Source organism: Balaenoptera acutorostrata, chromosome 17 (assembly GCF_949987535.1).
Source record: "Balaenoptera acutorostrata chromosome 17, mBalAcu1.1, whole genome shotgun sequence".
NCBI classification, from domain to species: domain Eukaryota; kingdom Metazoa; phylum Chordata; class Mammalia; order Artiodactyla; family Balaenopteridae; genus Balaenoptera; species Balaenoptera acutorostrata.
The window spans coordinates 41,558,687-41,630,775 of NC_080080.1; the positions used below are offsets into that span (position 1 = coordinate 41,558,687).

The 72,089-nt window shown below is 39.1% G+C and overlaps 1 protein-coding gene and 1 non-coding gene across 8 annotated transcripts; both read right to left on the reverse strand.

Annotated features, from left to right (window-relative positions):
* Window positions 1-20,654: 20,654 nt before the first annotated feature.
* On the reverse strand, window positions 20,655-58,459 carry NDUFAF6 (NADH:ubiquinone oxidoreductase complex assembly factor 6). 7 transcript variants are annotated; one of them, XM_057532160.1, is made up of 10 exons: window positions 58,242-58,459; window positions 52,666-52,765; window positions 40,505-40,627; window positions 35,772-35,828; window positions 31,548-31,650; window positions 29,532-29,665; window positions 28,385-28,486; window positions 26,289-26,351; window positions 25,900-25,956; window positions 20,655-21,628 (listed from the first exon to the last, which is right to left on the reverse strand). In XM_057532160.1, the coding sequence occupies exons 1-10, from the start codon at window positions 58,436-58,438 to the stop codon at window positions 21,500-21,502; spliced, it is 1,065 nt and encodes a 354-aa protein (XP_057388143.1). In that variant the 5' UTR covers window positions 58,439-58,459; the 3' UTR covers window positions 20,655-21,499. The 7 variants fall into 7 exon arrangements, 6 of the variants coding, with proteins under 6 accessions (XP_057388143.1, XP_057388144.1, XP_057388145.1 ...); XR_009005811.1 differs by having other exon boundaries at window positions 21,481-21,628; window positions 26,289-26,370; XM_057532163.1 differs by lacking the exon at window positions 20,655-21,628 and adding an exon at window positions 22,669-24,649.
* LOC114236858 (small nucleolar RNA SNORA14) lies at window positions 27,657-27,780 on the reverse strand. The gene has a single exon (XR_003622706.1). It is a non-coding gene; the product is annotated as a small nucleolar RNA SNORA14 (small nucleolar RNA).
* Window positions 58,460-72,089: the final 13,630 nt, after the last annotated feature.

Consider the following 72,089-nt stretch of genomic DNA (forward strand, 5'->3'; position numbering starts at 1 on the left):
TTTTTATTAAGAATTCCAGAAAATCATGAATAGTGCAAGGAAAAAACAAAACAAAACCCTGCCTCTTTCTGGTCAAAGGTTGATTTTTCTAATAATAAAGCATTAGGTAACAGGACCATTAAGACCTCATTTAAAAATTGATCTTTTTTATGATATAACCAGGTCAATTTCTAGAGGGGTGGGTCACCACCCTTGTTTAGAGCTTTCAAAGGGTTGGGTTCATTCCACTGGCCCTCTGGGAGATCCCAGCAAGTGGCTCTATCTTCTTTTATTGGTTTGATTTTATATGGTTACCTTGCCCTGCTCACAAGACCACTGATCTGTGTTTGACAAAGATTCTCTCGTGGTAATTAACCAAAAAAACCCTGGAGCTAGTAAGGCAGAAAGATTTCTAGGCTTAGGTAACTGGTGAGATAGGGGTGCAGCTGGCCTCAGGCATGCCTGCAACCAGGAACTTTGGTCCTTCAAATCTCTCTTGTGCTGGCTTCATTCTCTCAGGCTGGCTGGCTGTACAAGACTCACAACCTAAATGGCTACATCATTAACTTCCTTCCCTTCCTCACCAGAGGAAAATTTAAGAGTCTATCAACCAACCCCAACCTGTGGTCTAATTTGAATCCCAGTTCAAATAAACTGTGTTTTAAAAAATGAAAATTTGCACCTGACTTGATATTTGATGATGTAAGAAATCTTTGTTAATTTTTAAGGCAGGGTGATATTTTTTTTGAAAGAGTCCTTATCTTTTGAAATTCATACTGAAATGTTTATTGTGAAAAGCTACGATGTTGGGAATTTGCTCCTAAATAATAATGCAGGGAGAAGTGGGTGACGGTTGGGGTGAAACAAGATTAAAGAGGACCCTTCTTCACCAGAACCAACTGGAAAATTCCAGAGAAACACTGATTAGGTCATGTACCCACCCCTGCCCAAAACGATGCTTATGGTTGACCTGGGGAGGAGAAAATCCCTCCTCAGGAAAAGGGGGTGCTAACCTAGACTGATAAAATAATAAATGTCTGTTTTGGGGTCTCAAAGAAATTATTTTTATTTTCAAGCATTTTGAGGCTGCATGTTTGGTCCTGGTGACCTGATAGATTAAATTTTCCAAGACAGTCTCAACTTCATTTAATGTAACTTTTTTCTCAGTAAAGTGTATAACTAAATATGATTTGTTTGTGTACACCTTTGTACAACTTCATATGAATGAGTGAGTGACTAAATCTGAAAGTCAGTTGTCAAATCTTGTGGCCTTGGTTTCAAAAAACCGGGTGGGTTGCTCTACTGTTGAGCACACTGGCAAAATCAGCAAGAATCTCAGGATCTTTCTTCTTTACTTCCGTCATTTGATCTCTTCATCTGTCTGTTGACCCACTTGAATGGGATCCTCATGACCTTAGATTCTGTTGATCGTCCAGGTCTAGGTGTGGTTAACCTACAAACAATCAGTGAAAGATATGTTTGCTAAGCAACTGAGAAATAATGTTTTCCACATTAGACTCTATTTGGGGTGTGAGGCCTTTTTTGCTGGCTGCCTGATAATCATCATTCCAACCTTCTTTGAATGAGACTCTCTTGAGATTGTGAGGGCAGGAATTTGGGGTTTGCAGAGTCCAAATCATGATATCCCCTCTTAGGCTGCAACTAAATATAAGGCTCTTGATCTAACGGCGTCTCTAATGGTTGTTGGCAGGGAGGAATGGCTGGAAGGAGGACAGTAAGGGCAGGAAATGGGCAAGGAAGTCAATGCACACAGGGGAAAACCACACCTGGCATTAGACAATAGGTGTGAGAGGGGAAAGGAAGAGACAAGTCTGAGAAACCCTGTGAAAGAAGAATCCATAGAGCTTGGTGACTAAGTGGACCTCCAGAGAGAAGAGGAAGGGAGAGTCAGAGACCGCTAAATGGCTTTAATCTGTGATAGAGGCCAAGGAAATGCTCAACCTTCAATAGAAATGGAGAAGGTGGGAGTGAGAGCACAGCACTGTACAGTTTTAGACATACTGAGATCGGACGAGACAGAAAACCACCTCGGGTGGTTGGAAACCCAGGATCACTTGTAGTTAATATTCAGGAGGAGAAGTGCAGAGAGGTGGAAACCCCGGCACCAGGTCAAAGACCAACCCAGTTAGGGGTCAGAGGGCACCAGAGGGGCCACACAAGTCAGTGACAAAAAGGATTCCCAGGTGATCTTCACATACTTGTACGTGGCCCTGAAAATGTTGAGATTAATCAGCTGGAATAGGTCTATTTTTTCTCTCCTTTTCTCTTTCTTTTATTTTTTTAACTTCTTATTATGGAACACTTTTAAAATAAACAAAAGTAGGAATAATATAATGAACCGCCATGTCCCTATCACCCAGCCTCAATAATGATCAGATTGTGGTTAATCTTTTTCATCCCAACCTTCACCCACTTCTCCCTGCATTATTATTTTGGAGCAAGTTCCAGACATCATAGCTTTCACAATAAATATTTCAGTATGAATTTCAAAAGATAAGGACTCTTTAAAAAAAAAACAACATAAGCACAATACCATTATCATGCCTTAAAAATTAACAGTGATTTCTTATATTACCAAATACCAAGTCAGGTTAAAATTTTCATTTTTTAAAAAAGTTTATTTCAATTGGGATTCAAATTAGTCTACAGATTGGGATTGGTTGATAGGCTCTTAAGTCTCTTTTACTCTGTGGATTCTCTCTCTCGCCCCCATCCTCATTCCCCACCTCATCCCCACTCCCTACCCCCTTCCAATTTATTTGTGAAGAAATGAATTTGTTTGCCCACAGAATTTCCCACACTCTGGACTTTGCTGGTTGCATTCCCTTGGTGTATGTTGGCATGTTCCTCTGTCTCGCTCTGTCCTATAAGTTGGAAGCCTTGATCAGATTCAGACCCATTTTAATTTCAAATGTCATGCAAAAAGATGCCCAGTGAAGGTGTTGGAGGGAGACACGGCAGCGGATGGGATCAGCAGGAAATAGTGTAAAGCGGGAGGGTTCTGAGAACCCCTGAGGCCCCTTAGGGAGGACGACATTTAAGGGGCAGGCAGAGGAGGAGACTTCTGGTAAGGAGGGGCAGAGGTGCAGCCGGGCCAAGGCTGAGGTAGGACCCTGAGGCTCAGACCGGGTGGGAGAGCGCACAGGTGTCTTCACCCCAGGCCCGGGCAGTGGCAGAGCTGCTTACCCCTCTTTACCTGCAGTAGAAAGTAATCTTTCTTCTGCAGGGGCTTCTGGTGGCCCCAGAGAGAAAACAGGCAGAAACACTGCCAGATGCGTGGGCAACACGAGCCTCGGGGACAGGGCTAAGAACCAAACACGCACAGCTCCTGGCTCTGATCCGGCATCCAGGGGGTGGGAAGGGGAGGTGGCTCGCTGCCAGATGCCCCGCCATATGACGAAGCCCGGTGGTGTCCTCCTGGCCCTCAGTGGGGCCATCTCTTGCAACAGTCCCTGCATCTGCCTTTGCAATTGCACCCTCGCCCACTGGCCGGCCTGGCGCCTCCCTGCACAGGGCTCCTGCTTCTCCAGCTCGTGCCAGGCTTCTCCTTCAGGTGCTAGAGAGATCCTAGCTATTGGCCTGCTTTCCCTCACTACTCAGGGACCCTGCTCTTCTTCAAGGTGTCCACTACGCAGTATCCTCACTGCTGTGTACCGCTTTCTTGCTGCCTATGGCGGTATTTATAGTCACCTTTGTGCTAGGCTTTCAATGATAAAACTTTTGTACTCTTACAAAATCAGTGGGTTGCACCATCACACAGACACCTGGTCTCGGGTCAGTGGATCAGACCAACTTGGCCACCTGTGCCCCAGCAATGCCCATTTGGCTGGTCCAGCCTCGCTGGAGAACCAGGAGCAACAAGTCCTTCTCTGCTTTGGAAAGTCCCGGAAAGAGGCCGGGCCTACCACAAAGGTCTCTCTTCAGAGGAAAATGCTAGACAGGGCTTCTGAGCCCTAATAGGAAGCCTGTGAGCTGACCAGCACTGTCAATCAGCTTCCCTTCTCTAACTGCCCAGGCATCCCAAAATCTCAGCGTCAGTCACTGCTTTGCTTGGCATCTAAGGCCTCTGTGACAAGGTTAACTTGATACCGACAGATGCCTGATAGCACTCGTTAACCCCCAATGTAGATTAGTATAAAGATTTGATTGCCTTAACCATGAATAGCAAGACTTTCAGGAAATGGAATAAAGGATGGGGGCAGTTAGGGTTCTGGCATGGGGAGCCGCCCTGCACAGATCTGGGTGTGTCTGCAGATGCGGGTATCCTAACATGAAGGCCCTGGCTCTTAGTAAACGGCCAGGATGGGGGAGGCAGGAGATGTGGAAGGAAAGGAAACTGTCATTTTACTGAACATCGAGACAGGCATTATGCTGGTGCTGAGATACATGCAAAGACTAACTTCTGGGAAGGAGAGCGTTAAAAACTATGGAGGGGGAAACGGGCATTTTTTTGTTACTCCTCTCCCGATAAAATAAAACGAATCTGTGCAGAGTGAAAGAGGTCTTGAAAGAAAGTGGATGCCAGCAGCAGGAAACGCCTCTGCCTGGCACTGAACCCCCTGCCAACACAGCTCATTTCCTCAGCAAAAGCCGCTTAATGGAATCTCAGCCTCAAACAAGGCACAGGGCGTAGGGCTGGCACTGTTGACGCAGCTGCTTCGCAGGTGCCCTGGGGCGCTTCTGGAGCTGAGCCGTGGCTCAGGAATGACTTCAGCCCCATGCTCTCAAGATTCCCGCAGGCGCCTCAGTCCCCACCTCTTAAAGAAGGAAGGACGTGTCTCACATCCAAACTCATTTCTGCAGGAATTCTGCCAGGAACTACTTACCGGCAAATGGAGCCGAGATAGGTATTTCCAGCACATGAACCATTCTCCCTGTGCCCACTGAACAGGATGCAGATTCCCTGAAGCCCTCACAAAGAAGCTGCAAAGGTCACTGGGTCAGGCCTGGTAAATGGCCAATGTCTTAAACCCTCTGTGGGCCCAGGAGCCCCCAGGACAGCCCTGGGTGCTATGCAAGCCTGCAAGCCTGGCTGGCTAGGGGCCCTGTGCTGATGAAGTCAGCCTTAGGCTTTCAGATAACCAGCCATATGGTACTAACAGATGCAAAGCTAGTTGGTTTGACTGGGCAAGGAGGGTATATTTAATTTCTAAGTGATCTGGATTATCACCAATGTGGTTTCCCTGTTATAGAAGTTACTTTTTACTGCTTGTTGCTTTTCTAAAGTTATTTTCTCCCTCTGACTTAGACAAATAACATAGGGAAGGTGATTAGAGGGGGAAAAAAGCGGGGGGGGGGGGGACCATGGGAGATATGCTTCAAAACCACAAACCTGAGGAAAAGGGGAAGTGAGGGAGAGAGGGTTTTTCTGTTTTTAATTGCAGTTGAACTGCACAACACAGTGCCATAGAAGTGAATATGACACCAGAAATTCTCTGCCCAGCTTCTGGTTGTTGATACATTTTAATTCTTATGTGTGACATTAACAGTTTTAGTGTATATTAATTATCTGCCATCTGGCCTATTTCTTTTAAACATACCTCTGAATTAATGGATTTTTTTTTTTTAATTTTATAGCTACTTTATTTATTTATTTATTTATTTATTTTTGGCTGTGTTGGGTCTTCGTTTCTGTGCGAGGGCTTTCTCCAGTTGCGGCAAGCGGGGGCCACTCTTCATCGCGGTGCGCAGGCCTCTCACTATCGCGGCCTCTCTTGTTGCGGAGCACAGGCTCCAGACGCGCAGGCTCAGTAGTTGTGGCTCACGGGCCTAGTTGCTCTGCGGCATGTGGGATCTTCCCAGACCAGGGCTCGAACCCGTGTCCCCTGCATTAGCAGGCAGATTCTCAACCACTGCGCCACCAGGGAAGCCCAATTAATGGATTTTTATGTGCCTTTTGTTTTGTTTATGTAAATCTTTTTTTTCCTCAAAATTCAAAGTGGAAAGAAACCCAGCATTCATTTTTAGAAGCTCATTCTCTAAAGTTGAAAGAGATAAAAATGTATTTCTTCTCTTAAGTTTATTTGTTTGATAACCTGAATTTATTAAAGCATCCAAAACGTAAAAGTCCAAGATTCAAACCTTAATGGCAGTGAGAGTCCAACAGATGAAGTCCAGTGACCTGGTTTTCCCTTAAAGTGACAGAAGTATGTATATAAATAGATTAAAATAGCAAACACTCATGTAGCACTTATTAAGTACTAGGCACTGTTCTAAGCACTTCATAGGTATTGACTCATTTCATCATCGTAAAGATTCTACAGACTAGGCACTATCATTACTCCATTTTTTTTTTCATTACTCCATTTTAAGGATGGAAACATTGAGGCACAGAGAGGTTAGATAACTTGCTGAGGGTCACACTCTAGGAAGTAGAGGAGCCAGCACGTAAATTCAAGCTGCCTGGTACCAGAGCCACATTCTTGTCCCATATGCTATGACTTTCAAAACGAAAAAGAGCTTCCCTTAGGACGCAGTGGTCCCTCAGGGGAGCTGCCTTGAACTCTTGAGCTGAGCCCTTGTCTGGATAGGAGGTTCATGAGTTGAGGGGCTCCTGGAGGCAAGAATAACGAAGGTGTAGAGATGCTGAGTGACTTGCCCCAGCCTGTGTGGCTGGTACGTGGCTGCACAGGTTCCAAAGTCATTGTGTAACATCAAGAACATATTAAACTGCTCTTAGATATTTGTAAAGTCCTTAGGAAAAATTAACATGTAATAATCAGCAATATTTGAAAATCAACAGATTTTTAAAATCACCAACTATGTTAAAGCACATCTTTAAAGTAAACCTCATATGTAAAAATAAGGTGGTAGCATTACTTTTATGGAAGTAACACAATTTTTACCCTCAGTCATTTTAGAATTAATAGATAATTGAGATAATGTACGTGAAAGTTTACAAGTTTGATTAACATGGTTGAAATGTCATATGGCTCCATAACTAACTGATTTGCTGCTGTTGTTTGTTTGCTTTCTGTGTCTTCCACTAGAATATAAACTCCATGAGAATAAAGACCTTGTTTACCTTGTTCCCTGCTATAGAACAATGCCTGGTACATAGCAGGTGCTCAATAAATGAATATTGAATGTATGAATGAATGAGTGTATTTATCAGCCTTGTTGAGGCTGTGAGCTTGGATAAGCTCTGTGAGTCTGTGGACAAGAAAGGAAGAATCTCGAGGAATTCTGCCATTCAGAAGATGGCAGTAAAAACTGGAGTCAGAAAGTAATCAGTGGGGTGGAGAGCAAAGCAAGAAAGTGAAGGATCATGAAAGTCAAGAGTAGGGAGAAGTTTGGGAAGTGGTGAATAGCATTAGGAAACACTGCAGGAAAATTTTAAAGGGTGATAAAGGGAAGGCACTGTTGCATTTGGTCTTTGGGGCTGAAAAAAAGGCAGCTGCAGAAGAGAAATTGGAGTGGAACCCCATTTGCACAGGAATTAAGGAATAATTAGGACACTAGGCAGGAAGCTTGGCAGTGAATAGAAGGAAAGAGAGTTGACAGCACTGGGCATTTGCTTGCAGAATGCAAGGACATTGTTAATTCAGTGGAAAAGTGTCATGTTGTCACTTTGTCACTGTCTCAAGTGGGGGCTCCCTCTCACTTGTCCTTTGTCCTAAAAGAACAAAAGGGGCCTTGAATTTCATGAGTGCCCCAATGATGCTTCTGAGAGCTCAGGCTTTGGAATCAGACTGTCCAGGTTCAGATCCTAGTTCTTCCTATTACCAGTTGAAGAAGAAGAAATTACTTAAGTCCCTAAGTTTTCTCATTGGTAAAGTAGAGATTCAGTCACTGAATATTATTAAGTTCCTACCATGTGCCAGACACAGTTCTAGTGAGGGAGTTAACATACCAGCGATAAATAGATCTCTGTAGTATTCCAAAAACATGAAACTAACTAATATTTTAAAATTATATCTTGACTTCTGTTTCCAGGAAGATGGAGTAGATATACTTTTCCCTATTGTTACGTAAAACTTAAAACCCTGGACATTGTATATAAGACATGAGAAGACTCTGAAAGGTGGAGAGAAAAAGACAGACAGGCTAGGGACTTTGGGATCTGAGGCACAACCTGGTGATGAGTTCCCTGGGTTTTCTTTTAGCTTTGTGGTTCCCAGATTTGGAGCTGAAGAAGCTGGCATCCCCTAGAAATGCCAAAAGGAGCAAACAAACAAAAAGTCCCCAACAAAAGTCAAAAGACCAGGAAAGGGGCAACCTAACAAGAGTAAAAACTTTTAAACTGTAACCACTTACCCCAGCCAAAAGCCACAGAAAAAATGGTGGCTCCACTCCCACCCACACCAGCAAAGGGGGAGTGGGAGCCTAGACTTCCTACCCAGCAGGGTATATCAAAGTACCCCAACTGCAACCCCTCCCCCCCCACACACACACATTGAAATGGTATAAGAGAAGCCCATAGGGAGCCAGACTTTCAACCCCACCTGACAGTAATGGGTCGTGCCCCTATGATGTCAATGGAGACCACATGGGGCATCTGAATTCTACCCACAGCAGCAGTAACAAAGCACCCCTCTCCATCCCTGCTGGGGTGGTGTCAAAGGCAGCTGAGTGGAGAGTCAGGACTTTCACTGCTGCCCAGAGATAACGAGGCCACCTTTCTATGGTGTCAGTAGTGGCCACATGGGGAACAATAACAAGGCAGTCCTACCTCTCCCAGCCAGGGTAATATATATTGGTGGATGCCTCGTGGTATCCAAACCTCCCACCCCTGCCCAGCAGTAACTAGGAGCCCCTTTCCTCTCCAGTGTCAACAGAGATCAAGTTGTGAATCTGGACTTCTACCCCAACCTGGAAGCAACAAGGCAGTGTCCCTCCCTTCCTCTGCCAGGAATCAGAAGAGCCAGTTAAAACAGGAAGTTTAAGTAAGATCCAGAGCCTCATAACGTAATATCCAAAATGTCCAGTTTTCAACTGAAAATTACTCATCACACCAAGAACCAGGAAAATTTAAACTTGAAAGAGAAAAGATCATCAATAGGTGCCAACACTAAAATGACAGAGATATTACAATTATCTGACAAAGATTCTAGAGCAGCCATCTCAACAGTGCTTTAACAAGCAATTATGAACGTGCTTAAAACATGAAAAAATAGAAAGTCTGAGCAAAGAAATGTAAAGTCTCAGCACAGAAATAGAAAATGTAAAGAAGATCAAAGTGGAAATTTAAGAACTGAAAAATATAACTAAAGTTAAAAAGTCAGTGAATGGGCTCAACAGCAGAATAGAGGGGTCAGAGGGGGAAAAAATCTGTGAACTGGAATATAGAGCAATAGTAATTGCCCAGTTTGAACAATACAGAGAAAATAGACTGGGGGAAAAAAAATGAACAGAGGCTCAGGGACCTATGGGCCCATAACAAAAATCTAACACTGATGTTGTCCAAATCCCAGTAGGAGAGAAGAAAGAGAGCAAGGCTGAAAAATCACTTGAAGAAATAATGGCTGAAAACTTTCCAAATTTGGCAAAAGACATAAACCTACAGTTTCAAGATGTAAGTAAATCATGAACAGGATAAACCCAAAGAAACCCCATACCAAGCTAAACTTCTCAAAACTAAACACAGTATTTCTTCTTATATTTATTTAAATGTAATTTTATGCCACTGAAAATAATAATAAAATTTCAACAACAAAAACCCCTAAAGACGAAAAAATCTTGAAAGCTAAGAGAAACAATACCTTACATAAAGAAGAAAAACAACTTGAATAATAGTAGATTTCTCATTGGAAACCATGGAAGCCAGAAGGAAATGGCATAACATTTTTGAAGTGCTGAAATAAAAGAACTGTCAACCCAGAATTCTATATCTAGTGAAACTATCCTTCAAGAATGAAGGGGAAATCAAGACATCAGCTGAAGAAAAACTAAGAAAGTTCATCATCAGCAGACTTATCTTAAGAAAATGGCTAAAGGAAGTTCTCTAAACAGAAAGGAAATGGAAAAGGAAGAAATCTTGGAATATAAAAAAGGAAGATAGTACAAAAAGAGTGAAAAATATGAGTAAATACATTTCCTCCTCCTCTTAGGTTTTCTGAATTACGTTTGAACATTGAAGCAAAAATTATAACACTGTATGATGTTCTTCTATGTAGAGGAAATATTTAAGACAATTAGAAGCAGGGGAAGGCAAAGAAATGTAAAGGGAGATAAGGTTTCTACACTTGACTTGAACTGATAACATATTGACACCATTAGATTGCAATAAATTATGCATATGTAAAGTAATACCTGGAGCAACTACTAAAAAAGCTACAAAGAGATACACTCAAAAACACTATAGCCATAGGAGAATGTACAGATTAATGTAATTACGAAATTAAAATTAAAACAGTATAGATAAATAAAACATAATTCAAAAAAAGTTCAAGTAATCCATAAAAAAGCAAGAAAAATAAAACAGAAAAATAAGAAATAGAACAAACAGAAAATAAAATGGCAGATTTAAATTCTAACATCAATAATTACATTAAACATAAATGATCCAAATATACCAACTGAGGGACTTCCCTGGTGGTGCAGTGATTAAGACTCCACGCTCCCAATGCAGGGGGCCTGGGTTCAATCCCTGGTCAGGGAACTAGATCGCACATGCATGCTGCAACTAAGAGTACGCATGCCACAACTAAGGAGCCCTCGAGCCGCAACTAAGGAGCCCTCCTGCCACAACTAAGACCCAGCACAACCAAATAAATAAATAAATAAACATCTTAAAAAATAAAATAAAATAAAAAATAAATATACCAACTAAAAGACAGAAATTGGCAAAATGGATTAGAAAATATGACCCAATCGAATGTTGTCTACAAGAAACTCACTTAAATATGACTATATATGTAGGTTGAAAGTAAAAGGATAGAAAAAGACATATCATCCAAATATTAATCAAAAGAAAGCCAGAGTGGCCATAATAATATCAATAAAGAACACTTTAGAGCAAAGAAATTTACCAGAGATTCAGAGGGACATGACACAATGACAGAAGGATTAATCCACCGAGGAGACATATCAATATTAAATATGATGGAGGCACCAAACGATAAGAGCTACAAACTACATGAAGCAAAAGCTGATAGAATTAAAAGAAGAAATAGACAAATACACAATTATAGTTGGAGAATTCAACATCCCTCTCTCAACTATTGATAGAACAACTAGACATAGAGTCAGCAAGAATATAGAACATCATCAAGCAACAGGATTTAATTGACATTTATAAAACACTTCACCCAACAAGAGCAGAATACATATTCTTTTCAATTGCTCACAGAACATATGCAAAGATAGGATTATATCCAAATTTCACATTTAAAAAAAAATCCACTAATCAGATCTATTGATACTTTAAATATCTAGATATAAATACTGGGGTTTTTTGGAGTTATTTTATCAAAAGCAAAGATTTCAAATGAAATTTATTTCACATTCATTGGGAATGATGTTGACTGCATCTGCCATCAACAATAACTTCTTTCTTTCTTGCCCAGATGGGGCACAGCAAATTAAGGCAGGGGAGGCACTCACTTTAAATAAACAAAAGTTATGAAAATCTGGATTTACAGAGAAGATACTTTCACATTCCCAGATGTTTTTGCAAAAGGTTGGCCAAAATATTGTTTTATTGGAAGCTCCCCAATTTTAGCCTAAATTCTCTCTCCTAACTGAATAGTACTGTTTACATTCCACTTCTATAGGCAGTTTCCTACATTAAGGCACATGTACATTGGCTCTGATGAAAGTTTGTCATTTACCTTCTCTGGGCACACAAACATAAAGTCATAAGCATACATTTGATCACTATTGTCACACAGCAGCAAGATGAAATTTGAGCCTGTTATTCAGCAAAGGATATATGCACATACATTTCATTTCTTCAAGTTCTCAGCCCCTCAACTGACCAGACTGCTCTGGTTATGAGTGACAGAAATTCAAATCAAACTTGCTTAAACGAAAGGGAGGAATTTCCTGGAAGGCCCATAAAACCCAACTGTTGGCAGGACAACGGGTGCCAGTGGAAATCAGGGACAATGGAACCATGAATTAGATGTCTTTAGGACTTTCTCTTCCACTCTTTTTCCTTTATTTCTACTTCTTTCTAAATAGGAATTTCATTTCTCAGATTTCCACATGGCTGAAAACATGGCCACCAGTGGTTCTTGAGACTCACATCTCTTGCCATCTGTGTGTCTGTTTCCCCAGCTCCAGCTCAAATAATTTCAGGAAATGAGAGAGATGCTGGTTCATAAGACAGCAGGTGGTAGATATATGCTATAGTCACACGGTTCCATCCGCCACAAACACCTCTTCAAACCCTAATCCCCCTGGTGAATACCTAGTTTACTTTAAAGGTTCCATTTAAGCATCATTTCCTCTAAGAAATTCTTTTCTAGTATCTTCTTACAATAGAGTTTAACACTGTTCTTTGGATCCCTACATACCTTCTATGTATTTACCTCTATCATGGATCCGGTGATGCTTTATTTTGCTTATTTGTTTACAGCTCTCTTTCTACTGGACCCTGGTATCATAGACATCTTTGCTTTCCCAGCCCCTAACAGGGCAGCTAGTTTGCTGAATGACTGCTGCTGATTTTTTTTTTTAAACAAAACCCATTGCACAACTCATTCCAGGTGTAGACAATGAGTAGTTGGAACCATCAATGTGCTCACTAATGTGCATGAAGTAGTCACTACAGTAGCAGAAGAAATCACTGATGTTCACCCAGGAAGAATGAAAAGGCCTGCCCTATGCTAGGGACACACTTAGCATTTAATTGCATTCTCTACTCCCTAGTGTGGTTTCCTTGGTTCAGGAGAGATAAAACTCCAAACAGAAAGTGTCATGTCAACCTAAATAGTGATTTAAATCACTAATAAATATCTAAGCAGTTACATCCCAGAAATGTCATTGAAAAAAATTCCCATCTAGGGAGTCTGCATCAAGATTAAAAAATTTAAAACTCAAGACACACACACACACACACACACACACACACACACACACACACACAAAGCAAAAAGGACCCTTCCCCTTTACCCCTTGAACAAAGAGGGAAAAAGATGAAGGCAGAGCCAAGTGATTTTTTTTTTCTTTAATAGTGGGAGAAAATTTACCATGGACAAGAGATGCCCTTTGCCGCAGATAATAAGTTCTCCACATCTAGGAGCTCTGGGCAACTGCAGAACCAAGCTCAGGCCTCCCAGTGGCCTATGGACTGCTCTGTGGGTAAGACAGGAGAGTGGCCTTTCAGCAAAGCAGCCATCCCTGAGAGCCACGCCTGCCCCAATTTCCTTTTCCCTCCTGTTTCTCCATCCTGCTCGATGCATTTTCTAGGAACATTCTATGAGCCTGGACCAGTGCAGCTGCACTGGGCGGGGATTAGTTGCAATAGTAAATCTTCTCTGGTAGGAGCAAAATAGTTATCTTTGACCTCCAGTTTTTCACCAGGGCCCAGCTGGATTGGTCCGTCAGAGCTCATACTCCAAGGCACACAGTGGCTTAATTTTCCCTCTGACGTTCAGGCAACACAGCATAAATTCCTCTATTGCTCATCCATCCTCTCTCATTCTCACTTACAGGCACAGACATGAAAAAGTCAGAGAGAATAAGAACGAGCTCCCCACAGCAAGTTTACAAGGTGAGTTGAGCAGCTGTGTGGGGCATCAGTGCATATAGGACATCACTAGAATAACTCAGAAATGCGTTTCCATTAACTCAGGTCCCACAAGCAATTCCTCACATAACCAGTAGATGTGAATTGGTCCCACGTCCACAGAAAAAGTGGGGAAAATAGTCCTCACCAGCACCAGCTCCATCCACACTAAGTTAATCTTGAAAATTTATTTAAATGAATATGAGTTTGGACAGGCTAAATTATTACTCATATTCCTTGGTCGAGTACAAGTGCCCACTTCTCTTGTTTATTATGGCTCATATCTGAGCTAACCAATCAGAAAACAAAATGGAAATCTTGTTTTACTTCGTATCTGTCCAAAGCCAAGAGAAAAAAAATTAAAAAAGAAAAGAGTGTCAAGATGATTTAGAACTCTATTTCAAAGTTTTTGCTCAGAGGCATGCTAACTTGCAGTGTGGTTTACAGGCATCTAGTTTATTCTCCTCCTCTCTTCTGTTGCCTCTTCACTGTTTGAGGAGGGGAAAAAAAGGAAACCAAGACGGTGAAAGAGAAAGCTGATGGGGTGGATTAAAGTTTGATTGATGCTCCAGAATATGCCATTTTGGACAAACAGTAATTTTTTTAAAAAAACAGATTTATGAAAAATGATCAAGTGTGACCACTCACTTCTCAAAGAGTCTTTTATTTTTAATAAAAGGGAGTTATGAGAACATTTCTTCAAGAAGTGACCTCCTCTAATGTATTTAAAATACACTTCAGGGCTTCCCTGGTGGCGCAGTGGTTGAGAATCTGCCTGCCAGTGCAGGGGACACGGGTTCGAGCCCTGGTCTGGGAGGATCCCACATGCCGCGGAGCAACTGGGCCCGTGAGCCACAATTACTGAGCCTGCGCGTCTGGAGCCTGTGCTCCGCAACAAGAGAGGCCGCGATAGTGAGAAGCCCGCGCACCGCGATGAAGAGTGGCCCCCACTTGCCGCAACTAGAGAAAGCCCTCGCACAGAAACGAAGACCCAACACAGCCATACATAAATAAATAAATAAAAATTAAAAAATAAAAATAAAAATAAAAAAAAAAAAAAATAAAATACACTTCAGATTCAAATACAGATGGAAATTGAATATATGCCTAAGATGGCTGATGATATTGGTTCACGTGGATCTATACCTCACATCTTGCTTCAAATTCATTCCATGTAAGAAATCAAAACACAAAAAATACTAAAAGAAATCATGGGAAAAAAGATTTTTTTATCATCTTCAAGTAGGCAAAGAATATAAAGAATTAAATCAAAGGATAATCAAATGGCTTTTACATATATGAAAAGATGTTCAAATTCATCCATAATAAGACAAAAACCAAGTAAACTATTCTGAGAAGTGATGTAAGTACATAAATCCTTTGTTCCATTCTACCCAGGAAATCCTTATAAATATTGACAAAGGCTATTATGCTGGCTTTTCACAGAACGTTACATGGAATGGTGGCTTAAATGACTTTATTTAGTTATTAAAGGAAGGTTTGACTTCAGAAGGCTGGAGGCCTTAGCTATATTTGGATTAAAATTGCAAAATAAGAGAGAGAACATATTCCCACTAAATTAAAATAATGTTCTTAGAATAAAAATTAAGAATATTTTTCCAATATGATCTTTTTCAAATTGTATTATTAAGCTAAAATGCAGACTAAAAAAAACTACACAGAATATACCAATTTTGTATATTATATGTATGCCAAGGAGAAAATTGGAAGGACATAGACTAAAACGTTAACAGTGGTTATTTCTTACCTGGTAAAATTATAGTTGATTTTTAAAAGGTTTTCCTTTATGCTTTTGTGTTTATTTTTTCCCCAAGATTTCTGCAATAAGCACATGTAAGTTACTTGTGTAAAAAGAAAATAAATACATTAATTTTTAGAAAATAATCTCTCAGTAAAGAGAGAATTATACACTCCCCCAACCAAAACTCAAACAGATCTAATTCTAACGACCACATGGAATAGCTTACAAGAAAGGAGTGGAGGAGGTGTCTTTATGTTGATTGAGAACTTTCTCAGCTTATTAGTCAACTTAGAAGATTAACAAAGGATAAAATCACTGCAGCAAGAAACAAATGTAAGATATAGTAAAATAGCTTCTCAAATCATTAATGTTGGGTCCTAAAGAATCTTTGTAGCACCCATAAAAGAGATCTTGTGGTTTTAAAAAGCTCTAAAACTTGCTCTCCAAGAAATTCAATCTGTAGGCCTGTGTTTAAACACACAGGATATTATTACATAACTAAGCAACTGGGAAGATTAATCGTGATTAAAAATAAAAAGGAAAACACACAGAACACCAAGGCAAGACTTGTTTAATGAGCGAAGGGTAACTCAAAGGAAAACAGTATTTGTACAGGGTAATAAGAAGTCAACCCACAGACTTATAAAATAAGAATAAAAATATTCTATCTCATATCTGATTCAAAAGGTACGCTTATCAAAGATATGATTACACTAGAAATAACACAAATGATATTCATAAGCATATACACAAAATATATTATGGACCATTTGTGATTTATTTCCAAATCTCATGCCATTCTTCAAATCCGAACACCTTAATATGTCTATGATTTCCCTTTCCAGCCTTACTTTTCCTTCCTCACACCCTGCCTTCCAACTATACCTGATAATAGTTGCTTGAACACCATATACAGTCTACTCACTTTTTTTTTTTTTTTTTTTTTTTTGGCTGCATTGGGTCTTCGCTGCTGCTCACAGGCTTTCTCTAGTTGCGACAAATGGGGGCTACTCTTCGTTGTGGTGCACGTGCTTCTCATTGCAGTGGCTTCTCTTGGTTGCGGTGCATGGGCTCTAGGCGCATGGGCTTCAGTAGTTGTGGCGCACGGGCTTAGTTGCTCTGTGGCATGGGGGATCTTCCCAGACGAGGGCTCAAACCCTTGTCCCCTGCATTGGCAGGCGGATTCTGAACCACTGTGCCACCAGGGAAGCCCTGCCCACCACATCTCTGACATAAACTTCCAGTTTGTCATGTACATATCAGCCCCAACCCATTTCCTCGGATCCCACTACCCCACCTTATACTCTGGTATGTTCATTCAGACCATAAAGGTTTATGGAGTAGCATCAGGATCTATGATAGGTTCTGGGGACACAAAGATGAATAGAACATTGTCTTGCACTCAAAAGAACTTTGGCTGAGTGAGGGACAGATGTGTAAACAATAGTTAAAATACAGTTGGCTTGCGGGGAGAAAGCATGGCTATGCTTAGTGAAACCAGCCTCCAGTTGGTGGTCACTTATTAATCCATCATCCACAAATTCTCCTAAACCATTGCTTGCAAACTCGAGTGCTTACAGAGTAAGCAGGTAACATGAATTTATGAATCAGGTTGGGTGTGAGATAGTCGCTCATGCTGAGACCTGTAGCCAAATGGAGAGTACCTGTCCTATCTAAAGGCATTCAATTTCTCACTTTTTCAAATGCCATGCCCGAATAACAGAATATGCCTGCAGGCCTGATTTGGTTCAGGCTGCCGGTTTGTGACTTCTGTATACTAAGATTAACAACGTCGTTTAATGTTTACTACGCGTAGGTCCCTCTTCTAGGCACTTTGCAAGTATTAACTTACTCCTCACAGCAACTGTGGAGGTTGATATTATGATTTTGCCCATTTTACAAAGGCACAACTTGGGCACGGGAGGGTTCTCATACCTTGCTGAGGTCACGCATCTATTAGGGTGGTGAAACCGGGACCTGAAGCCAGCCAGCCTCCTTCACAGCCCACACTCTTAAAAGAAGTACTTCATAGCACTATACTGCTCTGTATCTAAACTTTCAAAATTCCTTTATTCAGCTTAAACTACATAATGAATTACATATTTAAAAATGTGCCAAATATTATTCCTTTTTGTTGACCAAACTCTTTTTTAATTGGTATAAACAGACGTGATGTAAAAATTTGACCATCTGTTCACCTTTCCATAAATTTCATTACATTCCTTGCTTACCATCATCTTTCTCATTTGAAGATCCTAATTCTTTAGAAAGAACTTTGTAGTTATACTCTAAGAATTACATGTTCATTATAGGAGAAAGCAGGTAGAGTTAAGTGTTATTTAAGGTATTTTCACGATGACTCCCCGTGTCCTCTCCGTTCCCTCCAGTCTACCTCCAACATCCTTCCCAATTCTGGGTGTATGTGGATTATTAGCCCTCCAAACAGTAGGACAATGTTTTGTTTTCTTTTCAATAATTGTCAGCATAATGTTTACAACTCTGGATTTTTCTGGACAAGGCAATCTATCAGGCCATGTCTTCAGGGAAGTCCTACTTATATGAGCTAAAACAAATCCAAGGACACCTAGGCATTTGGTGAAACAGGCAAAATATAAACTCCCAAGTCTGTGATCTTAAGTCAAAATGTTCCACTAGACCAGGAGATGTGGCCACTTTTTATTCACAAACTTTCCTAAGAACTCTGGACGTTACATTATATATATATTTTTTCTTTTTTTTAATGGGATTTATTTATTTATTTATTTTTGGCTGTGTTGGGTCTTCGTTTCTGTGCGAGGGCTTTCTCTAGTTGCGGCAAGCGGGAGCCACTCTTCATCGTGGTGCGCGGGCCTCTCACTGTCGCAGCCTCTCTTGTTGTGCAGCACAGGCTCCAGACGCGCAGGCTCAGTAGTTGTGGCTCACGGGCCCAGTTGCTCCGCAGCATGTGGGATCTTCCCAGACCAGGGCTCGAACCCTTGTCCCCTGCATTAGCAGGCAGACTCTCAACCACTGCACCACCAGGGAAGCCCACATTATATTCTTTTTACTTAGGTAAGTTGAAGCCAAAAAATGAAGTCTTAGAGAGGCTATTGGTTCGGCCTCCTGGCCTTTGTTCCTACTGCTTCCTCAGCCAGGACCTCTCCCAACATCTGCACCCCCTTCCCAAACCCTGCTTCCTACCTGACCTTCCTGAAACTCCTCACATGGCCCCTCCTCTGGGAAAAGTTTGACCTCCAAAGTGGTTACGTGTCCTTCCTATATATACCCAGTGACCAGCACTTAATATCTATTTCAGTTGTCTACTTATTTCTCTAATTTGTAGTTGGAATTTATGTAGTAATTATACTTCTTAACCTAATTTGTACATGAAATTTATGCAGTAACACTTTATTTCTGGAAAAAAGTTGTGCCCTTGAGCTTTTAAACTTGGCTGTTTATTTTACAATCTCAAGAACAGTAGAAATATATGGGTTGTGGGCTTTGGCATTGAACTAATGTGGGTTTGGCATCCAGCTCTAGTTCTAATGGCTGTGTGACCTTGAACTGAGGCAGTTTTATCCTTTGGAAAATAAAGACCTACTGCTCTTTGAATATTAAAGCTTAGGAGTGCAAGAGCACATCACCTGTCCAAGTTCGTGCTAAGTGTTAACTGCTGTTGTATTTCTCAAGAGTAATTTAATTTCATCAAAAGGAGAGATTTAGCCAAAAGAATAGAAAAAATAATGCCAGCTGATTTGGAACTACTCAAATGCATTTTATGATAAGCAACTTTACCTACATTGAGATTAATACTTAACATTTGTTATCTGTTGCTCTCTACCTATTCAATATCAAAATACATCTTAAATGGTTTGAAAATGTATCTGACTCCTTTACATGCTCTAAAAAAGAGACCTGAAAAATGAAAAACAATGTTGGCACCATCTAAGGGAGTATCTTTTTTTTTTTTTTTTTTTTTTTTTTTTTTTTTTTTAAATACTTTATTTATTTTATTTATTTATTTATGACTGTGTTGGGTCTCTTAGTTTTCGTGTGAGGGCTTTCTCTAGTTGCGGCAAGTGGGGGCCACTCTTCATCGCGGTGCGGGGGCCGCTCTTCATCGCGGTGCGCGGGCCTCTCACTATCGCGGCCCCTCCCGTTGCGGGGCACAGGCTCCAGACGCGCAGGCTCAGTAGTTGTGGCTCACGGGCCCAGTTGCTCCGTGGCATGTGGGATCTTCCCAGACCAGGGCTCGAACCCGTGTCCCCTGCATTGGCAGGCAGATTCTCAGCCACTGCGCCACCAGGGAAGCCCCTAAGGGAGTATCTTTTAAGCCAGGAAATTAATAGTACAGTAAATGTCACCGAATAAGACCCTATCTTAATCTCTAGGAGACTGGAAACGTCAGTTCATCCAACTCGCTAAGCATCAAATTTCAAACGGCTTAGAAAGTATTTTGAAATTATTTACTTAAAGTAAATTGGCTTCTGAGCCAGTAAAAAATCCAGTAATCCAGTTGAGTGTTTAAACCCCTCTTTTTAACCCTTCTTAGACAGGAACTAAGATGCTTAGCGATTGATTGCTGCCAGATTTAACCTGGTAAGACTCCCAAACAATTCTTACTAATAAAGACTATCTCTAATGAACTTTTCAACTCTGGACCATTCAGAATCCCACGAGGAAATGTGTCCCATTTCCCAGGATTTTCCTCTTTTAGATAAGCTTTAAGCTCTCTAAAGCCACAGGATTAAATAAGAGGATATTCTTTCAGCATCAGTATAAACCAAAAGTACACTAACATAAACAACAGCATTGTATGTTCATTCATTTATACATTTATTAATCTCCACTTGCTCTAAATCAGAAGCCATACGAGGTGCTGGGGGATCCCAAGATGAATAAAACAATCTATTCTTGCCCTCAAGCAGCTCTCCATTTGAATTTTATTTGCAAAGCTGTAATACTTTAAGCCATCATTAATTCACAATTGAAGTAGGCACTAATTCATAACTGAAACCAAAGATTTGAGATGGCATAGAGAAATGGTACAACAGAGGTGGGAGTGGGCAGGAAACAAGACCACTAAAAAAAGAAAGGAAAAGGAAACTAGGGCATAATTCTGGTTTTAGGAGTCAGAGACTCATTCAGAGTCCAGATCTGCCAACTACCAGCAATGTAAACAATTTTGGTTTTTGCAATTAGTATGTTTAATTAAAATTTTTTAATTACCAAAAATGTTCCTTGTTTCAGTTTTGAAGATCAGATGAGAACACTGGAAAGTATACAGCACAGAGCTTTTTAGTGGGAAGCTCAACTAGTATAGTAATTTTTAAAAATGTAGTATCCCCTTAATGAATGTTCAATACAATTTTGTTAATTTACATTAATACACATTTTGTTAATACAGTTTTGTTCATGATGATAATGCTCAATAACAGAGAGTGAAACAAAAGGGTAAACAAAGAAGTAAAAGCCTTCAAATCAGCCAGATGTAAAGTCAAATTAGGGTTCGAGCTCTTGAAAGAAGTTATTTTATCATCATGGTCAAATTTTCACAGGGTGGTAAAGATTAAATGTTAGAGATATAAGGCCCTCAACATAGCGACTGACACTCCTCAGATATAAACTTCACTCTTCATGATCCCTAAATAAATGCATTTCCCAGCTGTCCTGGACGCCTGGGTTTTGGCTGCTCAGCATGCAAACCCAGTACTTCCTGAGCCCCTTCCCCATTCTTCTCTAAGGGTGAGGACGGGAGGAGACGTGCTTCCCCCTGCCCTCTGGTGGCTGACGCATGGCCTGCAGCCTAAGCACAGCTAGAACGATGCTCCCTCCTGGGGCTCGGACTCTGCAGGGATGGCACAGCAGACACTGTCTGGGCTGCTGGTGACAAGGGCGGTGCCTGCGGCAGAATCTGGGCATCACGGCCCCACAGCAACTTCTCATTAATTCTGTGACCTACACACTCATCCAATAAGTGAATTTTCTCCTTAGGTAAACAGTTCCTGTTGTTTGTAAACAAGAACCCTGAACTAGTACACTTTTGTAAAACTAATAAAAGTAAATATCAGTGCCACGAAATTATTTTAATATCTTTTTCTCCATGACTGAATATACAAAGATAATGGAAGTAAAGTATTCTTCTGCTGTAAAGATGGGTGGAATATATCAAAATCCACTTGTTGAATTTTCTTTAAATAGTCCTCCAGAGCAACCTGAAAAAAGAGAAGAATGGTCACTAGATCACAGAATGATTAAGTCTTTAAAAGAAACAAAAACAAACCCAGCAGGTATTAAGGCTATTGTAGTTTTCCTGAGATGGTCTTCTACATACTAAGAATGTAGATGAAAATTTTAAAAGAGAGAGAGAATAAAGACATCTTCTAAGAAGTTTTCTATGAAGCCAGTAAAACTATGTCACAGATCTAGTACTAGAAACATCAAGCCAATTCTGATCATAATTTAGTGTTCTGGTCAAAATGTGAAAGAGAAATTATTTGCCAGGTCTTATTACTAGATTCTGTAGAATACAAAAGGGGTGTTTCATTTGAGGAAAATGAACCCACCCACCCCACACACACACAGAAATGCACAGTGCCATGAGGGGGAGCTCAAGTTGTTTCTTTAAAAAATTATTCTGTGCAAAAGTTTAAAGGGTCTCCATGTTCTTGCTGGAAAACAATTTGCAACCAGGGAGAACAATCACAGGTCCCTATAAACGTCACACCATGCTCCCCCCCATCACACAAAACTTGACAAAGCTTTCTCTGGGACCGGGGGCCAGGATGGAAAACAGTGACGATGGGCAGTGCTCTTTATGCTTTTCAATCTTATTAATTTGTAAATTTTTATTAAACAGAGAAGCCACCTACTTTTGCACTGCACAATGTGAAGCGGCCCCACCGCCTTCTCAGCCCACGTGCACAGCTCCCCCTAGAGTTCTGCAGTGCAACCTGTGTGACCCACAGAGAGCATGCTTGTCCAAAGGACTGTGTGTTCTCCCAGACTTCTATACACTATAAACGGATGAGTGTACATACAAACAAATTCACTCTCTACTTTTGAAACCCTACACTTATATATGTACAGCAATAAACATGTGCATTAATGTGCACAGATGCAAAAAACCTGGAAACAATCCAAAAGTTCTTTGACAAAAAAATAAATGTTCACACAATGAAATATTAAGCTGCCATGAAATAAATGTAGCTAGATGCAATAATATGGATAAATCTTAGAAACACTCTGTGTGTGTGTGTGTGTAACCCAGAAGACATAAACAGAAAATGATCCATTTTTATACAGTTCAAAAAAAAAAAAACCTAAGGGACTTCCCTGGTGGCACAGTGGTTAAGAATCCACCTGCCAATGCAGGGGACATGGGTTCGATCCCTGGTCCGGGAAGATCCCACGTGCCACAGGGCAACTAAGCCCATGTACCACTACTGAGCCTGTGCTCTAGAACCCTCAAGCCACAACTACTGAAGCTCGCATGCCTAGAGCCCGTGCTCCACAACAAGAGAAGCCACCGCAATGAGAAGCCCGCACACCACAACAAAGAGTAGCCCCCGCTCTACGCAACTAGGGAAAGCCCACACGCAGCAACGAAGACCCAATGCAGCCAAAAAAAAAGGCAACATTTTGGTTAGGAATACATAAAATAGGGAAAAGCTTTTCTAGAATAAAAGCAAGATAATAATAAATACAAAATTCAGGATAGTTACTTGGAGGAGGAAGACAGAGGCAAGGGGATGAGATTGGGAAAACACATGAGCACAATTTAATGGTAACATTCTATTTCCTGGATTAAGTGGTGAGTTCATGGGCATTCATTACGTTATGCTTTATAATACATGCAGATATATATATTCATTTGTAGATATCAAATAAAAAACACGTTAAGAGAAAACACTTTGAAGATATTTTAGTGTACTTTCACATATTCGCTTTTATTTTTGGAAAAAAGAGCTCATGTTATTCATAATGTTCTGTAACTTGCTTTTTTTAAAAATCAATTCATATACTGTTATTAACTTTCCACCTCTAAGAACGTTATTATGTTCATTTTAATAGTTTTATAATATCCAATTATAAAGAATAATGAAATTAAGATACAAGCACATGAGAGAGTATTATACAGCCATCAAATATTGTATTAATAAATATTTCTAATGATGTGATTAAATGTTTGATAAATAGGACACTGCCATATAAAGTGTGACTTTAAATATACAGAGAAATTCATTTAAAAGAAAGAACAGTGTAAACAGCATTTATCTCTGGGTCTGGGAATTGTAGGTGATTGTTATTTTCTTCTAATATTCTTTTTATATTGTCCAAATCTCTATTATGAGAATGTAAAGCTTTTATAATTAGGAGAAAATTCCATTAAAATACAGATGAAACATGACCTCAAAATTAGAGCTCAACTGGGCATTCACAAATTAGGATTTGGTTCATGGTTAATGGTACATAAATTGTTCAAAGTAACAAATTCATTGTGAAATTCTCAAAGATGTTACAATTTCTTAATATAGCTTCTTAAAACCTCATGTATAGAGCACAACATACTCTACCCTAGACTAGTCATTTTCAAACCATTTTTAAACAGCAAAACCTTTTCTTTGAACAAAGTAATTAACAGATGCTCCACATATAAAACAAATGAGAAGAGACGTGCCCCAGCTGGACTGAGGGTGTAGGACAGAACCAGCTCCTCGGAAACTGCCATGTAGTCCCTCCACTTTCTCCTGGCACAGGACGGAAACGGAGCTGGGCTCCAGCCCCTAGAGTTTCTGATCCATTAGGTCTGTGGTGGATCCCAAGATCTACATTTCTAACAATATCCGAGGCATATATTGCTGGCCCGGGGACCACACCACTAGCCTAAGATAGTGGTTCTTAGGCCTAGCTGCACTTCATGATTACTGGGGGAACTTTTAAGAAGTATCAGTGCCTAGATCCAACCTCTTAGGTATGATTTAATTGGTTTGGGGACGGGCCCAACATTGCTTTGTTTTGCTTTCAAAGTTCCCCAAGTGATTCTAATGGACAAGCAGAGTTGAGAACAACCTATTTCACAAAAGTGAACAAAACAAAGTCTTGAACTTTCTTGGAGCTTTTAAGTCAAGGCAGGTGATGGGGTACTTCCCAAGAGGTCCAGTGGTTGGGACTCCACACTTCCACTGCATGGGGTGTGGATTTGATCCCTGGTTGGGGAACTAGGATCCTGCATGCTGTGTGGTGCAGCCAAAAAAAAAAGAAAAGAAAAAAATAGAAAAAAAAAAAAGAGAGATAAAAGAGATGATAGTACATCACCAAATAACCAAATAAATAACAATTAAAAATGGTGATATAGAACAACGTGTTGACACAGAAAGAGATGCTTGGCACCTCATTTATACAAAAAATACATATATAATTACATGAACATAAGAAGTCCAGAAAGATGAACAGACATTATCTCTGGAAAGGACAGAACTGTGAGACCATTCTAATTTCTTTTGCCTCTTCTTATGTGAACATCTAAAACATTAACATATTACTTTTATAATAAGTAAACCCAGAAAAGAAAGAAAATGATTTCAAACACTCAGATCTGAGACCCAGGATAGAAGATGTGAAAGGATAGAAATGAATCTTTAAATATATTTTAGGGAAAAATGGAGAAGGTATGTTTGGTACTGTAGAAAATGCATGAATTTCCCTTTTCAAACATCACAAATCGTTGAACCTTGGTTTCTATCTATAAAATGAAGTAAACCACACCTAGGAATAATGTATGCAATGACCTAGCTCAGAACCTGTCCCACAGGAGGTGCTACTAACCGGAAGCTATTCTCATTTCTTTATGTATTTTACCACAATGGTTCCTGAACCAGGCTACACATCAGAATCACCTGGGGAATTTTTAAAAATCACAGATCCTCTTAGAAATGCTCCCCTCCCCAACCTCAAGAGTCTTATTTAGTAAGAAGACCCCAGGAATCTGTATTTTTGAAGAAGCCTTCCAGATTATTCTGATGCAGCCAGCTCAGCACTGGTCTGTGAACCACTTTCAGGAACCAGTGCTACAATATGGTCACTAAGGAGAAAAAAAATAATAGACTATTAAGTCATACTTATATGGCTATAAGTAGCCTAACACTCCTATGAGGTGGTTTCTCCTATGATTCCCATCTTACCTATGAATAAACTGAGGTACACAGTGATTAAGGAACTTGCTCCACAGCTAGTAAGTGGCAAAGCGGATTCAAACCGATGCAGTCTGGCTGCAGCCAGTGCTAATGACAATTCCACTCACCTGCCTCTGGGGAACAGAGGCATGACCTTCACCAAAAGCAGAATGTAACAAAACATACCATAGGGAGGAAAACAAAACAAAGACTCCAAACTAAAGAACTGCACTGGGAACCTTATAAAATAGAAAAAAAATTATACACATCTGCTTCATTAATTAAACAACCTTCTCTGTTAATCTACTTACTGTCTGAAGGAAAGCAGGAAATGCTTTCACAGGAACACTTTTGTGGAAGGACCTAGCCTAAAAAAGGAAGACAAAAGGAAACTGGTTTGAAATACAAATATTTCTGGAAATAAACACTCTCCCTTTGCGCACAAAGCAACACCAGCAGTTTAAATCAGCACTGCTAGGGACGCTCTCGAAAGCACAAAAATAGTTCTCATCTCCTGCCGGTTGAGATAAATTTGCCAAATCTAAAGGAATCAGGAAAAGGTACTATATTAAGAATTCTCTTCTTTCTTACATTTGGTTTTGGCATTTCCAACTGCCTTATAACTTTGACACCCCCAGCTCTGTGGTAAGGGGTAAATGAAGACATACAGGTGACCCTAGAATAACATGGGTTCACTTACACGCAGATTTTTTTCAACAGCAAATACTACAGCACTACACGATCCTTGGTTGGTTGAATCCACCTTGGATACAGAAGACCACCTATAAATTATACACGGATTTTCAACTGCGTGGAAGGTTGGAGCCCCTAACCCCCGTGATTGTTCAAGGGTGAACTGTACTTGCATACAAGTCCCAGCACCTCCCCAGCTTGGATGTCATTCCCTCCTGTCTAGATGAAAATAAGATCCTTCTAGCTGATCTTCCTGCCTCTGTGTTCCCCAACCTTTAATTCATGCCCCACGGTCAGCCAAATTCATGTCCTAAAGTCACTGTTTTACTTTTTCTTTCTTTAACTTAACTCCCTGATAGATCATGTCCCAACTATTCATCTTGGAATTCAAAGGCCTACACATCTTGAATCTAACCTCATCTATCCAACCTAACACCCTACTACACTGGACTACAGAGCCCTGATCCACTCAGGCTGATGCCCATCATCCAGGTCTCACCAAGCCCACTTCTGTCTAAAGGGCTTTGTTTATATTGTCAGATACTGCTTCTTATTCCTGACTCACTTACCCCATCTACTACAATTGCTCTCTTCAAGATCATCCACAATTTACTAATCATCATACTTATCTTTTCTCTCAATCTCTCCAAGAAATGCAAAACTCCAGTATTCCCCATTCTTGGAACTTGCTCCTCCCTAAGTTTCCAAGACACTGACTCTGAGTTCTCCCTCTTCTTTGATCATTCTTTCCTTCTCCTTCTTCCTATTAAATGGCCCTTCCTCCTCCTACCTGAGAAATGGAGGTGGGCTCGAGGTTCTGCCTTTGGTCTTATTGTTTAAATGTATATTCTCCTTGGACAACAGCATAGCCACACTTAGAGCTTTAAACATAAGCCTTCCATCTGGATGACTCCCCAGTCTGTATCTCCAGTTCTGACCTCCTTTTAAAGTCACAATCCTGCAATCTGCATTTTAGCCCACCTCCCTGAATGCCCTCTAATCCCCTTACATTCAATGATGTCCAGCAGCTACCGATCAGCACCCAGCACACCACTGCTGTTGTATTGTAGTCTCGGACTGGCACCATCACCATCTATATTTGAACTCCACGCAGCCTTCGACTTTCCTGCTTCCTGATTCTGCTACAATCCAATCAGTTATCAAGTCTAGTTGATTCCTCCTCTGTTATATGTGTGTATGTATGTATATATGTATATATATTCACATACACACATACACATATAAAACATCTACCCTCTCTAAATCACTATTTTTTAATGACTTATTATAGCTTAATTAGTTGGTTTAATATTATAGCTTTAATATATTTAAGTTATATTAAATATGATAATCACTTGTTTGTACTTTCTGGGTTTTAATAACTTACATGTAAACTTTAGTTTCAGAAACTATTTTGACTGAGCAACCTAGATAAGTTACATTCGCTCATATCTTGGAAGCATTTAGAGTAAAGCTACCAAGAAGGTTTAAGAATGCAACAAATCAGACACTTCTTTAAATGTGGCAGTAAGGAGATTATATACTAGAGATTATTATTAGAGTAAGCAGGATGAAAGCCAAATTACAGTATGGTGAATGGTGCCCTGGTGGTGAGGGCCTTGAGGTAAAATGAATGTAGAACACTTATGTAAAAAAGGTTAATTGAGAGGGAAAAATAAGAAACAGAAGGGTCCAATGGGCTGCCTGTAACTTCAGAAGGCAGTAGCAACAAACCAGAAGATAAAAGGGGCAAGTTATCAGAAAGGCCAACTGAAAATACCAGCTGGGAACTGCTGACGATGCAAGGTCCTGGAAGAGTAGAAGAGGCATCAGCCTTGACAAGGCAGAAAGACACACCGTCCCCTGAGAGAGAAACAGTGAGTGGATGGATCAGAGAGGAGCCTAACTGAGGAAGCTGAGAGGGAGAAGGAGATTTTTTTAAAGTAGAAAAAGTTTATAATAATCCCTGAGATAAATCTATTGGGATTTCAGTGAGCGATGGATATGGACTGCCAAAGAGAGAACACTACAACCGTGCTCTAGGAGTAGCCACAGCTAGAAATGATAGTTTCCTAAATGATTTGGCCAAAAGAGGCTACTTACATGCTTTAGGTGCAAGTGTGCCTGGCTGGCCATGTCATATACCACATCTCTCACATTTTTATCTTGGCTCTTCCGTAGAAAATCCTCTTGTGAAACACCATGCTGTGTGGGAAAATGTACATCAGGATTCAAAAAGCACAATTAAAACTAGCTCAAGAAAACTGGTGATAGAACAGTATATACAGTATAATGCCTATTTTGTTTTCTTGTTTTTTGTTTTTTTTGGCCACGCCATGCAGCTTGCATGATGTCAGTTTTCTTTTTTTTTTAGTATTTATTTATTTATTCGTTTGTTTCTTTGTTTGGCTGCACCGGGTCTTAGCCGCGGCACACGTGGCATGCAGGCTCTTTCATTGTAGTGTGCGGGCTTCTCTCTAGTTGCGGTGCGCAGGCTCAGTAGTTGCAGTGCGAGAGCTCTCTAGTTGCGGCACAGGGGCTCCAGAGTGCACAGGCTCACTAGGTACAGCGCTCAGGCTCTAGAGCATGCAGGCTTAGTTGCCCCGTGGCATGTGGGATCTTAGTTCTCCAACAAGGGATCGAACCCACGTCCCCTGCATTGGAAGGCGGATTCTTAACCACTGGACCACGAGGGAAGTCCCCTATTTTGTTTTTTTAAAATATATCTATATGTATGTGAGTGCGTATATAGACACACCCACAGACACTCTCTCTCCTGGAAGAATATGCAACAAGATGCTAACTAATGACAGTTGTAGGTGAAACAAAATAAAGCAAGAAACAAACAGATAAGAAGTTTAATAGAACAGACAATAATGAACCTCCTCCAGAAAACAAAAGTTCTCATAAACAGTATTCTTTTTTAATGGATTATTTCCTCCTTTAAAATAAAATAAAGAACAGGCTAAGGTGACCACTAGGAATAATTACTGTAATTGCTTGAAAGGGAGTAAGGCATCAACATGAAGGTACACCAAGTGAGGTTCTCTGAACCTTCTTACTCATAGCTCCACCACAGACCTAAAATGCCTGACTGATAAAATTCTGACTTGATAACTCTGGAGCAAAAAAGCAATAAGCATGTGTTTCAAAACGGTCACTTGAATAGACTAAGCAAAGAACCAAGACAGGACCGTCCCTCCCCATATTCTTGAGGTAAATAATTACAGGGTACAAACAACGGCCTTACCAGCATACAAATATCCATGGGAAGGAATACTCTTCTTCTACTACCATGATACGGCGTTGCTCTCAAGCAAGTTACAATGCCTTGTGCTTTTCCAATGTGACTTGCAGCATGATCTGCATGAAGATCCTTTATACCTATAATTTTAGAAATCAACTGGGCTGCTCTTTTCTCTTTAAATGCATAACAAGTCAACAGAAGCAGCATAGAGAAATGACCTAAACATGTAAAAGGTGTTTCTCCCATGTTTTATATCTGAAAAACAGGATTTATGAGAGCAAAAATGGGCACAGAGACAAGCTGACCATTTACCATAAACAGGTTTCTGAACTTCAACTTTTAAATAAAAGAGTTTTCCTCAGAGTACAGCACACCAAGAGCACATTTGGAATTTTAATTAGCTATCGTGGAAAAACACTGCAAGTCTTGCATGTCTTCTCCTCAGTGCAATTTCCATATGACCTCATTTTAAGTATATGCTTAACAAACATTCTGCTCTTTGCTCCCTCCTTTCATTGTGTTGGCAAACATGTCACTGAATGTGCAGGCAGAACAGGTCCGGGACATTTGGTAGGGACTTGTGTTATTCTTTTAGGGTGACATAAAGACATATTACCTTCTTCAAATGGATGATATTGTCCTTGTCCCAAATAATTTCCTCGTTACAATAAGACCTCACCAACTTAGAACAAAATCAAAGGAGGAAAAATACCATCTAAATGGCATAGTTTTTTTTTTTTTAAGACAAATCTCACAAAAACTTTTAGATATACAGTTTTATTTCTTCTACCTTTTGTTTTTAAACATGGGGAAGTATTATTGACAGGGAAGGAAGGAGTCAGGCCACAGGCCTTCCAAATTGTAGCAGATGCATAAAAAAATAAAATCATCTGCAATTACCAGATTATTAATTACAGCATTCTCATGAGGTAGCTAAAGTCCTTTTATGAGAGCCTGGGTATTCTGATTAGTCTGCATTCCATTCCAAAGAAAGGTATATATTATATTCCCCTTCTTACTCAAAAAAAAAAAAAAAAAAAAGCTATTCCTTTCTAGTTGGTGCAAAGAAAAACTTCAGTGTTAAACTGGTTAGACTGTCAAATTATGAAAGAGTGAAGTCTAAAAGGTGTTTTCTTAACAGTATGCAGAGTTACCACATCATCCAGCAATCCCACTCCTGGGCATATATATCTGGAAAAGATGAAAACCAATTCGAAAAGATACATGCACTCCAATGTTCATCGTAGCACTATTTACAATAGCCAAGACATGGAAGCAACCTAAGTGTCCATCAACAGAAGAGTCAATAAAGAAGATGTGGGGTGTGAGTGTGTGTGTGTGTGTGCGCGCACACACACACACACACTGGACTATGACTCAGCCTTAAAAAAGAATGAAATATTACCATCTGTACCAACATGGTTGGACCTAGAGATTATCATACTGAGTGAAGTAAATCAGATAAAGACAAATATTATATAATATCACTTACATGTGGAATCTAAAAAATAACACAAATAAACTTATTTACAAAACAGAAACAGACTCATAGACTTAGAAAACAAACTTATGGTTACCAAAGAGGAAAGAAGGGGAGGGGGATAAATTAGGAGTACGGGATTAACAGATAACACACCACTACACATAAAATAAACAACAAGGATTTACTATGTAGCACAGGGAACTATATTATCTTCTAATAACTATAATGGAAAAGAATCTGAAATACAATATATACATATAACTGAATCACTTTCCTGTATACCTGAAATTAACACAAATTAACACTTTCCTGTACACCTGAAATTAACACAATTCTAATAACTATAATGGAAAAGAATCTGAAATACATATATATATATATGTATAACTGAATCACTTTCCTGTACACCTGAAATTAATCACTTTCTTGTACACCTGAAATTAACACAATATTGTAAACCAACTACACTTCAATTTTTAAAAATAAAGGTGTTTTCTTTAAAAAAGAGAAGTATAAAATAGAAAAAAAAAACTTACCCAATATTTCTAGTGTTAGATAAAGAAGAGAGCTCTGTGTGTTTTCAGCATAATTTTCCAGTTCCTGGATGTTACGATATGCTTTGTCATCCAAATTTTTTTCCTACAAACAAAATGCTTTATTTGCTTGACGAACTGTCAATATTTTATTTTTAAAAGGCACTATTTTTTTGCCCTAAAGAATTGAGTAATAAAGAATAAAAACTTTTAGTATAAATTGTTTATTACACAATAAAATAAGACTAAAATAAAATTAAAATATTAAAGTCCTACATGTTCAGTACTTACAAATCACCCCTCAAAATAATATCTCAGGAATAATCTCAATGCACAAATCACCACGGACATGGGGTTGGCTTAATTTTCACTTCCTTCTAAAGCCTAAGATATCATGAGAAACTGACAACTGAGCTCTTACTTAAGTACTTCAGACATTATCTCCTTAATCCTAACAACTCCCTCAAAAGGAATTAATACTTTTTTCATTTTGCAGATGAAGAAACTGAGTTACCACGAAGTTAAGGAATACGCCCAAGGTCGCATAGCGAATTAGTGGTGGGGAAAAGATTCAAACCCACATATTTTGACCATTAAGCCCGTGCTCTTAATATGGAAAAGGTGCCTAGAAAAAGAAAGGAGATCACAACCAGGCCCTGCACCCCATTCCCCACAAAAGAAACTATGCTCAATAAACTAACGGTTGATTACCAGAACACACTATATCCAAGAAACAGAAAAATGTAAATCTTAGAACACCCAGCAACTTTTATAATAATACATTTACAAAGACTTGATAGCCAAGGTAATATTATTCCTCCACCCCTTCCTCCTTTTTTACAATCAGGAGAAACTGGCACCAGCAATGAATCCCAGGGGGAAAAATATGCTCCAGCTCCATTACATTTAAACAAATTGGAACATAATTCATATACCATAAAATTTACCCTCTTGAACTATACAATTCAGTGGTTGTAGTATATTCACAAAGTTGTGCAACTATCACCACTAATTCCAGAATGTTTTCCTTTCATCACCTCAGAAAGAATCCTGTATCTATTAAGCAGTCACTTCCCAGTTCTCCCTTTCCTTGTCTCCTGACAAACCTCTAACCTACTTTGTCTCCATGGATTTGTCTGTGTGAACATTTTATAAAAATGCAGTGATACAATACGTGCCTTTCTGTACCTGGCTTCTTTCAATTAGCATGTTTTCAAGGTTCATCCATGTTGGCACATCTTTTAGTATCTCATTCCTTTTAATTGAAGAAAATATGAATAATATTCCACTGTATGGATACACACATTTTGTTTATTCATTCAACTATGAGTTGTTCCCACTTCTGGACTATTATGAATGAACATTTGTGCACAAGTTTTGTGTGGATACGTTTTCATTTCTCATACCAACCTGGGAGTGAAATGCTAGGTCTATGATAACTCTATGTTTAACTTTCTGAAGAACTGCCAAACAGTTTTTCCAAAGCAGCTGCACCATTTTACATTTCCATCAGCATTGTATGAAGGGTTCCAATTTCTCCACATCCTCACCAACACTCATTATTGTTCATTCTTTTTATTATAGCCATCCTAATTGGTATGAAGTGGTATCTCATTGTGGTTTTGATTTCCATTTCCCTCATGAAAAGATGTTGAGCATCTTTTAAGGTACTTATTACTCATCTGTATATCTTCCTTGGAGAAATGTTTACTCAAATCCTTTGCCCATGTTTAAGTTGGGTTATTTGTCTTTTTATTGTTGAATTATAAGAGTTCTTTATATATTCTAGATACTAGTCCCTTATCATATATATAACTGGTAAATATTTTCTCCCATTCTGTGGATTGTCTTTTTGCTTTCTTGAAGTTTTTACTTTTGATGAAGTCCAATTATCTATTTTTTTTTTTTTATTGCTTGTGCTTTTGGTATCATACCTAAGAAGTCACTGCCCAACAGAAAGTTAAAAAGATTTATGCCTAGGTTTTCTCCTAAGACTTTTACAGCTTTAACTCTTACACTTAGGTCTTTGGTCCATTTTGAGTTAGTTTTTGTATATGGTATGAGGTAGGAGTTCAAATTCATTCTTTTCCATGTGGATAGCCAGTTGTCCCAGCACTGCTTGTTGAAAAGGTTATTCTTTCCCTCACTGAATTATCTTCATACCCTTGTCAAAAATCAGCTGACTATCAATATATAGGTTTAGTTCTGGACTCTCAATTCTATTTCATGACAGTATATATGATCTATATGATCAGTATATATTGATCTACATGTCTATGGCAGGTCAATACTACACAGTTTGATTACTGTAACTTTGTAGTTAAGTCTCAAAATTGGGAAATGTGAGCCCTCCAACTTTGTTCTTCTTTTTCAAGATTCTTTTGATGATTCTGGGTCCCTTGCATTTTCATATGAATTTTAGGCTCAGCTTGTCAATTTCTCCAAAAAAGGCAGCTGGAATTTTTATAAGGATTATATTGAATCTTTAGATCAATGCAGGGAGATTGATCCCAGTCCTTTACTTTTAAATATCCCTCCATACAAAAGCCAAATGTTATATTCCATTAAACAATGGAAAAACTGCTATTTTTTCATTAAGAAAAAAAGAGAGATTTTCCATTATCTGTCTTGAGTTCTCAAATTTTCTTTACCTCATGAAAACTGAAGACACCTGAAAAATACATTTTCTTAGTACTAATTAATTCTATAGGCCAACTGAGCAATTTTTTAAATGTTAAAGTCATTATCTCACTTTTGCTTATATTATTACTACTATAGCCTATGGTTATTAATAGATTGTATCCAAATAAACTAAGTAAACTTACATTTTCAGGACAACAGTATATGATAAATATCAGGCCAACAAGGACACTTAGCCAACAATGTGTCAGAACGATTACACAAATCAGCCCAGGTCATCAAGCAATTTGCATGCTTGGTTAGAACTAGAACTTAGTTCTAAGAACTCAGTATAAGACTCCATTTGCTAGAACTGTTGAACTTTCCTTATTCCCTCTATTTGGACAGAGATCCAAGCACTGGGTATGCATAATGATGTGTGTACAACTACTCAAGTTTTGATGATATTAAGGAATTATCCATATTTTTTTTAAGGTCTGGTAATCATATTATAGTTATGTTTTATACAAGTTTTTTTCTCTCTTTTTTTAAATTTTTATTTATATTGGAGTATAGTTGATTTACAACGTGTTTAGTTTCAGGCATACAGCAAAGTGATTCAGTTATACATATACATACATGTATTTTCAGATACTTTTCCCATTTTAGGTTATTACAGAATATTGAGTAGAGTTTCCTGTGCCATACAGTAGGTTCTCGTTGATTATCTGTTTTATACAAGTTTTTACCTTTTCAAGATACATGTATATGTACAGATCAAATAATAACATGTCTGGGGTTTACTTTAAAATAATCTAATAGGGTTTAGGGAGGGAAGTTGGTAGAATATAGATGAAATAACATTGGACATGTATTTACAACTATTAAAGCTGGGTGACAGATACATTAAAGTATATTACACTATTCTCTCTACTTTTATATAAGCCTGAAAATTTCTGTTTTAAAAAATTTCTGTTTTTAAAAAACAAACTAGTCGAGTGTGGTGTGCACACGCATGCCTCTGCCTGGGTGCCTGTTCTTGCTTGTCTGTCTCTAGGTACGGGGGTGGGCGGCTGAGGTGGGTGGCATGCAGTGATGGAGAATGGATAAAATGGTACAGTTCTCTAAAAGTTTCCTTCCTCCAAATTTTTCTTTAATTTTTATTTATTTATTTATTTAGTTTTGGCTGCGTTGGGTCTTTACTGCTGCGTGCGGGCTTTTCTCTAGTTGCAGTGAGCGGGGGCTACTCTTCATTGCGGTGCACAGGCTTCTCATTGCAGTGGCTTCTTTTGTTGCGGAGCACGGGCTCTAGGCACACGGGCTTCAGTAGTTGTGGCACGCAGGCTCAGTAGTTGTGGCTTGCGGGCTCTAGAGCGCAGGCTCAGTAGTTGTGGCGCACAGGCTTAGTTACTCTGCGGCATGTGGGATTTTCCCGGACCAGAGCTTGAACCCGTGTCCCCTGCATTGGCAGGTGGATTCTTAACCACTGCGCCACCAGGGAAGCCCTCTCCAAATATTAATACACATACTAAAACAGTTCCTCCCTGAAGATTAGCTTAAGGATTAAAAAGGAAGAAAAAACTTAAGACTTGAGCAATTTCAACTTACTCTTTCATCAATGATTTTCATAAGCCATCTTTTAGTCAGATTATGCCTTTTGACAGCCTAAAAAAAACAAGAGTTGTAAGTTTTAGAAAGTACTAGAAATGACTTCTGTAGACCCGAATAACATAAACAAACCAAATACAAAACTAGGTAAGGGAGCATTTGTAATAACGCATCACCAGATAGATAGCTCTGTTAAAGAACTAGGGAAAAAAGAGAATGTCCCTAGAAAACATTTCAAAACATTTCCAAGTAAAGATAATATATCCAAAACTTTTCCCCTAATTTGTCTTTTTTTTCTTATACTATTAGTAATTTAGTGATTCCACTTTCAAAACAAAAACGAAACAAGAATTAAGCAGAGCGAGCGTCTCTGCTATGTGATATACCCCAACTTCTATGCTTACTTATTACACACAAACTTTTTTCCATAAAAATGAAGATTCTATTTAATGAAAATAAACACTTTCCAAAAAGAAAACAGTAATAAAGCTCCAAAGAAAACAATCTGCAGGGTACAGTGTTATCTTACAAGTAAAGACACTCTAGTAAGAAAGAGAACACTAGTGCTCAGATCTTGGCCTCTAATACCACTCCCCGCAAAGGAAACAAGAGTCTAGAAAATGGGTGATTCCAGAGCTGGAGCATGGGAGATTCAAGATGATTCAAGACTATTTTATTGTGCCAGAAAATAGAAAGTGCTCAAAAAAACAATGGGAGGCATGTCAGGACACACAAGCCAGTTTGACGGGACTCCCACTGTCCAAATCTGGGACTATTTGAACACCAAAATAATTAAGTATAGTAATAAGTTATAAACTACTGAAAAAAACAGGAATTCATGAGTTTATACCAATAATTAATAAACAAATAAATAATATAGGAGAGCGAGAGCACTTGCTTATAGTAGAGTGCCAAGTGGTAAATGTGAACAGAGCATCAGAGTTGCGAAATTATCATTCTGCAATCATAATAATAAAGACTGGATAAGACAAGAACCATCAATGAATGCAGGAAATTTCACAAGAAGCTGATGAGGAACAGGGCATTTGCATTGTCTTAAAGTTGATTAGTTACAAGGGGAACTATAATTATACAGTAGATTACACACTGGGAAAACCAGGCAACATCTTGACTGTTAACGAAAATGAACAATGCCAATAAAGGACAGATGGACAAAATGTGTCTCCAGATGTGATACCCTGAGAATACATCACCTATGCAGTATTCTGGCCAAGAATGCATAACCTGAATCATTTAATCATGAGAACACATCAGACAAATCCAAAATGAGGAATGTTCTACTACCAAAAAAAAAAAGAAAGAAAGAAAGAAAGAAAGAAAGAAAAAAAGAAGGGGTTACATTCTTCAAAAATATCAATGTCATAGAAAACAAAGAAAAGCTATGGAAATGTTCCAGATTAAAGTAAGCTAAAAAGACATAACAAAAAAAATACCTAACTGGATCCTACACTGGAGGGGAAAAATACATTAGTGGATATTATTGGGTCAAGTGACAAAATTGGAATATGAATGGAAAATTAGATGAAAAGTGTTATATCAAAGTTAAATTTACTAAAGTCAATAACTATTCTGGTTATATAAGAGAATGTCTCTATTAGGAAATACTAAAGTATTTAGGGACAAAGGGACATGATGTATGTAACTTACACTCAAATGATTTTAAAAAATGTGTGAAAATATATACAGAGAGAGCATGCTAGCACACACACACTTGAGTGAGCACACAAAATGACTAACAAATGGGATAAAATGTTAACAACAGGTAAATCTAGGTAAAGGATATAGAAATGTTCTTATACTATTTTTAATTTTGTAACCTTTCTGAAATTTTGAAGTTATTTCCAAATAAGTTTTTAAAACATTGTTTTCTTACCAAGTCAACACTAAGTATAATATATTTTCACAATAAATATAGTAGTGAAACAAAGTCTTAGGAATATCCTACACTTCAATTGAGACTCTAAGATGTCACTGATACTAAAATGTAAAGGCTGACATGCTCATCAGTACACACTGATGTGACAAAGGGTGGATCTGTGGAGAATGGAGCCCACTTTGCCCTACAGGAACTTAACAGAAGCTAAAAGGGCTACATGGAGCTGGTTTCCAAGTGCTCTCAGCATTATAACTACATAGCAGGACTCTCTACAGGCCTCTCTCCCCAGGGCCAGGAATCAGCCTGGGATACCTCAGTCATCAGAGTCCTGCTCTTGCTTTATTTTGCACATGTCTGAGTAGGGCAGGACTTGTTTGATCTTTGTAACCACATCATCAAGCACCATTCCTGGCATAGAAAAGTACTCAATAAATACTTAACCACTGAAAAGTCAGACTCCTATTTACTCAAGACTGACGCTATAACAGCTGCAGTTCCTTGACCACAAAATATAGCTCTCTTGTCTGATTCTGAAGGAAACTGGAGATCAAGATAAAAAATAAATATTTATAAGAAGCTGAAAACCTGCTGAACAAAACTATCAAAACTTTGGAAATAGAAGCCAAATAGAACAAAAACCTTGGCTATAAATATTAGAAATTATAGATATTCAACTATTTTGTACCCTAAAGGCACCAATGAAACAGTGTGGCAAGAATGTACTCTTTGGACAACATGTCACTGTTTCCCTATTTAATCTTCTAAAGAACCTGAAACTCTTCAAATAATCAATTGAAAGTTTGACTGGACAGTGGCGCAATAAGGGTATGTTCCAACAGAATGGGGAGGGGTAGGGAATATGCAATCAGGACAACTGGTCTGAACACTACCTGCTTCTTTCAAATACTCATATTAAACTTCAATACCTGTCATATTAGAAAGCTGGCCAGGGACTTCCAGCCAGTGGCACAGTGGTTAAGAATCCACCTACCAATGCAAGGGATATGGGTTCAATCCCTGGTCCGGGAAGATCCCACATACTGCAGAGCAACTAAGCCCATGTGCCACAACTACTGAGCCTGCACTCTAGAGCCCGCGAGCCACAATTACTGAGCCCGTGCACCTAGAGCCTGTGCTCCGCAACAAGAGAAGCCATTGCAATGAGAAGTCCACGCACCGCAACGAAAAGTAGCCCCCACTCACCACAACTAGAGGAAGCCCGTGCACAGCAACAGAGACCCAATGCAGCCAAAAATAAATTAATTAATAAATTTTTAAAAAAAGGGGGCTTCCCTGGTGGCGCAGTGGTTAAGAATCTGCCTGCCAATGCAGGGGACACAGGTTCGAGCCCTGGTCTGGGAAGATCCCACATGCCGCGGAGCAACTGGGCCCGTGAGCCACAATTACTGAGCCTGCGCGTCTGGAGCCTGTGCTCCGCAACAAGAGAGGCCGCGATAATGAGAGGCCCGCGCACCGCGATGAAGAGTGGCCCCCACTTGCCGCAAATAGAGAAAGCCCTCGCACAGAAACGAAGACCCAACACAGCCAAAAGTAAATAAATAAATAAATAAATAAATAAGTAAAACCTAAAAAAAAAAAAAAAAAAGAAAGTTGGTCAACATTAATCAACAAAATTTAAGCAGCTATTAAAACTGGACAAATTGGCATACACGTAAACACTGTGTAATTCAGATATGTTTTCCAGAATTTTTTTAAGAGAAGCGAAGGCAAGATAAATTTGTGTTAAAGAAATCTCTGACCTTTCACATTATTTCCTGACAAAGGTCAGAATCTTCAGTGCAAGTCTTAGCATAAACCTCTAATGCAATCAGGTTTGTATATAAAATAAATAGAGTTTCTGGATTATTAGAGAAACTTTTTTCTAAACTGAGTCACCTAGGATGAGATTCTTGAAGTGGGATGAATAAAGGTAAACAACTAATCTAATACTCACAAGCTTCCCATCCACTCTTTCTTCTCAGTCCCCGGTGGAGGGGCCTGGCTTTCCATCCTTACTGAGGCTCTGTGAAGTCAATCTGGGGCCCACAAATGGGGCCTGCCTCTGCTGGGGCGCAGACCTGAGAAGAGGCGTACCACTGTCAGGTCTGTCAGTGGCTCCCGTGACGGAAACTATCTTCTGGCATTCATCATATTACAATGGGGACACAGATCAGTGATGAAAGGCACCTAATTCCCTTTCTCTGTTCATAGTTCAGCATATTTCTAAACTGTGCATGGCTGTTTGTGAATGAGGAATCCATACAGCTTTAATGTAAAACTAATTACTAAATACATCTAGTTTACAAATAATACCCTAGCCCATAGGTTTCCATTCTCAGACACCTAAAATTCATCAACAAATACGCAATTCTATCAAACTAGACAAGGCAGTTTTAGATTTGTGTCTGGACAATGATGAGAGCACGTCTCCTGTCACAAAAGATCAATGCGTGATTTTCTACTGCCCAGAGTACGGATTAAAGCACTGGAATAAGGAGCTGCTGGGCGGTCAGACAGAAAATGTACCTGCCACTGCTTCAAAATTTGTAGGGTTTAAATTCTGCAATCAAATATGTGGAAAATAACTTATAAAGAGACCAGATTCCTCCTTCTTCCTTTAATAAAGAAATACACTGAAGATGTGTGCAAATTATTCATGGATGATTTTAAATTCTGTCAAATCTAACATATATCTGAACGTTACATGAGCCTAAAACTATTTTCAGGATAGATTCCCCATTGACACTATCCAAATGGTATGTAACAAAAAGTATGCTCAAATAACATTCTTGCAAATGAAAAGTAGGGGTCTTTTTTTGTGTGTTTGTTTTTTTACCTTCCATAGTTCAATGGCCACAGGCTGATGTGGTGGACTGTCACAGTATACATCATCCACAGTTTTTTTCCAAAACTGCATTCTCATCAGTCCAATTGTTTTCTCAGAGACGGAGTCCTTAACCTGTAAATAGTGTTTAAAAGCTTTAATAAATGCACTGTTCACAGTCTCAGAAACTAGCATTTGTAACTGCATCATCATATAATTCAGCCAAAACTTAAGTTTCTCTACATTTAATTTTTCCTTGAAGTTATGTATCATTTAAATTATCATCATTATGAGTTTCCTAAGTAAAAGCTACAAATTATTTGGTGCTTATTCCAAAATATTTTCAAGGTCTGCATTCAAAAATAGGAGCAATTCTTCTGGAAAAAAATTGTAAGAAAAAACAAGGAGAGGGAGGGGGATCATTTCGTTTAAAAGAAATTTAAGAGAGAGATCAACCAGTCACATGCAGACCTATCTGAATCCTAATTTAAAGAGACAGAGACAACTAGGAAAATCTGAACACCAGACGTTTAATGATATTAAGAAATTATTGTTAAATTTTTAATATATAATAATGGTACTGTGGTTATTTTTTTAAGTGAGTTCTTTTAGAGATGCAAGTGAAATATTTGCAGATGGAAAAATGTGAGACTTACTTCAAAATAACCTGGAGGTGGGGATGAGGTGGGTGGGGAGTAAAGATGAGAAAACAAGACTGGCCATGAGTTAGTAACAGTTGGAGGTGGGTGATGAGGTATATGGGGGTTCATTATGCTTCTCTCTCTACATATGAATATATTTCATGCTGTATATGACTGAAGTTTTCCAAAACAAAGTTTTTACATAATAAGTGGAAAAGAAGAAAAACAATCCTCACAGGGTTAGTGATAGTAAAAATATTTTTGAGTCTGAAGATTAACCTAGGAAATAGAACCAGAGGCTTTTTAGAGGAAGCAGAGAAGGAACTAATATTTATTTATCAAATGTCAACAGGTACCAGGTACAGTACCAGAGGTTATCTGATCACAATCCTCACAACAAACTCACAGGGTCCTTACAAATACACCCATTTTACAAACACAGAAATTATGGCTCAAAAAGGTAGAAGTTTATCCCATGCTCTGCATACTTACAGCTCTTACAATGGAACCAGAAGGATATGTAAAAGATTGTGGGTGAGGGGAGGAGTTGACTACAAAGGGACACATAAGGGTTGATGGAATTGCTCTGTATCACGACTCTGGTGGTAAATACGTGACTCTAAGCAGTTCTCAAAACCTATAGGACTGTACGCCACAAAAAGTGAATTTTACTGTGGTACATTTAAATAAACTCATTTATTTATTCACTAAGTAACTTTTTAAAAGAAGATTATTAGACTCTCTCCCTCACTTACTACTGATTAAGAATGGCCCTGGGTCAAGCAAGAATCACCAATGCATGCTAAATCTAGGAGGTAAATTTTTTATTTTTAATTGAGCTATAACTGACACATAACAGTGTCTTAGTGTCAAGTGTACAACATGATTTGATATATGTATATATTGTGAAATGATCACCATAGGTCTAGTTAATATCTATCACCATACATAATTAGGAATTTGTGTATGTTGAGAACTTTCAAGATCTACTCTATTAGCAACTTTCAAACACATAATACAGTATTAGCTGTATATTACATTCCTATGACTTATTTACTTATAACTGGAAGTTTCTACCTTTTGACCACCCTCACCCATTTCACCCATCTCCCACCCACTGCCTCTGACAACTAGAAATCTGTTCTCTGCATCTATGAGTTTGGGGTTTTTTTTGTTTTGCTTTTGTTTTTGTTTTAGATTCCACATATACGTGAGATCATATGGTATTTGCCTTTCTCTAACTTACTTCACTTAGCATAAAGCCCTCAAGGTCCATCTGTGTTGTCACAAATGGCAAGATTTCCTTCTTTTTTATGTCTAAGTAATATTCCATTGTGTAGATATACCACATCTCTATCCAGTCATCCACCAATGGACACTTAGGTGGCTTCCATGTCTTGGCTATTGTAAATAATGCTGCAATGAACAAGGGGGTGCATGTATCTTTTCAAGTTAATATTTTCATTTCCCTTGGATAAATACCCAAAAATGAAATTACTGGATTATATGGTAGTTCTAGTTTTAGTTTTTTGAGGCACCGCCATGCTGTTTTCCACAGTGGCTGCACCTATTTACACTCCCACCAACAATGCACAAGGGCTCCCTTTTCTCCACACACTCTACAACACTTGTTATTTCTTGTCTCTTTGATAACATCTATCCTAATAGGTGTGAGGGGATATGTCATTGTGGTTCTGATTTGCACTTCTCTGATATTAGTGATGTTGAGCACATTTTCATATACCTATTTGCCATATATGAGGTAAATTTTGCTGAGGACCATGGTCTTAAAATGTCTCCTCATATTTAACAAGGAAAAAAATGTTAACACCTTGACTAGTGACCAAAATTGGTATCGCCAATAAGAGGCACACAGACATGTAATGCCTCCTTATGATTCCCTGAGAAGGACATACACTATTTAGGTAGTTAAGCATTAGACTAGATATATATAAATATAATCATGACAAAAAATAAACTCCAAATGAGAAATACTCAATTTTTGAAAAGGAACAATATTGTTTTTAAAATGTCAATGTAATAGAAGACAAAGAAAGGCTGTGGAAATGTTCCAGATTAAAGGAGGCCAAAGAGACATGAAAACTAAATGCAATACATTATCCTAGATTGGATCCTGTACAAAAGGGTTAAAAAATGCCATAAAGGACATCATTGAAATCATCTGACAAAACTGGAAACCAGAAGGTAGATTAAATAAATGTACTGTATCAATCTCAAGTTTACTCAAACTGGTAACTGTTATGTAAGAGAATATTCTTATGGTAATGAAATACAGCTCAAGTTTACAGGGATAAGGGCCATGGTGTAGTCAAGTTACTGTAAAATGATTCATAAGAAAAACAGTGCATGTATGTGTGTGCATATTTGTGTGTGTGTGTGTGTATATACACAGAGAGAGACAGAGAGAGGGAGAGAGAGAGGGAGAAGGGGAGAGGGGCACAATATGATAAAGCAAATAGGGCAAAATATTAACAAAAGGGTATATGGGTATTTGTACTATTCTTACTTTGGTGTGTGTGAAATTATTTCCAAATAAAAAGTTTTTTTTTTTAATGGTCTTGGTGCTGGGTAGGTCTCTTAGCAATGTTTAGTGTTCAGATCCCATGGCATACGGTCTATTCTCAATACAGCATCAAGAGTAATCCTTTAAAGAAGATGTGGCATATATATATACACATACACACACACACACACACACACACACACACAAATATGGAATATTACTCAGCCATAAAAAAGAATGAAACAATGCCATTTGCAGCTATAAGGACGGACCTAGAGATTATCATACTAAATGAAGTAAGTCAGAAAAAAGACAACTACTACTTACCAAAGTGATATCATTTATTTGTGGAATCTAAAATATGACACAAATGAACTTATCTATGAAACAGAAACAAACTCACAGACATAGAGAACAGACTTGTGGTTGCCAAGAGGGAGGGATGGATTGGGAGTTTGGGACTAGCAGATGCAAATTATTATATACAGGATGGATAAACAACAAGGTCCTACTGTATAGCACAGGGAACTATATTCAGTATCTTGTAATAAACCATAATGGAAAAGAAAAAAAAATAAATACATTTTTAAAAAAGAGTCGATCCTTTTAGGAGGGAGATCAAGAAGGCAGAGTAGGAGGACACTGAGCCCACCTGCCCCCATGAACACATTAAAAATACATCTACATCACGGAAAACAACCTGGAAACTGGCAAAAAGGCTCTCTACAACCAAGGCTGTGAAGAAAGATGCACATGGAGTTGGGGAGGAAAGGAGGAGAACCAATTAGGTTGGGACCCAGGCCCTTAGCAGGGGACACAGAAGAGGAGGGGGATATCACACACAGGCTCAAGGAACCACCCTGGGAAGCAAGGGGTTTGAGCCACACATCAGGCACCCCAGCCCAAGGGTCTGACACCGGTAACACAATTACCCTTAGCTGGTTTGAAAACCAGTGGGACTTACTGGAGGGCTGTAAGAAACCAAGACTCTGCTCGTGAAGAGTGTGCACACACTAACTTATTCCTGGGAATAGCATGGAGGCTGCAGACTGAAAATTGCCTGCGGCTCTGAGCAGCTGCCTGCTCCAGCCTCTCCTGCTCCAGCACTGCCCTCCACTAGGGCGAAGGCTGTCATGGCTAAGGGGAGTGCACACACTTAAAGAAAAGGAAGCCAGCTTGGGCCTGACTCTGCCTCTGAATAGGGTGAAGGCAGCCATTAACAGCATGCACATCAGGCTGCAGGCTGAAAACTGCCTGGGGCTCTGACTGGCTTCCCAGATCATTCCAGCATGTACCCCAGCCCACACCAGGCGCCTGCTCCAGCCCCTCTTGCTCTCGACTAGGGCTAAGGCGCCATTGCTAGAGGAGTGCACACACTTAGAAGGATGGGAGCCAGCTCGGACCAACCCTCAGGGCTTGTGCTCCAGCACCTTGGGCTGGAAGAGCAAAGGAAAAGCCCCAGCTCACACCTGGCTCTGGCTGTAGCCCCTTCATCTATAGCCCTACCTCCCACCAAAGTGGTAGCTGCCAGCACACCCCAGGAGAAGACATGACCTATGCTCACTTCAGATCCAGCTCTCCCACCAAAGTGACTGGGCACAAGCAGACTGCATAGGGGCAGGCCCACCCAAGGACACCCCTTCAAGACTGGGACAGGTAACCAATCTTATCACCTAACTCATAGAGACAGAGAAAGTTAAACAATATGAGAAGACAAAGGAATATGTTTCAAATGGCAGAACAAGAAAAAAACCCTGAAAAAAACCCTAATGAAACAGACATAAATAATTTACCACATAAAGTATTCAAAGCAATAGTAAAAAGAATGTTAACTAAATTTGGGAAAAGAATGAATGAACACACTGAGAATTTTAACAAGGAACTAGAAAATATTAAAAAGAACCAGTCAGAGCTGAAAAATACAATAAATGAAATGAAAAATGCACTAGAAAGAATGAACAGCAGACTAGGTGATAGAGAAGAACACATAAGTGATCTGGAAGAAAGAATAATGGAAATCACCCAATCAGAACAGCAAAAAGAAAAACAAATGTTAAAAAATGAGGATAGTTTAAGGGACCTCTGAGCCAACATCAAGTGTATTAACATTCACATTATAAGGATTCCAGAAGAAGAGAGTGAGAAAGGGGTAGAAAATGTATTTGATGAAATTATGGCTGAAAACTTCTTGAAGCTGAAGAAGGAAACAGATTTCCAGGTACAGGAAGCACAGAGAGTCCCAAGCAAGATGAACACAAAGAGACCCACACCAAGACACATCATAATTAAAATGGCAAAAGTTAAAGATAAAGAGAATCTTAGAGGCAGCAAGAGAAAAAAAAAAAGAGAGAGAAAAGCAGAAAAACATACAAGGGAATCCCCCTAAGGCTATCAGCTGATTTTTCTGCAGAAGCTTTGCAGGCCATAAGGGAGTGAGTGGCATGATATACTTAAACAGCTGAAAGGAAAAAACCTACAACCTAGGATACTCTGCCCAGCAAGGTTATCTTTCAGAACTGAAGGAGAGATAAAGAACTTCTTGGATAAGGAAAAAACTAAAAGAGTTTATCAGTACTAAACCAACCTTACAAGAAGTATTAAATGGTCTTCTTTAAGTGGAAAAGAAAAGGTTATAAGAAGTAAGAATTTATAGTGAAAAAAAAATGCCACTAATAAAGACAAATCATATAGTAAAGGCTGTGGATCAACCACTTAAATATTAAAGCCAGTATGCAGATTATAAAAAAAAAACTGTAAAAGCAACCATAACTACAATAAACAGTAAAGAGACAGACATGAAGATGTAAAATATGACATAAAAAACACAAAATATGAGGAAAGGGAGTAAAAAACGTAGATCTTTTAGAATGCATTTTAACTTAAAAGACTATCAGTTTAAGTCACGTAGATATAATTATTGGTCAGCACATATGAACCCCATGGTAACCACAAATCAAAAACCTATAATAGATACACAAAAACCAGTAAGAAAGGAACCCAAGCATACTACAAAAGAAAATCATATAACCACAATGGAAGAAACAAAATGAAGAAGAAATTAACAGAGAAGAACTACAAAAACAATTGGAAAACAAGTAATAAAATGGCAATAAGTACATACCTATCAATAATTACTCTAAATGTCAGTAGACTACAATTACTTTAAGTGTCAAAAGACACAGTGTGGCTGATTGGATAAAAAACAAGACCCTTCAACATGCTGCCTACAACAGACTCACTTCAGGGATAAAGACACACACAGAGTGAAAGTGAGGGAATGGAGAAAGATATTTCATGCAAACAGAAACGACAAGAAATCAGGAGTAGCAATACGCATATCAGACAAAATAGACTTTAAAACAAAGGCTATAACAAAAGAAAAAGAGCATTGTATAATGATAAAGGAACCAATAGAGCAAGAGGATATAACATTCATTATCATATATGCACGTAATATAGGAACATCTAAATACATAAAGCAAATGTCAACAGACATAAAGGGAGAAATTGACAAAAACACAGTAATAGTAGGAGACTTTAACACCCCATTTACATCAAAGGACAGACAATCCAGAAAGAAAATCAATGAGTAAACAGTGGTCTTAAATGACACATTTGACCAGTTAGAATTAATAGATATCTATCTACAGGACATTCCATACAAAAACAGAATACAAATTATTTTCAAGTGCATATGGAACATTCTCTAGGACAGATCACATGCTAGGCCACAAAACAAGTCTGAAAAAATTTAAGAGGATAGAAATTATATCAAGCATCTTTTCTGACCACAACAGTATGAAAGTAGAGATCTATCACAGAAAGAAAAATGGGAAAAACATTTAACACATGGAGACTAAAAAACCAATGGGTCAATGAAGAAATCAAAGAGGAAATCAGAAAATACCTCGGGACAAATGAAAATAAAAGCACAACTTTCCAAAATCTATAGGACACACAGCAAAGAAGTTCTAAGAGGAAAGTTTATAGTGATACAGGCCCATCTCAGGAAACAAGAAAAATCTCAAATAAACAACTTAACTTACCATCTAAAGGAATTAGAAAAAGAAGAACAAACAAAGCCCAAAGTCAGCAGAAGGAAGGAAATAATAAAGATCAGAGCAGAAACAAATAAAATAGAGATCAGAAAAAGAAAAAAGAAAAAAGAAAAGTTCAATGAAACCAAGAGCTGGCTTTTTGAAAAGATAAACAAAATTGATAAGCCCTTAGCCAAGCTCATTAAGAAAAAGAGAGAGAACACAAATAAACAAAGTAAGAAATAAAAGAGAAGAAATTACAACTGATATCACAGATACAAAAAAATCAGAAGGGAAAACTATGAACAGTTATATGCCAACAAATTGGACAATCTAGAAGAAATGGATAAATTCCTAGAAACTACAATCTTCTGAAACTAGACCAAAAGAAATAGATAATCTGAACAGACAGATCACTAGTAATGAAATTGAATCAGTAACCAAAAAACTCCCAGCAAACCAAAGTCCAGGACTGGACAGCTTCACAGGGGAATTCAACCAAATACACAAAGAGGAGCTAATACCTATCCTTCTCAAACTACTCCAAAGTATTGAAGAGGAGGGAAGATTCCCAATCATGAGGCCACCATTACCCTGATACCAAAACTAGACAAAGACACTACAGAAAAAGAAAATTACAGGCCAATATCTCTGATGAATGTAGATGTAAAAATCTTCAACAAAATATTAGCAAACCAAATTCAACAATATGTAAAAAGGATCGTACACCATGGGATTTACATCCCATTTACAAGTGGGATTTACTAAAATGATGGTTCAATATCCACAAATCAATTAATGTGACACCATATTAATAAAACAAAGGATAAAAATCACGATTATCTCAATAGACTCAGAAAAAACATCTGACAAAATTCAACATTCACTCATTCATGATAAAAACTCCATCATGTGGCTTCCCTCATGGCGCAGTGGTTGAGAATCCACCTGCCAATGCAGGGGACACGGGTTCGAGACCTGGTCTGGGAAGATCCCACATGCCACGGAGCGACTGGGCCCATGAGCCACAACTACTGAGCCTGTGTGTCTGGCGTCTGTGCTCCGCAACGGAAGAGGCCGAGATGGTGACAGGCCGGCGCACCGCGATGAAGCGTGGCCCCCGCTCACCACAACTGGAGAAAGCCCCCGCACAGAAACAAAGACCCAACACAGCCAAAAATAAATATAAATAAATAAATAAATTTATTAAAAAAAAAAACTCTCATCTAAGTTGGTATAGAGGAAACATCTCAACATAATAAAGGCCAATTATGACAACCCCATAGCTAATATCATACTCAATGATGAGAAGTTTCTTCTCTAAAATCAGGAACAAGACAAGGATACCCACCCTCGCCACTTCTATTTAATATGGTATTGAAAGTCCTAGCCACAGCAATTAGACAAGAAAAAGAAATAAAAGGCATCCAAATTGGAAGGTAAGAAGTAAAACTGTCACTATTTGCAGATGACATGATACTATATAAAGAAAACCCTAAATCTCCACCAAAAAACTATTAGAACTAAGAAATGAAGTCAATAAAGTTACAGGATATAAAATTAATATACAGAATTTTTTTGCTTTTCTAATACACCAATAATGAACTATAGGAAAGAAAAAGCAAGAAAACAATCCCGTTTAAAATCACATCAGAAAGAATAAAATCCTAGGAATAAATTTAACCAAGGAGGTGAGAGACCTATACTCTGAAAACTAAAAAACACTAATGAAGAAAACTGAAGATAATACAAAGAAATGGAAAGATATCCCGTGTCCATGGATTGGAAGAGTTAATATTGTTAAAATGTCAAGCCTACTCAAAGCAATCTACAGATTTAATGTAATCCCTATAAAAATACCCATGACATTTTTCACAGAACTAGAACATATAATCCTAAAATTTATATGGAACGACAAAAGACCCTGAACAGCTGAAGCAATCTTGATAAAAAAGCATAAAGCTGGAGATACCACACTCCTTGATTTCAGACTATACTACACAGGTAGTGATCAAAACAGTATGATACTGGCATTAAAACAGACACATAGATCAATGGAACAGAATAGAGAGCCCAGAAATAAACCCATGCATTTTTGGTCAATTAATCTTTGACAAAAGAAGCAAAAATATACAATGGGGAAAGACAATCTCTTCAATAAGTGGTGCTGGGAAAACTGGACAGCTACATGTAAAAGAATGAAATTAGAACATTTTATCATATTATATATGAAAATAAACTCAAAATGGATTAAAGACCTAAATGTAAGACGACACCATAAAACTCCTAGAAAATCGGCAGATCACCCTCTGACCTATGTCATAGCAATATTTTTTTGGATCTTTCTCCTCAGGCAAAGAAAACAAAGGCAAAAATAAACAAATGGGGCCTAATTAAACTTAAAAGCTTTTGCACAGCAAAAGAAACCATCAACAAAGTGGAAAGACTACCTACTGGATGGGAGAAAATATTTGCAAATATTTGCAAATGGTATGTCTGTTGAGGGGTTAATATCCAAAATATATAAACAGCTCATACTTGATATCAAAAAAACAAACAATGCAATTAAAAAATGGGCAGATGACCTGAATAGACACTTTTCCAAAGACGATATACAGATGGCCAAGAGGTACATGCAAAAATGCTGAACATCACTAAGCATCAGGGAAATGCACATCAAAACCACAATGAGATATCACCTCACATCTGTCAGAATAGCTGTCACGGAAAAGACCACAATTAAGAAATGTTGGCATGGATGTGGAGAAAAGGGAGCTCTAGTACACTGTTGGTGGGAATGTAAATTGGTGTACCCACTGTGAAAGCAGTATGGAGGTTCCTCAAAAAACTAAAAATTGAACTACCATATGATTCAGCAACTCCAATTCCTGGACATACATCCAAATTAATCAAAAATAATGTACATTATCACTTGTATGTAGAATCTAAAAAATAAGACAAATGAATAAACATAACAACAACAAAAAAAGAGAAGCAGACTCACAGATATAGAGAACAAAGTAGTGGCTACCAGTGGGAAGAGGGATGAGGGGAGAGACAAGATAGGGATAAGGGATTAAGAAGTACAAACTACTATGTATAAAATAAATAAGACACAAGGATACACTGTACAGCACAGGGAATACAACCAATACTTTGTAATAACTTTAAATGGAGTAAAATCTATCAAAAATATTGAATCATGGTTGTACACATGAAACTAATATAATATTGTAAATCAACTATACTTTAATTAAAAAAAATTTTTTAAAGGGTAATTCTTCAGAAACATGACAAACAGGTGATGCTTTTCTCTGCTCAGAACCTTCCAATGGTTTTCCATCTCACTCAGAGTAAATGCCAAAGTGACTGAAGTGGTCTCCAAGACCTTACTTTTCTGGCCCAGATACTCTAACCTAATCTCCTCCCACACTCTCCCTCCTTTCTCTGTTGTGCCACACTGGCCTTCTCGTCTTTGAATATGTCAGGCACACTTACATCTCAGGGCCTTTGCACTTGCTGCTCCTTCTGTCTAGAAGACTCTTCAGCCACATATCTCACTCCCTTGCCTCCTTCAAATCTTTGCTAAAATGCCACCATCTCAGTGAGGTTTTTCCTGATCACCCTACTTAAAACAGGAACCCCTGCTATACCTAGCCTTCCCTATCCTCCTTAATTTTTCTGTACAGTATTTACTTGTTCCTTGAATACAGGGACTTTGTATGTTTTATTCAATGCTATAACCCAGTACTTAAAATAGTGCCTAGCATATTTTGGACAATACTTGTTGAATGAATAAACAAGACTGTGTGTGCAAAAGAGCAGTAAGACAGACAGCCATAGGGAGATGGAAGTGGCATCTTGTGCAGGGCAGTGGGACCAAGGGGCAGCCAGGTGGACACTACCTGGAGTGGCACACAGGTGCGAGGCTACCTGCACAGTTGAATTTATTTAAATTAAAAAAAAAAAAAAAAGCAAGACATTCCTATAAGGTGACAGAGAATCACAGAAAATATGGAAGATTTATTTATTAAAAATGGAATTTTAATTATTTTAAAGTTATAATGGATGATCACATTGGGTACTATTTATTGTTAAATTGTGACTGACTTAAGATGCTGAAGTGTAGTTTATACCTGAAAAAGGATGAAGTAAAAAAATATAGACTCATGACTTCTAGAAATACACCGAGGACAAACAGCCAGACTCTATTACTCTCTGCAGATTTATAGTGTCTAACCACAATTATGCCTCAGTACTATACTCATATCGTTTCATTTGCCCCTACTTCACATCCTATCATATTCACCGGAGAGGCTGTGTCAAAACCTGTCATACTCTTCAAGACTCCAAACCCTCCCATGCTCCCTCACTCTCAGTAACTATCCTCTCCATTTCATTTACTGAGAAGATCAACGCCATTCTATCTCAACTCCCTCATTTACATTCTCCATCTCAATTTATCTTATATCAGCACACATTCTTTCCAGTCTAAGAGAAAGAAGAGTCGCTCTTTTGTTTGTAATTCTTTAGAAAAAAGTGAGTTAGTATGATATAAGGTCTGGGCTTGCTATAATTGCTTCAATTTCCATTTCACTTTAAAGCTAAAAACTCAATTTAAAAAGTGTTTTGAAGAACTGCTATATACATGTAAATTATGCAAATGTTGTAAAGAATAAGCAGTAATACTCTGATGAACCTATTCAATTAACAGACAAATGTGCAGTGTTAATTGCATAGTTTTATAATATCTTTAAAAAAAGAAATTCCAGGATGGTCTTTCCAAAAACATTAAGTTCATTAGCTAGTTTTATTTTTGGAATTGAATTGTTAAGCAGGAGAAAGAAATCACCAGCAGAAACCTTAAACACATCTAACATATAAATTACAACTATATTTCTTTATTGTTCAGCATTAAACATATTACATCACTATTTTTACAAATAATTTTTAATGTATTTTAATACCAGCCTGAGCCAGTTCCACATTGAAAGCTCTCAGTGCAAAAGCAGAGCTTCTGGATTCTGCAGGGAGTAGCAGGGAGCATAAATAGCCTTCATAATCTCGTTTCCTATAATAAATAAGCAAAAAAAGATAATTACTTTTCACTTTCCAAACTGCACACAAAAAAATACTGACCAAAATGAACTGAAAACAAGGCTTCAACTCAAAATAGCCCCCAAGTTTCCTATATTTTATATATTTCTCTACAATTATAAAGAATTTATGTGCTTCCAATCCCAGACCAGTTAAAATGAATAATCAATCTCTATTAATTTATTTTGACTTATATAATATATATATAATTTTAACTGTTTCAGAATCACTTTGGTTTTAGTAAGAATTCAAATGAGTTACAGATGTAGAAATCAAGAAAACAGTGCCAGCAAGTATTGGTATGAACTCATGGTTTTGAATGCAGAGACAAATATATACATAAGACAAAGACAGAGAACAATATGGGGGGGTGTGTGGGAGGGTGCACCTGTGTGTATGCGCACACACTCACACTTACTTCTATTTCCCTACAGCATCTGCTGACAAAGCCTAGAAACAATGGTATCCCCCACCCCATACCCACAGTGTCAGTGAACACACCTTGATTTCTCCACTGAAAGAAACTAAGGCTCCTTGAAGGAATGACTCTCCAGGGCTGGTGCAAGGAAAATACCAGATAAGCCTGAAACATCTTCTTGAGCAGAAAGTAAACAAACGTTCAAAGAATGGAGTGACTTGTTAAAAGGACAAAGAAACTGGCTTGATGAAGTTCTATTGGCCAAGTCTGGGACAATTTGAGCAACAAAAAAATAATGACAGTAAAAGATTGTAACAGGACCCCATGAGCTCATACCAATATAAATGAATGAATAAATACAAAGAGAAGGAAAAATTTGACAACCAGTACAGTGCCAACTGATAAACCTACAAGACATGATTGAATTTTTAAAATCACCACTTGATAACTATCAAAGTAAAAACTCATTCAAGCAAATATCAATAAATGTCTGAAAATGTTAAACAGGTGAAAGTTTGAAAGAAAAAGAATATTTACATAGTATCAAAGTATCTCCTCGCAAAATAAATATTATTTGCTAACATTCTTATTAATTTACAAGGGAGAAACCTGAAAGACACTTGAGAACCAAGTAACAAAAAGTTCACTCCACAGTAGTAGGATAAATCAACACCATGTGCTTTCTGACATGATACTGAGAAAAGCACAGCATAACTTCTGTAATATTCCTGCAAAAATTGTGTAAATCATGAGTAAACATTAAAAAAACCCAAACTGAAAGTCTACAAAGTAGCCTGTCCTGTTCTCTTAAAAAAAAAAAATGTCAAGTTCATTAAAGATAAGGAAAGACTGAGAAACTGTCCCAGATTGGAGAAGACTAAAGACACATGACAACTAAATGTAGCACATGATCCTGGATATACGAAAGACATAACAAACTAATTAGCAAAATGTCAATGGAGTCTGTGGATTAGATGGTAATACTGGATCAATTTTAATATCCTGATTTTGATGGTTATACTATGGTTATATGGGAGAGAATCCTTGTGTATTAAAAACACACACCAAAATAATAAGGGGGGTAATGGGGCATCTACATCTTATTCTCAAGTGGTTCAAAACGTTAACAATGAGGGAATTTGGGTGAAGAGTACATTGGAGCTCTGTGTACTATTTCTGTAACTTTTATGTGAATTTGAAATTACTTTAAAATGAAAAGTTAAAAAAATATAATCCTTACTATATTCATTCTAGGATGACTTAAGTATAAAGTGCTTACCAGGGCTTCCCTGGTGGCACAGTGGTTAAGAATCTGCCTGCCAATGTAGGGGACACGGGTTCGAGCCCTGGTCCGGGAAGATCCCACATGCCGCGGGGCAACTAAGCCCGTGCGCCACAACTACTGAGCCTGTGCTCTAGAGCCCACGAGCCACAGCTACTGAAGCCCATGTGCCACAACTACTGAAGCCCACGTGCCTAGAGCCCGTGCTCCACAACAAGAGAGGCCACTGCAATGAGATGCCCGCGCACCACAACGAAGAGTAGCCCCCGCTCACCACAACTAGAGAAAAGCCTGCGCACAGCAATGAAGACCCAGTGCAGCCATACATACATACATACATACATACATAAATATAAAGTGCTTACCAGACTGCCTATTGACAAGGCTACTTTCACTGTAATACACTGGAACCTTACTATAACAGTATTTCCTGTAAAACAGTACTCAGTATAAAATGGGTCCAACCTCATTCCATGGAGTTTAGGTTTTGAAATTCAGACTACTCCCACTTTTCAACTGGTTCACACTTTGTCGTGTGGCTAACAGAGAACTTAAACCTTCACAATTCCCCCAACTTCCACATAAACAAAAGGGAGAGATCATGAATAGATAGCAGTAACCTTGTTATCACAAGACAGCTCTACTGAAAAATCTCACCATATGCGGTTTCAGCTACAATATGGAGAGTTCAGACAAAACTTTATAGCTTATACTTGTAAATATATATAGATGTAAACATTTCTAAATTTTATTTTATTATAAAGTCTCTAAACTTCAAAAGTGTTTAAAACACCTGAAAGTTAATATGAGACAGTAAGGAAACACTGAATAGGAATCAAACTATAATCTTAATTTCCATCATTCAACTAGTTATTGACAGAAATGATACCAGTCATGTCTATTTCCCAACTTGAAAAATGAGGATTGATATCTTACCTGTTTCATATCTCCTTAAAAATAACCAATATGTGAAGTACTTCAAGTTTCTTACACGAAAATGAAAAATGAAATGAAGACATAACAGAACTGTAACAGTCTTTTGGAAATAAGATATTCTACACAGCTAATGGTTTGCCCTGTTAATTTTTTTTTTTTTTTTTTTTTTTTTTTAAATTTTTTTTTTTAATTAATTAATTAATTTATTTATTTATGGCTGTGTTGGGTCTTCGTTTCTGTGCGAGGGCTTTCTCTAGTTGTGGCAAGCGGGGGCCACTCTTCATCGCGGTGCGCGGGCCTCTCACTGTCGTGGCCTCTCCCGTTGCAGAGCACAGGCTCCAGACGCGCAGGCTCAGTAGTTGTGGCTCACGGGCCTAGCCGCTCCGCGGCATGTGGGATCTTCCCGGACCGGGGCACGAACCCGTGTCCCCTGCATTGGCAGGCGGATTCCTAACCACTGCGCCACCAGGGAAGCCCCCTGCCCTGTTAATTTTTAAAATACTTTGGTTGGAAATTTTTCTAAACAATATTACCCACTTCTTTACATTAAATAGAATATACTATTTAACCATTTCTTCATCAATCAGGATCATTGTTATCAACATTGATTACTGGTATACAAGGATAACCTATAAGTAGCTAACCAAGGTCCAGTTACCTAAGAACTGTTCCAGATAATGAGAAATGCTATGCTATGATGGCTTTATACAGCAGCAGGGTCAATAAACTTTCATTCATTCATTCATTCAAACATTTATTCAGTGCCTAGCACATGCCAGGCACTGCGCTAGACACTGAAGATAGGTATAGACTTCAGTCTAGCAGGGAGAAACAGACATATGAGAAGTAAGCATATCTAGTGCTAGGACTGCTATGCTAATTCCATGGACCTGTGCCACTGAAGCACAAAAGAAGTGGTTCCTCAGTGAGGCTGGGGAACTGCACTTCCAGATACCACCACTGCCACCTCCTCATCTTATTATAACACTAATCCCAAGGCCTGAGGCGGTGTTCCTCAAACCAAACCCCAAGAAGCCTATGCAAATTAGGCTTGAGATTTTCCCAGGAACCTTGATTCCTAGAAGATCCTCGGCTGGCTAATCTGAAGTTATAGCCTAGTATCTTGTCTGATATTTGGAGGCCTTGCATAAGATACATGTCCAGAACAACCCTGCACACACAATTTCGGAGGTCAAATCTTGCAAAGATTAACGGACAATTAGAAGCTAAAAGTTCTAATCTTCCTTTCAAGTTCATTTTGTTTTTATTTTAAACTATTTATTGAGCATTTGTTATGTACCAGCATTTTTATATACATCATGTAATTTAATCCTCACAACCATGTTATAAAGTAGAAATCTACAAATGAGGAAATAGCTGAATCTTAAAGTAATTAACTTTCCCAAGTGACAGAGCTAGGATTAATAAACTCAGATAAGGTCTGCCTGCTGCCTACTTTTCAATAAATCGCTAGAGTCAACAGCCTCCATTCCACTTAAATACCAATATGGACAGATTAAGTATCTGGCCATTTATAAATATATATTTGAGAAAAACTGTTATGTGATATCCACAGACTATTTCTAGAAGAATATATAAGAAATTAGTAAGACCCTGGATAGGAAAGTTAGGACACTACTGGTGTCAAAGAAAAATTGCACTGAACAAGTGGATATGGATGGTATACGTTTTGGTAACTTAAATTTCTTATCATCAAAAAATGATAACTTAAAAATATATATAGATGAATATAATCTTTTTGGCTTTTACAATTCTTAATGACCTGATTTCCACTAATGCTACCATGTTTCTCCTACAAGCAATCAACAAGTAAATAAGGTGGGGTAGGAACACTATTTTAAAAAATGATTAAAAACAAAACAAAATACTGAAATGCATGGGAATGTTGTCGTTATGCTACATTTTGCTACAATGGAATTCAAACAAATTGGATTTACTAGCCCAATCAAATTCAAGATAGTTTAACTATTCTAGCACTTCTCAGAAGTCCTTGAGACCAGGTACTTTGAGACTTTTTGCCACTGTTACGAATTAAGGGCAGCAAAAGGGCAGCGGGGGCGAGGCCGGGGGCTGGTGGTAGTAAGCCATTCACTCCTGAAGTCAGGCCTGGATTCCAAGGCAGGTCCCTGCCCACATGTACCAGGTAACCTGATTCATCCAATTTATCCCACAAATGATTAACAGCGACTCCGATGTGCTATGCCTTTCGCGTGCTACCAGAATAACTGACTTTATGAGGTTTAGATTCCACTGAACTCAGGTAAATTCCAGAATCTCTCTAAACCTTCATTTCCATGTCTGTTAGATGAGATAATAAAGTTTATACCGTACTCACTGTACCCCTGCTTTGTGCCAGGCACTGTTCTAAATGCTCTAATCCACATAACTGTAAGTGGTAGGTCTACAACTGTTCCCTCATACTTCGTAACAAAAATTAGATAATTTACTTGTAAACTACTTTGCATAGTGCCTGACACACAGGAAGAACTCAAAGTTAACTACTGCTTAATTAAAATTAGTTACTAGCCATCTTTCGAATGTTAAAAAGCTATTCATGCAAAACGTTTAATTAGGTAAAAGTTAAGGCTCGGGCAAGGTGACAGACGAAGGAATTTTGCCACAATTTTGTGACCAGTGTGAAAGCTCCTGTTGCCTCACTCCCCCATACACCCGAGCTCACACGCTGAGGGACACGGGGAAGGTGCAGGTCCTCCCCGAGGCCCGCCGCGCCCACCAGGGTCCCTTTCGGCCTGCTCCCCGACCTCCCGGCCGGGGGCAGTCGGGCTCGCTCACCGCAGCAGCTCCAAGCAGTAGCGGTCAGTGCCCGAGGCGCCAGGTCCGCTGACCGCGGCCACGCTCCGCCCGGACCCCGCGGGCTCCGGGAGCCGCCGTGCGTGCGCCCACAGGCCCCTGGACGGCCGGCGGCGGCATAGGCCGGGGACGCCGGGCCGTAGCGGGCCCCACGCCGACACCAGCGTGCAGGCCGCCATGACAGGGACGCCGCCGTGCCCTTCGACCTCGCGCTGTTAGCGCGCGGACACGCCTCGCCTCGCCTCGCCACGCCCCGCCCCGCCCCCGGCAGCTCTGTCTGCGCACCTCTTAGCGGCGGGAAGGAGACAGCCGGGCGCCCCTCGGAGATGAGACAGGTGTCGCTGTGGTCCCCTGCATCTGCGCCTCCGCCGCGCTCCTCGGCCTTATAGGTTCCAGGAAAGCCCCGCCTAAATTCGACGGATCTCGCCCGGGCTCTCCCCCTTCCTTCCAGGTCCTTCTGAAGATGTATTGATATTTATCGAGGCAGGAGGAAAGAGAATAATTTGACAGTTTACTAGCTTGATTTATAACTTTTAAACATTTATTCACATGGTATGTGAGCCTCCTTTGGCACTCTTACCATCAGGCCCCTCAAATATTAGAGTTGGGTCTAGTTGCCACCACCTGACCTGGTCCAAGCCAGCAGCTGCCTACATCTGGATCCCAGTAACACCTCCTGCCTCCAGATTTGACCAGATTTTTCGCGCTGCAGCCACACTTGTTCTTTCTAAAGGGTGCCTCTGATCATGGCCCCTCCCTGCTTGACCAGTTTTACTGCGTGTTGGATAAAGCTCCTCCACGATAGTAGCCTCTTTTTACCTTTCAGCCTCAACCCTAGCTGTCTGCATTTGTGACCCCATTTTAATGTTTCTCCTTAAAGCCATGGGAGAGTACTCTGTTGTCTGGACCTAAGAACTCCAGCCAATTCACCCTGCTTTGGTTTTCCTCCCTGACACTGGCTCTCTTCAGCCTATGCAGGGCCTCAGTCCCTCCTGCATAATATTCTCTTTTCTCTCTGGGCTTCTGTCCTTTAGTTCTGACAGACACACACTAGTGTTTCTGATACCAAAGTTTAATAAACCTGCTCAGTTAAAAAAAATCACTTATCTACATCTCTAGTTCTGGTCTCCTGCCTAGCTGGACTTTTCCATCTCCACATCTTGCCATTACTTCAAAGTTTATGTCTAAAAACCAAATTAAACTAACTCCTCTCCTTAGTCTTTTTATCTGGACAGTGTCCCCCTTCTCACAACCAGGGGAAACACTTTGGAGTCACCATTACCTCTTCCTGCTTCTATATATCTAATGTAATCTAACTTGTCAGGTCCTGTCAATTCTTTTACCTTCCTATACTCACATCCATGGCAGCATAACTTGTGCAAAACTACCTGGATTCAGATCCTGGTTCTACCTCCTACTATCACTGTGACCTTGGGTGACAGACTTACCTTTTCTTGTGCTTCAGATCCCTCCCCTGTGAAATGGTAATAGTAATAGAACCTACCTCATAAAGTTCTTGTGAGAATTAAATGAGTTAATATCTTCAAGGCATCTAGGGCAATGCCTGGCCCATAAATAGTACTCAAAACAAGTCATCTGTGTAGGGAAAACATTAAGAAAGACTGTTTAAAGGGACCAAAAAGATTGCTGGGTGTCTTAATGGAAAGTTAGACATTGTCCAGTTTATCTGATTTTATGGGATTTTTGTGCCTTTCATTGTCTTTGAACTATTTTACAATTCTGTAAGTTGCAGAATATTGACAATAATGCAAATAATTCTTGTCCATAATTTATGCAAATTATATCCGTAGGAGATTCAGTTGATTATTGTTCTATGGATATTATCTGTTTTTGCCAGTTTCATATCTATTAAGCAGATTTACTTAAGCATTCCTGACTGCCTATAGATGTCTAGTAGTTTGAATACTTCTTTTTTTTAATACTTCTTTGAATTGGTTGCAAAATCTTACTGTTTCCCCCACTAATTAATGAGTTAAATGAAATTTTTAACATGTGTTGACTTTATATCTGTACAAGATCATGACTATACAGTTTTGTTAAAAATTATTTCTTAACAGTTATCATTGGCTATTATTAACTTCTCTTTTGTTTTATTTCCCATACCCAATTTCACATCTTTCTGATAGACCTATTTCATTTGTTTTCTTGTCTCCAGGACAGTCAATCTATTTCAAAAAATATAGCCATTTCTAATAATTCTCATAATCATAAATGCATAATAAAGATGTTATGAGCCTTTAGATATTTAAACTTGAAGGCAGAATTTCAATTAACGGCAATAGAAGAAAAATTAAGAACTTTTAAAATTATTCTATGGATAACACACTGTCACCAACTAACATTTATTGAACATCTATTATTTGCCAATCTTGAAGTTAATTTTTTTTTAGAATTATGAATACATGAAAATATTTCCTTAGTGTAATTTCTTGGTATTAAAATCAGTATATTTGAAATATGCATACACTTCTCTTCAATCAAGGTTATAATCCAGACAGAAGCTCAGTGCTTAACCAAAAAATTAACATTAAGAAATAACTGTCCACAGAAGCACAATTTGTTAACTTGGCCTTTAGCTGTGGCAGTTGCTTACTCTGTCATCTTTGAGTTTATGACTGTCTTCATGGAGACTATAACTGATTCATCTGTGTAATTGTGAATGAAATATAATAAAATTTATTTCCAAGCTTTAGCCCAATAAAGATTGTCCTATGGTTGTTGCTACATTGTAAAGAGCTGTGCATTATTATTCCAGAATATTGCTCCACGTCTTATTTTTTTCCATGGCCTGTGTTAAGAAGTGAGTGTCATTCTTTATGTTAAGAGTCAGGCTGGCCTGTTGGCTTTTTTTTTTTTAATATAAATTTATTTATTTATTTATTTATTTATTTTTGGCTGTGTTGGGTCTTCGTTTCTGTGCGAGGGCTTTCTCTAGTTGTTTCTCTAGTTGTGGAGAGCGGGGGCCACTCTTCATCGCGGTGCGCGGGCCTCTCACGATCGCGGCCTCTCTTGCTGCGGAGCACGGGCTCCAGACGCGCAGGCTCAGTAGTTGTAGCTCACAGGCCCAGTTGCTCCGTGGCATGTGGGATCTTCCCAGACCAGGGCTCGAACCCGTGTCCCCTGCGTTGGCAGGCAGATTCTCAACCACTGTGCCACCAGGGAAGCCCCGGCCTGTTGGCTTTTATATGACACCTTGAGTATCTAAAGGGTCTAAGAGGGTCTGCACCAGACCACAGCTGGTTAAATCTCCCCAGACAAGAATACTCCACACACCTCTTCCAACTTTTCCATGGCCCTCAGGGATCAACTAACTTCTCCTAGGTCCATTTTGTTTTGTTATATGTTTTTTATTATATATATTTTTTCTTTTTCTTAAATCTCATTAAAGGAAATTTGGAAAATATAGGCAAAAGTAGGAAAAAGTCATGCTAAAACCTATAATTCAAACAGTTACTATTCACATTTTGTATTTTCTTCCAACCTTTTTTCTATGCATAGGCTTTTTGCTTGTTTTTACGTACTGCCTGTACAATGTTATTTGATTAGCCTAATATGCTCATGCACATTTTCTTATGCTATTATTTCATTCATTTTGAAACATTTATTAAGAATCTACTCTGTGCCTACACTGTACCAGTTGCTAGGATTCCAGTGAACAAATACCTATGTTCCATGTCATCAAAGAACTTATTCTTTAGTGGTAAAGACATTTAAACAAACAAAAATCATCACAAATCAATATATAATTACAAAATATGATAATTGCTGTTGTATTAATAAGGATATAGGTTCAGCTGCTCAAATAAAGACACAAAATAACACTGCTGTAAACAAAGTAGACATTATTCTTCTTTGAAGTAGCAATTTGTATGTAAGCAATCCGGGGTTGCATGGAGATTCCAGGGTCCCAGAGACCTAGGCTCTTCCAGTCTGGTCGTTCTATCATCTGAAGAGGTGTAATTCTCACCTGCGTGTCCAAGATGGTCCATTGCTAGTTCCACATGCCAGCCAGCAGCGAGAGTGAAAGGGGAAGGGGCAAGATGCCCTTCTCTTTCAGACAGGAGCTCCTTAATCATTTTTGTGCCATGGCATATATGCTTCTTTAAGCGTTAAATAATAAGATTTAGCAGTGAGTCTAATTTCAAGTTTCATAGTGGTGATGAACATAAACAATATTGAAAAACTATTTGTGATTTCATTTGGTGACAAGATCACAGTTACTCCCAATACTTTTGTGCTTTGTTGCCTATATTCATAACTGAAGCCAATGCTAAATTTTAGTTAGCAGTTAGTAAAAACAGATGTCGTTTTTTTTTTTCCTATTCGAGGTCACAGACCCCTGTGAATTCTGTGCACAGCTTCCTTGAGTTAAGAACCCTCTGCTTTAAGGGCACAACCCTGAATTTGCACGTATCGCATCTGCTCATATCCCATTGGTCAGAATTTAGTTTATTACGGTGGAAGCTGGAAATAGTCTTTATTCCAGGCCGCCATGTGCCCAGTTAGAAATCAAGGGCCCTATTATTATTGAAAATGAGAGGAATGGATATTGGGGAACCACTAACAAAAAAGAACCAGATACTATGAAAGAGTTTAACAGGGAGTCCTAATCCAGATTATGGGGTCAGGAAAAGTATCTCTGAGAAAGTGACAGTTAAACTGAGATCTGAAATAAAATTCATAGTAATAGTAACAATACCTGTTACTTAGTGGGTGCTTACCATGTACTAGGCATTCTTCTAGATATTCATTCAGTCTCACAACAGCCATATTCAGTTTAGGGTGACTGTTCTGGTTTTAGCACTGAAAGTCCTGCATCCTAGGAAACCCCCTGGTCTGGGGCAAACTGGATGGTTGTCACCCTATTGGTACTATTGTTATCATCCCCATTTTACAGGAAAGGAAACTAAGGCATGAAAAGGTTAAATAATTTGCTAGTAATTGGCAGAGGCAGGATTTTCACCTAGGAAGGCTGCTCCAGAGCTCACCTGCTTAACTACTGTGTTAGTTTGCTAGGGCTGCCTAGCAAAATACCACAGATGGGTGGCTTAAACAACAGAAATTTATTTTCTCACAATTCTGGAGTCTAGTGGTCCAAGATCACAATGTTAGCAGAGATGATTTCTTCTGAGGCCTCTCTCCTTGGCTTGTGGATGGCGGCCTTCTTCCTGTATCTTCACATGGTCTTCCCTCTGGGTGTGTCTGTGCCCTCATCTCATCTTTTATGAGTATGCCAGTCATATTAGATTAGGACTCACCCTAATGATCTCATTTTACCTTGAATTACCTTGTTCAAGATGCTCTCTCTAAATAACAGTCATATTCTGTGGTACTGGAGGTTAGGACTTCAACATACGAATTTGCAGGGGGACATAATTGAGCCTGTAACAACTCCTGTATAATACTGCCAGGCAAAGGGGTTGAGGGTGGGGTAGTGTCTCACAAGAGGGAACTGCGTGTACAGAAGTCCTGAATCAGTAAAGGATTCAGCACACTCAAAGAACAGAGTGAAAGCCTGCGTAGCTGGTACTTACTGAGTGTGCAGGAGGGTGGACCATCTGAGACTGGAGAGGTCTCCGATGGTGATGGGACGTTTTGTAAGCTAGATTGAGATTGGAGGATTTTATCTTAAGTGCCCTGGGAAGCCACTTAAGGAATTAAAGCAGGGGTTTGACATAATGGGACTTAGATTTTTTTTTTTTTTAATTTTTGGGTGTGTTGGGTCTTCGTTTCTGTGCGAGGGCTTTCTCTAGTTGCGGCGAGCGGGGGCCACTCTTCATCGCGGTACACGGGCCTCTCACTGTCGCGGCCTCTCTTGTTGCGGAGCACAGGCTCCAGACACGCAGGCTCTGTAGTTGTGGCGCACGGGCCTAGTTGCTCCGCAGCATGTGGGATCTTCCCAGACCAGGGCTCGAACCCGTGTCCCCCTGCATTGGCAGGCGGATTCTCAACCACTGCGCCACCAGGGAAGCCCTGGGACTTAGATTTTAAAAGACAACTCTGATGACTGTTGGGAGAAGAGATTTGAAGCAGGGAGATGGGTTAGGAGTTCATGGCTGCAAACTGGGCCAGAGCTGTTGGTGACTTGGACAGGTGCAGTAGTGGAGACGGAGAAAAGTGGGTGAACATCAGACATGTGGTGAAGATGGCACCAGCAGAACACAGAAGGGGTCAGGAAAAAGATACTGCCTGCTTCTTCCACCTGGCAGAACCCTCTTCGTGCATTTATCGGAGGAGCCGGGTACCATCCTCAGTCCACAGAGGAACATCCAATGAGCTAATGAGCCTAAGCATAGTGTTTCGACTTGCATCACCAGTGACTGGTCCAGGACTGTGCATGTTTCCCCGCTCTGGCCAAGGACACTTATGGAAAAGTCCACTATGGGGTTTCTGAGAAAAAAGCCTCACTGCTAAAAGGAGACATAAGGTACAATATACTACTTATGAAACACTCTTGCCAAAGAGATTTAACATAAATCTAATTAACCTTCTAAATCTAATTTTGAAATTTATAAGGAATACAAAGACAAGAGGAACAAGATAAATGATACCGTGGGGAAACATATCAGAATAATTCAAAAGAAAATCTCAGTGAGACAACAGACTGGGAGAATGTTCTAAATTAAAAAGGACCAAAGAAATATAAACCAAGTGCAATGTTTGAAACTTGATTGGATTCTGGCTTGAAAAAGATAAGCTATAAAACACATTTTAGGGATAACTGAGGAAATATGAACTTGGGACTGGACATTAAGTAGATGTTAGGGGATTACTAATTTTTCCTCAGTGGGATATTGTGGTTCTACAGGAGACATCTACAGGAAATATAGGCTGAATTATATAAGGGTAGAGTGTTGTGATATCTGCAACTTATTTTCAAATGATACAGGAAGCAAAATATAAATATGTATACACATATCAATCACAGAGTGAAGAAGAGAGATTAAGCAATTGTGGCATGTGGCAAAATGTTATCAGTTGCTGAATCTAGGTGGAGGGTATATGGGAAGTCATTGCACCACTCTCAACTTTTCAAAATGTTTACAGTTTTTCAAAATAATACCTCTTCTTCCTCTGGATTTCTGAATGAGACACCTGTAACTGAAGCAACCATCCTGCAGCAAGACTAGTCTGAGGATCAAGCTGAAATGCTGACATGGCTCTGGGTCCCTGCTGACATTAGTGAGTAGATGCATTTTCAACCACCAGAGCTGCCCTTCCTCAGAACGTTTTGTTCTGTGAAATAATCCATATTCCTTACTATTTAAGCCATTTTGAATTGAGCCATTATCTCTAGTGGAGACAGGACAAAAAGACTGAAAATAGAGTAGTCAAGGAGGCAGCAGGGAAGCCAGGAGACAGTGGTGTTACATATATAAATTGTTAATTCACATACAAGTTTGCCCTCTGTTTTTTAAAATATTATAACATGAATTTTCCCATATCATTAAGATTTATTTATAAATATTTTTATTTCATATGTTTGAATAGGTAATATATTCCTGTGGTAGATTAAATATGACCACAGATTTTTTGCAGCTACTCTCATCAAGAGGTAGAGTCTGTTTCCCACCCCTAGAATATGAGCTGTCTTTGACATTTGCTTTGACCAATGGGAGATAACAGAAGTGACGTTGTACAGGTTCCAGAGCCTGCACTTCAGAAACCTTGCAGCCTCTGCTTTCCCCTCTTGAACACTTCTCCAAGTCTGCCATTAAGGAAACTGATTTAACCTACTAGAAGAGAAGAGGTCACGTGGAAGAAAACCAGGCAAGAGCCAAGACCAACTGCCAGACATATGAATGAAGTCCATTTGGACCTTTGTGCCCACCAGATCTCCCAGTCGAATTCCACCACATGACTGAGGCCAGGTAAACAGGCAGAAGAACAACCCAGCCAACCCACAGAACCAGGAGAATTAATAAATCATTGTTGTTATAAGTCATCCAGTTTTGGGGTGGTTTGTTATACTGCAGTTGAGTACTAATGCAATTTCCATGGTGCAAAATATTTTAAATAGAAAAATATACAAGTGGGCTTCCCTGGTGGCGCAGTGGTTAAGAATCCACCTGCCAATGCAGGGGACACAGGTTTGAGCCCTGGTCTGAGAAGATCCCACATGCTGCGGAGCAACTAAGCCCGTGCGCCACAACTACTGAGCCTGCACTCTAAAGCCGAGCCACAACTACTGAAGCCCGCATGCCTAGACCCCGTGCTCCACAACAAGAGAAGCCACAGCGATGGGAAGCCCGTGCACCACAAGGAAGAGTAGCCCCTGCTCGCCGCAACTAGAGAAAGCCTGCACACAGCAGCGAAGACCCAACGCAGCCAAAAATAAAATAAATAAAATAAATAAATTTCAAAACAAAAGAGAGAGACAAATTACTTCTCTCTTGAGGACCAACATCTGCATTCCTATAAAAAATATATATATATACAAGTAAGGACTTGAAAAGATATTTGTACACCCATAGTCAGAGCAGCATTTTTCAAAATTGCCAAGCAACCCACATGTTCACTGACTGATGAATGGATTAAAAACGTGGTATACACATACAATGGAATGTTATTCAGCCTTAAAAAGGAAGGAAGGAAATTCTGACACATGCTACAACATGGATGAATCTTGAGGACATTATGTTAAGCAAAATAAGTCAGTCACAAAAGGACACATACTACATGATTCCTCTTATATAAGGTACCTGGAGTAGTCAAATTCATAGAGGTAGGAAGTAGAATGCAGAGGGAGGACTGGGGCATTACTGTTTAATGGGTACAGAGTTTGTTTTGCGAAATGAAAAGAATTCTGGAGATGGATGGTGGCGAAGGTTGCACAACAATGTGAATGTACTTAATGCTACAAAACTGTATGCTTAAAAATGGTTAAGACGGTAGATCACAGCTTTTTCCCAGTTTGTTTTTGGTTTTGGTTTTTCTTGTGGAATCTTGCCATGTAGAAATTTTGTAATATATTTTTATATAGTCAAACTTATCAATATTTACTTTTATGGGTTCTTTTATGTCATCATTAGAAAGGCCTTCCTGATTCTAAATTTTTTTAAATAATTTTTCTCCCTTGTTTTCTTCTAGTACTTTGTTTCCTTCTATAGGGCTTCTACGGGTCCAATTTATATATGTGTGTGTGTGTGTGTGTATGTATATGTATTTATTTTGGAGGGAGCAATGTTACAGAGGCATGGATCCAACTTTTTTCTTTATATCTGTCCAGTTGTCTTACCATCATTTATTCAGTAGCCCACCTTTTCCTCCTTTGATTTGAGATGCTTCCTTTTTCACAGAGTAAAGTCATGTATGTATTTTTTGTCTATACTCTTCCATTTGTCTCTATATTAACATTCTAGTGCCACACTCTTTTAACCACTGATGGCTTAAAATATGTTCCCATATATATCTGGTACTATTAGTTCTCATTGCCCTTATCCCTTCCCAGAGTTTTCCTGGCCATTCTTGTTTATTTTTTCATTTGACTTTTTGGATCAGTTTTTTCTACTAAAAAAATTCTGAAAGTATATTTATTGGAATTATGTTAAATTTGTAGCTAACTTATATTTTCTCCAATTTTTGTTTTTATAAATCATTCTTAGATAAGCCATTATATTTAGTTGAATCTTTTCCCATAGCTGTGATTATTGCCTTATGATAAATTCCTAGAAATAAAATGTGAGCTTTTGAGATATCTGTCATTGCCAAAATTCTTACCAAAGAAATTATATACTCCTACAAACTGTGGATGAAAATGATAGATTTATTAAATTTTTTAAAAAGTCTTGCTACTCTCATAGGCAAAAAGTGGTATCTCACTTTTAATTTTCACTTATTATTAGTGAGATAGAAAATTTTTTGTTTGCTACCTATTTGTATTTAATTTTCAGTGATTTAATATTAACATCATTACCCATTTTTTGGTTAAAATCAAAGTTTTATTTCAAAGTACAACTTTCCTTATGCATTTTAATGCTGATGGTCTTAATGTTTTTCTTTTCGAGCATATAAGCTTATATATATTATGTCTATCAAATCTATTTTAAGTGTTTATCATATTTTTTGTCAAATACTTTTCCAGTTTGTTTACTTTTAGTTGTTTATAGCATGTTTTATTGTATGTAATCTTTTAATTTTAAAAGTTGTATAGGACTTCCCTGGCACTCCAGTGGTTAAGACTCTGTGCTTCCAATGCAGGGGGTGTGGGGTCGATCCCTGGTTGGGGAACTAAGATCCCACATGCCACGTGGCACAGCCAAAAAAAAAAAAAAGTTGCATATATTCACTGAATAAATTAAATAATACAGAACCATTTGTTTATACTTAGAAAGACATTCCCACAAAGAAGTCAGAGGTGGAGGGGAGGCAGAGCGACTACGGAGAAACCAGTAGGTGGGCTCCTGAGGTTGTCTGGGCATGAGATTATTGTGGCTTGGACTGGGATTGTGGCACAGAGATAAAAAGAGGTGGACAGATCAATATGTAATTTGGAGGTTGACTTACAGACTGATCAATGGGGGGAGGTAATGAAGAAAAGAGAGAAATAAATGATGGCCTAGATTTTTGGCATAAGCAACTGGTGGAATGGGGGTATTTTTTCACATTCCTGAGCTAAAGAATGTGAAGTCTTTATGGGGTGATTAAGGGTATTTTGGTATATGATACTTTCCCAACGATATTCGTCAACATGTGATCCCCTTTAGCAGCTTCCTTAAATATGGACTGACACACCCCTCAGCTCTCTGTGGCTGCCCTCTTGGACCTGCCATGTTTCAATGTGCCTGCCTACTTTGTAGGAATCTTCTTTTTATGTTTACAAAGTGGTCTTGAGTTTGTCACGCATTCTCTTTGATGACTTCTTTCTAGGTGCTGACGTGGGCTAACGTTTTCTATTCCCCAGTCAGTGGGAGCTTCAGAAGGAGTGTTTTGGGCACCAGAGGATCACAACACAGTCTGGGAGGCGCTCCTCAGTGCTTTCTGCGGTTATCAGATCGTTGCAATGAGGGCCCTCAGGCAGTTCCTGAGAGCTGGTGCTGTATAACTCACCGCCATCTTTTATTTCAACATTAGGGTCATCAAAGGAGAACTTGGTTTATGAGTGTGTGGCCCGGAATAGCTAGTCTGGAACTAATCAGTAAAAACGGCGTCAGCGGGTTTATTGTTGGTGTTGCTATTGTACAGAACAGTGCCCAGTGAAGCTTCTCGTCTGCCTTGAACTCCACAAACAGGTTCAGAGAACACCGTCATTTCAGAACATCATGGCAATGTCAGAGGAAGAAATAAAGTTCTAGGGGAAGAAAGAAAGTTCATTGCCTCTGACCCTTGCACCCCAATACAATCAGTCTGATGCCTATGTATGACTGCTCTCCCTTAATGACCCAGAAAAGACATCCCTGACTTCCTGCCAAAAGGACACACAGAGAGCTGCTTCTCTGAGAGTGACAGTGGCTTGTGTGGAGCTGTGTTTTCTAGCAACCAGTAGCATGTACTAACAAGGGAAAAGGTTTACTAGAGTTAGAAATGTCATCTGTGGTCTTGGAACAGCTTTTCTGGGCAAAACTAATTGATCCTTCTAGGGAAACAGCAGTCTAGGGCTTTCAAAAATTACATTCTAGCTAATCCACAATTCTATTGCATAAGCAAAGGTCACACCTGCAGGCAAATTAAGTGTTTGTCACTAATATTTCCATCTGGCAAACAAAATACTGTGGGATTATGCTGCTCCCTCTTCCTGGAATGTCCTTGCGTGCTGTATCTTCAAGGAGGCCATTTGACCACGCTCCCAAATCCCCAGCCTTTGACCAGTCACCTCCTGCCTCCTCAGGTGCCCGAGAGAGAGCTATGCAGGGGGACAGTCCTGGCAAATGAACACTATTTATTACTCTGTTTATACAAGCCCCACTGCTGAGCTTGTCTGGATCACTTCAAAGGCAAAAAGAGACATAGACAAATCCAACAAAAATGGTGGGACCCAAGACCTAGATCAAAGGGATAAAGCTGCAACTGAAGCTTTATTGAGTTTGTGGGTACCAGAAGAAACCCTCGAGCTCGTCCTTATCACCAAAAGTCCCAATACCCTTTCCCACCTCATAAACGTCCACTCATCACACATTGAACCCCAATTCAAATGCTTCGTCCTTTCTGAGTTTTCCCTGACTGCAGCCACATCCAAGAGAAATGAGTGGTTCTTTCATTTGTGATTCAACAGCAATCTCTGTGTGTTTCTCTTTGATCACTTTACTAGGTCTTATTGTGGTAATCTGTTTACATGGCCCTCTTCCCAGTCTCCAAAAGTAGACTCTGTTTTATTCCTCTTTTTATTTCCAGTACCTGGCTGAGTGCCCAGCATTGGGAGGTGTTCAGTGTATTGTTCTGATGCCAGTGCCATGTTTTTTTGGCACTGGCATCAAGGCACCTGGTTGTGCAGTTTGTGCACTGCACAAACATGCCTGGGAGTGGGGGTGAGTGGCGCTGGTGTATGGTGGTCTGGGGCTGCCAAGAGTGAGGGGAACCTTCCTCTCACACAGAGGCACAAGTTGGCAGGGCTGCATGAGCCCCGAGGGGGGCATCTCCTAATTTGCACCAAGATGCTGTATAGGCTTGCACTCTTCCTTATTGGAAGAGGAAACCAGCCACTTTAAGAATGGCAGAATGTGAAGAAATTCAAGCTTGAAAGGAATAGTTCCCCTTGTGAAAAGTTTCCACTACTCATTTAATAGTCAACCAGTGACCTGATTTTGGAGAACTTACTGTCAATTACGAGTAAGAAGAACTTGAATGCATCATGCTTTTCAGTGTAGTGTACGTATCCTCAATTACTATTTTTTTAAATACACAACTATACAGTTTTAGTCCTGAAAGAAAGTTATCTAGTGATGTTTTTTTCTGAGCATTTTAATGCTGGCTATATGCTTACTATGGACTAGGCACTAGAAATTGTAATAAAGTTGGCCAAAGTCAAACACTTAATTGGTGGTGAGTTTCTCATTTGCTAAAAAGTTGTCTATCATACATTTCTATCAGAAACAGTAAGAGGAGGGACTTCCCTAGAGGTCCAGTGGTTAAGACTCCACACTTCCACTTCACGGGTCACGGGTTCAATCCCTGGTCAGGGAACTAAGGTCTCACATGCCAAGTGGCGTGGCCAAAACAAAAAAACAAAACACAAAACAAAAAAGAAATAAGACTGTGTTAGTGCAATTGCAGTTTTATCCATTTTACTCTTCAGTTTCCACTGTGGCCTTATATTGCCAATTTTTCAATGCAGAAGCTGCTGATTCTTTAGTTTGTTTGTTTGTTTCTCTCTGTGTTCTCACCCACCTACCACAAATATACCGTCAACCATTCTGGGGATAACACTGCTAAATACTCCACAAAATTATGTCTGTGAAGAAGGAAGATAGATGGTGGCCCCTGCACAAGACGCAGACATGACCTGTCATGGTTGTCATGTGGTTATGGTGAGTTGCCTCTGCACAAATTGTTTTGAATCAGAATTAAAAATTCAAAGTTTGAAAATAGTTTGCTTTTCATATATATTAGAGATGATTCCAGGTTTTCCCTATGATAATGTCATTCCAATATGGGAGAGAAAAGAATGGAGTTTCAGTTTTGTACCAGAAATTGCAAATACCTTCCTAAGCCACAGCCCCTAAATCAAGTGCCCTGGGGGTAATGGCGTATTTGTGAACAATGCCATGGATAGGTAGGGGGAAATAGTTAGTACCCCAAGAGCTTATGATGTCATTTATTTTTCTTCTTGTCCTCTTTCTTCATCTCTTCCTGTTTCTTCTGTTCTTCTTTTCT

What these genes read in the sequence shown, in the direction of transcription:
- NDUFAF6 (XM_057532160.1), bottom strand. Translation starts at nt 58,438, where the DNA reads ATGGCGGCCTGCACGCTGGTGTCGGCGTGGGGCCCGCTACGGCCCGGC. An exon ending in TCAATGTGGAACTGGCTCAG is followed by an intron (nt 40,628 to 52,665) that starts GCTGGTATTAAA and finishes CACTATTTACAG; the next exon opens with GTTAAGGACTCCGTCTCTGA. An exon ending in CACACTTGCACCTAAAGCAT is followed by an intron (nt 26,352 to 28,384) that starts GTAAGTAGCCTC and finishes TCTGTATCCAAG; the next exon opens with GTGGATTCAACCAACCAAGG.